Here is a 72089-nt window from a genome sequence, read left to right on the forward strand (position 1 = left end):
GTCTTGTTATAAGTAATCATGTGAATTTGGTATTCGTTCGATATTTCAATGATATGTATGTTGTCTCTCCTCTAGTGGTGTTATGTGAACGTCGACTACATGGCACTTCACCATTGTTTGGGCCTAGGGGAAGGCATTGGGAAGTAATAAGTAGATGATGGGTTGCTAGAGTGACAGAAGCTTAAACCCTAGTTTATGCGTTGCTTCATAAGGAGCTGATTTGGATCCACATGTTTCATGCTATGGTTAGATTTATCTTAATTCTTCTTTCGTAGTTGCGGATGCTTGCGAGAGGGGTTAATCATAAGTGGGAGGTTTGTCCAAGGAAGGGGAGCACCCAAGCACCGGTCCACCCACATATCAAATTATCAAAGTAACGAACGTGAATCATATGAGCATGATCAAAACTAACTTGACAGTAATTCCCATGTGTCCTCGGGAGCGCTTTGCTTTATATAAGAGTTCGTCCAGGCTTGTCCTTTGCTACAAAAAGGATTGGGCCACCTTGCTGCACCTTAGTTACTTTTATTATTTGTTACCCGTTACGATTTCTCTTATCACAAAACTATCTGTTACCGATAATTTCAGTGCTTGCAGAGAATACCTTGCTGAAAACCGCTTGTCATTTCCTTCTGCTCCTCGTTGGGTTCGACACTCTTACTTATCGAAAGGACTACGATAGATCCCCTATACTTGTGGGTCATCACATTGCTTAAGCCATATCTGCTCTTGGCGCAGAGCTTCACACAGCTAAGATGAAACAGAAAGCTCCTCTTGCGAAGGGCCTCACCCCACAGATGAGCTTCTCAAACGTTCTAGGCGTTTTTGGAGTGTATGAACATTCTTTGTTAGATTACCAAATTCTTGTTCTCCCCAAGCTCCTAGATCCTTTTGGACGATGGCCAAAGCGTCGACCACTCCTTGCAGGCCCTCCCGCCCAGCACCAACCCGCCAAAGATCGAGGATTAGCTGGTCATATTGGGCGTGGCATTGCCATACATTTTCATATTTGAAGGTCCGCTATTTCCGCTGCCATCTGTTCTGGTCTGAAGATCTTGGCTCAGCGACCACGAAACAGTGGTCCGACTCCACACAACTGATATGCTTCACATTAGTAAATTGGTAAACGTTTAGGAACCGAGCATTAGCCAGGGCACGATCGATACGGGCTTACACGTTCGATGTCCCGGTCTGTCTATTATCCCATGTATAAGGAACCCCTCTCCATGCCAAGTCTTGGAGAGAGCAATCTGCGACCACATCCTAGAATGCCCGCACCTGGTATTCCGGTCTAGGGTTAGAACTGAAGTGCTCGTTTGCATGCAAGGTCTCGTTAAAATCACCCATACATAACCATGCCTGATGCGGGACAGCAAATAACGTGCGAAGGAAACACCAACTATGGTGTCTATTTTCCACCCGTGGCTCTCCGTAGAAACCAGTAAATCGCCAAGCTTTATTACCATATTTCACAGAAACATCAATATGTGACGAGCTATAATTTTCAAGCTTGACATTAACATCTCTTAACCAGAAAAGGCCAACACCACCACTAAGACCGTTGCTATCAACGGCAAAGCAACCGGAAAAACCTAAAGAAAACTTCAAGTCTTCCACTCTTTTGCCCTTTATCTTGGTTTCCATTAAGAACAGAAGGGCGGGTCCTTCTTGCTTCACAATATTGCGAAGCTCTCGAACTATCCGAGGGTTCCGAAGCCCTTGACAGTTCCAGCTCATCACACTCATTTGGTTGGGCAGTGCTGACTAGCAAGCGCCGCCGAATCTTCTGACGTGGGTGGGGTGGGCTTCTTTTTCTTGGGATGTCTATCAGCTGTTATCGCCCCATCTCCCTCCTCCATCTCCGAGGTTGATGTACCTGCACCAAGGTCCATTGCTGCAGTCTCAAGTCCTTGCTCACCGTGCTGAGTAATAGCCAATATCGGCGAAGGCACCACCGGTCTGTACACCTGATTTGCCTGAGGTCCTCCTTTCCTCTTATTTTGAATAGGTTTCTTAGGGGAGTTAACCTCGGTGGCAGCAGGTTTCTGTTGAGGCATCGACGTTCGAGATTCCTTTGTGTTGTTTTGCTGTTCATACTTCTCTTTCGTTGAGCTATCTCCAGAATTCGTTTTCTTCTTGTCTTCCGGTGCCCTAAGGGAAGATTTAAATGGCAAATCACCCTTCTCATCTCTTTTCCCTGGAGTTGGGCACAGGAGATCTGAATGTCCAAGTCGGTCACACGAAAAGCAAAAGTGGGCACCTGTTCGTACTGAATGTCATACCAATCTGTTTTGTTCCTTCTAGCCGACTCAATCGCTATCCATTTGCGGAGAAGCTTCAATACATTGATCGATACTCTGGCTCTTAGAAAGCCACCCACCGGGTATATCTGCACAACAGTTGCTTGATCATCAATCTGCTTGGCAATAGCTAAACCCCATTTTATCATTCCTCATGTTATAGGGAAAATTCACTACCCTGGCCCAAAGCTGTAGCCGGTCGAAGCGGAGTTCAGCCGGCTGCATATGGGGCCGAAAGTTCTCAAGGATCACCGCATGCTTATTGATGTGCCAGGGCGATCCGTCCCAGACCCGATCTCGATCCCGTTTTGACTCGAATTCCGCCACAAACATGTTTTCCCCCAGGGGCCGAATAGCTAAGCCTCTAGGGTTTCCCCATGCTGTGCGTAGGGCATTGAAGATCGTCTGTATATGAAATAGATTCTGGTGCAGCACTTTGCCGGCCAGAAGCCACTTCGGTGGTGCGCCATCACCCTCTCCGAGATGTCGAGCTTGCCCAGCGCCTCCTCCATCGCCGCCCTGGCCGAGCGGTCATGGGAGGAGCCGCCTTCCTGCTGGTTGCCGGGAGGGTTGGATGTCGCCATCGAGCCCCCCGCCTCCATCGCGCCCCGTCGATCAGATCCACGGGCGCCGTTAAGTCCACCGCCTCCCTAGTCGCCCGAGGGTTTTAGGGTCGGTTGTGATTTTGTTAAAATAGAAATGAATACAAATACGAATTATACGATATTTATATGTACGCTACAGCGAGACAGAGGTAGAGGAAAGGTAGTGCGTCCTGCTCGGGCTCTCACGGCCACGCAAGTCCACAGATTCGTTTGTTCGTTCGTTCCCCCCCGCGGCGCGGCGGTTGCTCGGCTCCTGCAATTCGCTTGATCGATCCCAACCCTCCTCCTCACTCCTCCTTCTCCCCTTCCCTCGTGACGCGTCGCCAAATCCAAACCCGCACCCGAACCAACCCCGAGTCGATCAAACCCCTACTCGTGGGTTCGTGACGAGTCGCATGGGCATGGTAGCAACAACGCGCAGCTCCCACTGACCCAGCCCAGCCAGCCAAGCCACTGCCCCCCGGGACGAGGCGGCTCCCCGATCGCCGCCGCCGCCGCTGCTCCAATGTGGCGGCGCGGGGCCCACTCCGACGCCGCCCACCACCTCCCCGCCGCCGGCGCCGGCGGGTCTACCTCGGCCGCCGCCGCTGCGGGCGCCGTGCGGAGGCGGCGCCGACCTGGGCTGTCGTGCCGCCCCAGCCACCTGTTCTTCGCCCTCCTCGTCGCGCTCTTCACGGCCTCCCTGCTTGTCGTCTGGCAGCTGCTCCCCATCGGCGACGGCAACGCGGCGGCGGACGGGGAGGGGGCGCCGCCGCCGCCCGACGGGGGAGGGGCGATGCGGTTCTCGGCCTCGCGCATGGTGCTGCGCGCGTTCGACACCGAGAGCCGGCTCGAGGCCGCGAGATCCGCGCGCCGCTGGTGGCCCGGCCTCGAGCCCGTCAGGCTAGCGCTCGTGAGTCTTCCTGTTCCCTCGCTCTCGCTCTCGCGCTACTTAAATATATATCATACTCTATATAATTCACGCTCAGTACCTCGTAGCTCAGCTGCATCAGTTCCAAAATTTCGGTTCCGGTGAGGAATGCTCGTTTTTAATCTATATATCTAGTGGAGCTCTGCTTGGGGTTCACCCAAGTGAAACGTGGACGGTTTTGATCGCTGGTGTTACTACAGTTATCTATCATTTTATCTGTACTGATCAGAGATTATTGGGCGGAGGAACAAACATGCTTACCTAGATAGATGCACCTCGTGTCTGCTTGGGTAGTTGGTTTTTTTATTGGTCAAGTCTCGTACGTACGGTATGATTGTTTTTGTTGCAGCTGCATGCCATGGACTTGAGTTTGGCTTTTGCATTGTTTCAGGTTGTGGGAACTATGAACATAGACGCAGAATCCCTGATGCTCACTACCTTAGCAAAAAGTCTTGGGGGACTCGGATACGAGGTCGAGGTGAGTTGCTTTGCAACGACATGACACACCGTAGACAGATTGCTTCTTTGGTGAAAGTCCAGTTGTCACTTGGTAAAATAAGAAGAAAAGTGTTGACTGAGTTGCTATGGGGCAGGTTTTAGCATTCACGGATGGGAAAGCTCACAATATTTGGAAAACTATTTGCCATGTAAATGTTGTGAGCTTTGAGAAGCTGAAGTATGTCGATTGGTCAAAGTGAGTACTGAACACTTAACATGTAACATTTCCCTTTATTCACATGCTATTCTTACTAATCTCTTGGTGCTTATACTCTCTGCACCTGATTTTGTAGATACAATGCTGTGCTCGTAAGCTCTCTTGAAGGGAAAAGGGTTGTTTCGATGTGAGTCAGTGATTTGTTTCTTTTGGGACACAGTACAATTTTAGATACAGTTATTTGTGTGACCACGTATACTGTTTCTCCATGTCTAATTTAGCTAAAACAGTATGCATCATGTATAACTGTATCAACTAATTCCTTTATTTGCAACCTTTGTTTATGACCACCTGGTATAGTCAACTTACTGTTGCAAAATTTTGGCAATTTTGACTACAAAGTACAAACTAATATTAGTAAATTGCTCCTTTTAAGACTTAATTGCATCATTTTATGACTGTTTTAGTTGGTTGTTTTTGCTGATTTTGGACTGGAGTTGACATTATGTTGCCAGAAATCGGAATATCAACTCCTGGAACGGTTCAATCTACTTTAGCTTAGTCATGGTCTCATATAGCACTTTAAATGAAATGCTCTAGGAAAATGATGGAACCTTTTGAACATTATTGTTATCTAGCTGTAGAGTTCTGATTAGTTATGGAATTCCACGTAATTGGTTGGGTGGAAGGTTGTATATGCTCTGATGTGAGCACCATGTAATAATTGCGATACAGGTCTCTGACAAAGATAAATCTTCCCAAAATAAAATAGTTCTGGTTGTACTAGAAGCATTTCGGTTCTGCTGATAACTAAGGGTGTGTTTGGTTGAAGTACCAAGTGGAACAGAATGTAATTATTCTATACTTCCATTCGACAGGAATGGAGTGGTTCCATCCCTGTCTTTGGTACGAATAATGAGGTGGAACAGAACTGTTACGTCTCGGTGTTTGGTTGGTGGAATGGAATGAGAAATGTTCAAATGTGTTTGCCTTTCTGGCAATATATGCAACGCAATTATATTTTCAGAAGCATTTTATTTCAATTTCAGACTAACAGTTTTTTTTCATCACCAATAATTGTATCATGCTTCATAATCATGCCAAATAAATGACATCAATAGTCTATACACAATCATATATTTACTAATAAATTTAAAAGAATTTTCAATAAATGGTCCACGGGCATGCACAAATATACAATTGCAAAAGGCAACAACAAGCATGTACAAATATCCATGTATGTGATTATCAATAGTTTCTGGCAAACACACAAGTGAGAGTGGACGATGGAGCAGAGCCCGATTCTCTCCTGTGGTGTAGCTGCCGCATGCCAATTCCTCTCCAAGTCGCCGGCCAGTACCCGGATGTGTGTTAGACCGCCGTCTGCTCGCGCTGCGCGAGCTGCTCATGTTGTGCCGCTCAACAAATTGATTCGTGCAGCGTCCGGCAGCCACCTAGCAGGTGAGGCCACCACCGGCAACCACCAACCACTGCCGCAGCCCATGCTTGATGCTGCTCCTTCCGCTGCCACTGCTCCGCCCAAGCTGGCCGCTGCTCTCCTCCTTAGCCGCTGCTGCCGCACAGATGTGCCTGCGGCAGGACGACCGCTCCTCCTTCCTTCGCCCAGATGTGCCGGCGGCAGAACGGCCGCTCCTCCTATCGCTGGGAGAGACGAGACGGCCGGCTGTGAGGGAGAAAGACGAGCGGGAGAGATGAGATGACAGAGCGGCGGCTAAGAGTGGAGAGACAAGAGGGAGAGGTGAGCCTCGGGGCGGAGGCGGAGCGATGGAATTCCACCGATTCGGAAGTATTGGTGCGTTCCGCATCTCCCGGGTATATTCCTCAACCAAACACAGGAATATTGACCGGCTGCAGAACGAACCCGTTCCATTCCAGTCCAATCAAAACTAAACACACCCTAAATGACAACTGCTCCAATTCTGCCGTTTCACTAAATTTTGTGTTATTAAACGAGTTATTCTTTTGTTTTACAATTTTGGATTTTCTTTCCCCTTTATCACAACATTATTTGTTTTCCAACTCAGCACGTTTATGTTGTGTTCAGTCTTATGCAGGAACCTTTTCGACTTCCACCAGTGGTTTGGCTTATTCATGATGATGCTCTTGGGCAGCACCTTAGGAATTATCCAGAGCCGCATCTGTCCGTTCCAAATCATATTGAAGATTGGCGAGCTCATTTTAATGCATGCACTGACGTTGTGTTTCCAGATAGCCACCTCCCTGTATGTGTTGCCCCAACTTTGTATTCTGAAATAATTAAACTAAAGATGAGCATAGCCTTTATCTGACTTTTATCTTTCTGATTTTAGTTATTATACTCTCCACTTGATACTGGGAATTTCTTGGTGATTCCTGGTTCTCCGGTTGATATCTGGGCTGCTAAACGATACGGCTTGTCACATTCTCAAGGAACTATAAGGAATCAACATGGAATCAAAGAAGAAGATATTGTTGTTTTGGTTGTTGGGAGCTACCTGTTCTTTGATGAATTACCATGGGATTATGTAACAGTCTTGCGTACATCAGCTCCACATGTCATGGACATGGCAAGAACTAAAAAATTGGGAGTGCAGTTCATCTTTTTCTGTGGAAATGGCAGTGACACCTATAACTCTGCTTTCCAGGTAATATTATAAAGTATTTTCGTCGTGAATCTTGGCAGAAATGCCTTGTACTGTCGAAAATAGCAATTTTTATTTAGAGGAGTTTGGACTGCAAGGTCTTCCTATGTTTGACTGAAGGCACTAGACGACTGATGCATGGCATGTTATATGTGATATATATTTATTTGCATAAACATTTAGGTGCTGTGAAATGGATTCATTACACACATGGGAGAGGGAGACTACTGGTTGTCCCATATCAGGTCATCTTTGGCTCCACTGACTATCCTTTTTTTTTTTTCTTTGTACAGGAACTTGCATCTCATATGGGATTTCCTGATGATTCTGTAAAGCATTTCCCCATGACACATGATATCGGAAACCTGCTAATGTTTGTTGATATTGTTCTCTATGGATCTTTAAGACAGGAACCTGGTTTCCCTCCTTTGTTATTGCGGTCTATGTCCTCTGAAATTCCAATCATTGCGCCAAATCTAACTGTTATAACAAAATATGTATGCTACTTAATCCATTCCATAATATGTTACTCCCTCTGTACACAAATGTAAGACATTTTTGCAGTTTAAATTAAACTGCAAAAACGTCCTACATTTGCTTAACAAAGGGAGTATTTGCTTTGCCACTGTTGTGTTGGGAGATCCTTTTCACAAACATGTTTGTTATTTTCAGGTCACTGATGGTATTCATGCCTTCCTTTTTAATTCTGGCGACCCAAGCACAGCAGCTTCAGCTTTCATGCGGATTTTAGGAGAAAAGGGACTTTTGGACACTGCCTATTCTGTTGCTTTGGAGGGGAAGCTACTTTCAAAAAACATGTTAGCATATGATTGTATTGTTGCTCATGTTAAGCTTCTTGAAAGTGTGTTGCACTATCCTTCAGATGCAAGATTACCACTTTCCTTCTCTCAAGTTAAAGAGAGAACATGGTTATGGGATCCTTTCGAGTCGAAAGCTGCACTGGGCAATAGTTCTTCAGAAGATGAAAGACATATCCACACAAGAATTGCTGGTATTCTCTTAGGGGAATCAGCTCAAAGTAATTGGACAATCGATTCTGATAGCAATGATACTTCTTCATATGACTACCCTACCCAGTCTGATTGGGATGATCTAAGTGAAGTTGAAATCTTTGAAGACATTGAGATGAGAGAAATGGAGGAGGTGAGTTTTTTGTTGTTGTTTTAACATAATCCCTCTTCTCGAACAATACTAAAATGTAATATTCTGGACAAAAAATCATATACTTTTGTGCTATGTAGATTGATGAAAGGGTGGAAAAACCTCTGTTAACATGGGATGAGGTGTACAGAAATGCCCGAAAATCGGAAAGGATGAAGCCTGAAGGAAATGAACGTGATGAAGGCGAACTGGAAAGAACTGGGCAGCCCGTCTGTATATATGAGATTTACCGTGGAGAGGGCGCATGGCCATTTTTACACCATGGTTCTTTATATCGTGGCATTACTCTTGTAAGTCCGGGCACAGTTTGACCTAACTGTGCTTGTGTGTTCAACTTCTGTTTTTAGTTTGGCAGTGTGGATCGTTTCTACTTTGTTATTTTTTAAGAATCAAAATTTGGAGTTCATTGGAATTGCTAGCCTTTCTAGCAATTAAATTTTAAAGTTCATGTATGTTTATCGGCACAATGCTTTATTGTATTATTCCTACCTGTTGGTCTTGCTAGTTAAAGTTGCATTCACCACTTCTGATTTTTTTGGATAAATTTTGTGTCAGTCAAAAGGAGCCAGGAGACCCAGATCAGATGATGTTGATGCTGTTATGCGGCTTTCGGTTCTAGACGATACGTACTATCGTGATCTTCTTTGTGAATTTGGTGCTATGTTTGCCATTGCGAACAGAATTGATACTGTACATAAGTTACCGTGGATAGGTTTCCAGTCATGGCGAGCTGCTGGAAGGAAGGTACAAATTATGAATTTCTCATTGATTTTCCTCAGTCCTGTGTCACTTTTGGCCATATTAGTTTTGTGAACTTGTTGAGAAACTTGTATTCTTCCAGGAAGAAAAAGAGTTCAGATTCTGCAATCATTTTATTTTAACCATGGAACTATGGAAGTCAATTTGTTCTTCTCTTGTGTTATGTCCAGTATATGCTGCTATAGAAACTTTTCTACACCCTGAACACACAGGTCAAATTTAAATACCCTGGTATTTTAGGTTTTCTGGGTGGACAATATCTATTTATACGGCCTGCTCCAGTAAAGCTATTAAGTAACTTTTCATTTCAGTCATTCATCCACGCAGCAATGATCCTACATAATGATATTTTTAAGCAGCAATAGTTCCACTGGTCATAATGGTGCATTCTCTGAATTTGATATCTGATATTATTGCTGCTTAATACTAGTATGTACTAAAAAAGTACATTTTGCCTATATTGCTTTTTTGAAGACTGGCATAAATATCAACTCTTGGATGTTTTTTTTATGAAACAGGATATGATTATGTTTTTAATCTTTCTCTCTCATCAGGTTTCCTTGTCTGAAAGTGCTGAAGAAACCTTAGAGAAAACTATGGCTGGGGAAAATCATGAGGATGTTATATACTACTGGGTGCCAATGGATACTGATCAAACATCCAACTTTTGGTCAACGTGTGATTGCCTAAATGCTGGTCATTGCAGGTGCCTTTTGAAGTCTTCGCATGTTTCTATTTAGTTATTTTTTTTGGTTATGTTCCTTTGAGTTCAGGCAATAGGGTGAGGAACCACTCCCCAAATCATTTTGTCTTCAGTGTACTATTACATTTTTCCTTTGCTTCAACTTGATCTGAAGGGACTTGTGCTATTTGTTCCTACCTTTTGCATCATTGTTTGACGATGTAGCTGCCATGGTGTATTAGGCAAGAGATTTATACAATGCTCTATTCCAATCTGCTTGCTTAGGCTTTACCTTCATTGTTATTTGGCAGAACTCTCTTTGAGGACGCATTTAGGAATATGTACGGATTACCAGAGGGCGTTGCAGCCCTGCCGCCAATGCCCAATGATGGCGATTATTGGTCTACTCTTCATAGTTGGGTAATGCCCACCCCGTCATTTTTAAAGTTCATCATGTTCACAAGGTAATGATCCATATTTTTAGGAGGTATTCACTTATCTTTATGTGTAAATTATTTTCATTGAGTCATGTTTTGCAGGATGTTTGTTGATTCGCTTCATAGCTTGAATGGAAACAATACCGAGCCAGCTTCATGCTTGCTTGGAGCATCACAACCTGAGGTGACCATTCCCCCCCCCCCCCCCCCCCCCCCCCCCCCCCCCCCTAACTTATCTTTATAATTCAATACAGATGCCATCTCAACTCAGCCATCATCTTTACCCCAGAAAAGGCACTGCTATTGTCGAATACTGGAAATCCTTGTAAATATCTGGGCTTATCACAGTGGAAGGAAGATGGTGTACCTTAACCCTGTCACTGGAGAGAGCAAAGAGCAGCATCTGCGCGAGGAAAGAAACGAGATGTGGGTGAAGTTCTTCGATTTCACCCTCCTGAAAAGCATGGACGAGGATCTAGCAGAGGAAGCGGATGACGGCATGCACCCCGGGACGGACCAATGGCTGTGGCCGTTAACTGGGCAAGTGTTCTGGCCGGGCATTGCCGACCGCGAAAGGGAAGAGAAATACATTAAGAAACTGGACAAGAAGCTCAAGAGCAAGGTGAAGTTGCTAGAGAGGCAGAAGTCGGGTTACAAACAAAAGCCGCTGGGACAATAACAGTAGTAAAACCGGAAGAACCAAAAGAGATATCCGAAAATCGATCACGCCAGCTGCAAGATCCGGCCCATCAGTGTTGATACACCATGTTTTCTCTCGCGGCAATCCGACAAGAGGCGAGCATGTCACATTATTGCTGCAGAAGAGACGAAGCGTGAAGGCGCCGTGGTTGTGAATACGCATTCTTTCCTCTAACCCCCGGATCTCCCCTCTCCAAAGGAGCTTGGCAACGCTGGAGGACACGGAACAGTTTTTCTTCCTGCTCATACAAAAATAGGTTACATAGTTCCACTGGTTTCCATTATTTATTTTTGTCTTCCCCGTTCTGCTATGGAACTGGTAGTAGCTGCATGCACGGGGAGCAGAATTTTGGTAGGACTTGTAACCGACCACACGCCGTTGTACATGTAAATTCCCAGTAGAGAGCCACGCACGGAGGCAAGAGCAATAATTAAAGCGCTTTGATAACCAGCGAACGTCAGATATGTAAGCATGGCAAAACAAAAGTTTTTTTATAGCAAATTATGTTGTCGCGTGGATGTCAATCCTTTAGCAAGCATGGCAAATCCTGGCAATGTTCAGTTTTTTGCCAGGATTTGCCGTGCTTGCTAAATGAAATTGTCATCCTTGCAACAACACAAATTGCCATATAAAACGTTTGTTTTGCAATGCTTAAATATCTGATGTTGGTAATTTTAACATTTTCATAGTTAAATCATGACCTTGTTTGTGGCTTGCAATTTTAACATTTTCATAGTTAAATCATGACCTTGTTTGTGGCTTGCAATTTTAACATTTTCATAGTTAAATCATGACCTTGTTTGTGGCTTGCAATTTTAACATTTTCATAGTTAAATCATGACCTTGTTTGTGGCTTGCAATTTTAACATTTTCATAGTTAAATCATGACCTTGTTTGTGGCTTGCCCGGTCTTCTTGACGTAGGGTTGTCAAAATTGGATAACTCATACAGCATGATGGTCTCACAGCGCTATGGCAATCCTTAGGCGCCAATAGCAATATATTATACTCCCTTCGTTTTTAAATATAAGTCTTTTTAGAGATTTCAACAAATGACTACATACGGAGCAAAATGAGTGAATCTATACTTTAAAATATGTCTGCATACATCCGTATGTTGTAGTCCATTTGAAATGTCTAAAATGACTTATATTTAGGAACGGAAGGAGTATATGAAATATCATAAGAGTAGGTTCTTTGGCGAAAAGGACATTGTGTGGATACAGTGTTCATGCTAGGGCCAAACCCTCGCACGGTATACAACCTGAAATGACGTCGGAATGGCTATCGGGACTGAAAAGAGAATAAGCAGCGCGTTACTTCAAATGCTATGATAACTGGTTTGGTTTTTTTTTTTTTTTTTTTTTTGACTTAGGCTACGAAAGATGTACTGCTGGTTATGTCTGCAATTCACTTCAAAGGTTGCTCATTGTTGGTCCCTACACATGCTAGATGCTTCTGAATTACTTAGAAACTTTGTTAGAGGTTGTGTGACGGAATACTGGAGATGCACATTGTTTTATTTATTACTCCCTCCATCCCATAATATAAGAATGTTTTTAACACTAGTGTAGTGTCAAAAACGTTCTTATATTATGGGACGGAGAGAGTAGTATATTACTGGCAGAAGTCTCTAGTTTCTTTTTCACGCCCCGATTTCATCAATTATGTTTGTGGTACAGTTACTGGTCGATGGTCATTCTCATTCTCATTCTCATCTTTCGCTTGTGAAGATTATTATTTAGCAGCTCAAAAAATGTAACTTCTTCCCCTCTCTTATGTTCTTTTAATAAATACAACACAACACAGACGCTCACATATATACACTCACCTTTTATGGACGCACACATGTACCCCCTGTCCCTATGAGCACATATGAGAGGCTAAACTGGCAGGTTCGCAAGGAACACTGTTTGATGTAAGACATTTTTTGTACGATGCCCATCCAACATTAATCAACCATCGATAGATCAAATATGTACTTAAACAACCAACGTATGATCACAGTGTCTACATAGGGCGATTTCGGGTCTTGAGATTACCGAAGTCATCACCCGTCTCTCATATGTTAAAATACAACCAAAACTATCTGAATTCACATGACGATGTTTTTTAGGACACACAGGGATTAAAATGGCTGAGTAAGTTTGAATGAAAAATGATGTGTATGGTTGCTACCGCATTGAGTCATTCTTGTTTAGTGATGAGAAGGTAACCGTGAAAAATGAGGTTCCAAAAATCTTCCAAACTTTTTCTTTATCTCCCGAGAGATGGAATTCCTCTCGAAGTAAAGCAAATGCATAACAAGATATCACTAACAATTGTAAAAAAAAACCTTGAGCCCCCCCCCCCCCCCCCCCATATCAACTTCATTGACTACCCATCAACATTGGCCATATCAGTACGGTGACCTTGGGTGAAAAGCAAAGTGGATCAAAAACATGAAAAGTTAACATTATGTGATGATAAACACAAACATGGGAACTAGATGAAGCAAACTAAACTGACAGGGTTTTAGAATCAACACAAAGTGATGATTATCTATTATTATTTTTTATTCAACATTTTTGGTGTTGCTAAATGTGCATACCGCACATGGCTCCGCCACGCCACGAGCTTGATCCAGCTCGTGCGACGTCGGGTGTGCTTCCATTCAGGCACGATGATTATCTAATTTTTATGTGGTGTATGTTTTATAAACACAACGGCGGAGCTATGTTAGGGCCAGAGGGGGCCGTGGACCCCAGCCCAAATGATAGTTTTTCATTACTACTCCCTCCGTCCCAAAATTCTTGTCTTAGATTTGTCTAAATACGGATGTATCAAGTCACATTTTATCTAAATTTGTTTAAATTTTAGTATTAGATACATTTGTATTTAGACAAATTTAAGACAAGAATTTTAGGATGGAGGAAGTATGTAGTAATAGTAGCTCATGCATACTGTACTTGGCTTAGAAGTTGGCACATGTTCACGCACAAGGCACAATACAACAACAAACAAGCAAATCTTCCCGCATCAGCTTGGCTGCTTCTCAGCTGCTGTGGTGTTTTCCTCAAACAAACAAACAAAAGATCATGTTGTGTGCTTTGTCTCAACAATCGGACGGCGCCGCGATGCACAGGCTCGAGACGCCATCCGACAGTTACTGAGGAGAAGGTGAGGAGGTTAGGAGGAGCTCCGCGTTTGGGCCGCTAGTGACGCGACTCTGGCGCCTGGGGTCAAGGGCATGTTGGCGCAATAAGCCATGTCCCTGCGGTGGTGACCGGCGTCGGGCACGCCAGGTCTGGTCCATGGCCGCGTCGAGCCTGGGTATGATCTGACCATTGTACAGGCATAGTCCGACTTGTGTATAGACTGTGTGCGTGTGTGCGTGTGTGACGGGGGGTGTGCGTGTGTGCGAGCGCACTTGATGCGTGGGTTAGTTAGCGATAGTAGCGGGGGTGACCGCGATGTTCTGTTGGAGCCCGGCCGCGTTGATCGCGTCTGTGCGCGACGGGGGCGTGAGCCAGAGCGTGCGGAGCGCGCGGGCATGGAGGAGTGGGGAGCGTGACGTCGTGTGGGTGCGCCTACTAATAAAACTCCATCCCGTGTACTGTTGTAGGAGTGGATTCGAGTTCATGCTCAAGGAAAAAGCCATTCGTGCGCCGGAACCACCGTGTCTTATGTCTCCCTCCTTCTTTCTTCTTTGTTTCGTTTGAGCGTGAGAGGCAGTGAGTGATAACCCACAAATATAGGGGATCCCAACAGTTTTCGAGGGTAGAGTATTCAACCCAAATTTATAGATTCGACACAAGGGGAGCCAAAGAATATTTGTAAGTATTAGCAGCTGAGTTATCAATTTAACCACACCTGGAGATTAATTATCTGCAGCAAAGTAGTATGATAGTTTTGATAGTAGTAGCAACTGCAATAGTAACGGTAACAGTGATAACAATGGTTTTGTAGCAGTGACAATAGTAGCAACAGCAGTAGTAACTTAGCAAGAACAATATGTAGGAAAATCGTAGGCATTGGATCGATGATTTGTTGGATGATATTCATCATATAACAATCATAACCTAGGGCGATACGACACTAGCTCTAGTTCATAAATATAATGTAAGCATGAATTCCGTAAATAGTCATACGTGCTTATGGAAAGAACTTGCATGACATCTTTTGTCCTACCCTCCCGTGGCAGAGGGGTTCTATTGGAAACTAAGGGATATTAAGGCATCCTTTTAATAGAGAACCGGAACAAAGCATTAACACACGGTGAATACATGAACTCCTCACACTACTGCAGGATGCTGCTAACGCGACACTACGATCAGACACCCTTCGACGAAATTGTGTGCGATGCAATAATCACAAACAGTGGTGTAAAAGAACTGTCAAAAAAGGTGCAAAACGTTTGCGATGGCGGAGCCATCAAACACGGTTCAGATTTTTAGTTGTGTGTGCGATGCAGGGCATACGGTTGATCCAGACGAACTGTTTGCAATTAGACAGAACAACAAAAACGGGCAGCCATATCAATGTGTGTGTGATATACGGCATACAGTTCGCTCCGATGAACGGTTTGCTATTAGGGAAATCAACATAAACGGTTAGCCAGATCAAGGTGTGTGTGATATACAGCATACGGTTCAGTCGAATGAACTGTTTTCGATTAGGAAAGAGAACATAAACGGTTCAACTTAACAAGATGTGTGTGATACGCGGCAAAAAGGCCCGGAGGTTAATTCGAGAACAAGTACACAGAGGTTAATTTGACATACATAACTTATAAGTTTCACAGAAATCATATCACTTTTTTTAGAAAACATTTAATTCCGTTGAATGTATATAGTGCTTCGTCCTATTAGTTGAATTAACCTCGAGGTCCATGTTTTGGAAATATGTCGTAAAGTAACGGGATAGACCTTCATTCAAGCCAATCAGCATGTGTTCAAGAAACAAAAATTATCAAAAGGTAACGAGATAGACCTTCTTCAAGCCAATGAACATGTGTACAAAAAACAAAAAATGTCAAAAATTACAAAACAAGGAATTCAACTAACATGATGGAGCACTGTATACATTCAACGCAATTAAATGTTTACAGTGACCCATCACATCAGTTAATTTAATATCGAGGCCACTTCCCATCCGGTCACCCATCTGATGACTACTCAAGCCTCAGCACAGTTAACTTGGGAGTTCTGTTAGATGATCTATCGGTAGGGAAGCTGGTCTTTGCTGCTGTAGGATCCCTCTTTGCATACTTTATTGGGCACCCGGATGACCGACTGTTGCCGCCCAATGGTCAATGACACGTCCCCTGCATGGCAGTTTTTGCAGCGGGTAACTGCATCGTCACACCGCACCCGGCGCAACCGCATGCACACGAACGTGTGTGATCGTGCGCCGGCACCAAACACTGGCAGCACAACTTATAAATTGACGGATGGAGTACTAGTTACAGTGATGCATATAATTAAGCAAAGGGATCGCACATGTCTGTATTGACTGGAACGAGAATGCAATAGCACAATAAGAATTAAGGCCACGATGATGCGATCGCAGTGGTGGTTACAGGAGGCAAGAAGAAAGATGCATCCATCAACGTATGACCTCCTCCTCTTCAACTCAGTGCGTCGGGCCACCGACCGGCGGCTAAGGAGCGGCGGCTTTTGTGTCGAGGTCAAGGTGCTTCTCAGCAAAGGCATCCAAGGCTTCTAGCCGGTTGAAGAAGGCCAACGTCGTAGCGTCCTCACTGGCCTTGTAGATACCTATGTACACGATTTGCTCATACACGTGGATGTGCAGGTCGGCGAATTCTTGCAGGGCGAGGCGCCTCGCGGCGAGTGCGACCTCCAGGTGGACATTCTTCGTGGCGTCGGCGGGCAGTCGCAGGGCCACCAGTGCTTGAAAGAGGTTCTAACCATGGAGGCCGATTAGGGTGGCAGGCAATGAGGAGCCCGGGCGCGCGGGTTGGAGGAGTACGGCGATGTTGTCCACGAGCTTCTTGACGACGGTGAACTTGGTGGTGGCAATGATCATCTGGTCCAACTAAGAGTTGTAGCTGGCGTCGACGGCGGCCATCCACCAGCCAGTCGCCAACACTGTCTGGAGACGATCTTCGGTGCCATGCCGCAGGCCGGCGTCGTGGACCATCTGGCACAGTCACTGGTCGCTCGCGCGCATCACCGCCATGACTCTGGAGTGAGCACTTTTGCGCTTATTAGTGTAGGTGCTTAGGCAAATGCTTAGGTGCGTACGATGTGGTAGATGCATTGGAATGGAGGGGCGCATTTATATGAGTGCAACTGCGTTGCATTCACATCGTGCTGCCTCTTTTCCCGGTCCTACTCCCATTACTTCCCTCATGCATTCACACAATGCTAATTGAAGGAGGATGCATCATTGGCCGTTCAACATTTCGGGAACCGCTACCCTCTCCCTCATCTGTATTAAAGCCGTATCGAGAACTGCGTCGCCCGCTGTTAAATCGAATAGTACTGCACCGCCTGCTGCACGCCCGGTTGAACACGCCTCCTCGCCTCCATCTATGCTTAATCACTGAATTTTAGTTGCAAAAATTAGACACTGCTAGTGATTTTTAGCTTCATATTTTGATAAATCGCAGTGTTACAAGATTGACAAATGGCAATGTTACTAGATCAACAAATGCCAATCTTTCCAGTTTGACAAATGGCAACATACCCAATGTAACAGATGCAAATCTTACCAAATTGTTTGTAAGTGGTTGCACACGGGTCATCCAAAAGAACCGTTTGCGTTCAAGAAATGCACAAATCCTGCTCTCACTTTCCATACGGGTGTTCTATCTAAAACGTTTGCGATCAAGAGCCATTAAAACCTATATCCATTAAAACCAAGACACATGGCGTCACGTGAATGGTTAGCAGAACGCACATGGTTTGAATTATACAAACGTTTGAGATATTAAAGTGGCAGCTATTTTTCCAAAATGCCTTTGTTGGCTGTTATTCGAGTACGCCTTCTCTCAAAATGGACACGAAAAATACCACATCATGTCGGGTGCCATTCCATGATAGCATGCCAAGTTTCATGAATTTCAGACGAGTTTTGGATTTACTAGAATTTAAAAACAAAGTATCTCAACGTTTTGCCGGCAATCAATGGTGCCCTGGAGTTTGAAATTCATTCCCATTTCTTGCATTGGACCTAAGCATGCACCCAAGGACAAAGATTTGATTTTTCAACCAATTTATATGCACTGGAGCATGTGCATGTAGTTCAAATTTGAATTATGCACATAAATGCATTGAAAACTCAGTTAATGCATAAAAATATCCAAACGAACCCCAAAAAATCACAAAAATTGACACAACACTCCTGTTGTTCTCTGTTGACACGAGAAAAAATTCAAAAGTAATAAGAGGCAATGGATATCGTTTCGTCCCCAAAGGTGGGACGTTCCCTACCGAAGCCATCATGCTTGTTGTGAGAAGCTCTGGTTTGTGAGAAGCATATACCCAAACCTGCCCCAAATGGGACAAAAAATTTACCACGACATGTTGATCCGCTCCATGATAGCATGCCACGTTTCATGAATTTCAGACGAGTTTTGGATTTACTAGAATTTAAAAACCAGGTATCTCAATGTTTGCGGCCGAGTGACGATGGCAGGGTGTTTGACACTCATTCACATTTCTTGCATGGGACCTAATTGTGCAACCAAGGACACAAATTTGAATTTTCAACCAATTTATATGCAGCATGCGCATGTAGTTCAAATTTGAATTATGCACATGAATGCATTGAAAACTCAGTTAATGCATAAAAATGTCCAAACGAACCCCGAAAAATCCCAAAAATTGACACAACACTCCCGTTGTTCTATGTTGACACTAGGAAAAAATTGAAATCAAGAAGAGGCAATGGATATCGTTTCGTCCCCAAAGGTAGGACGTTCCCTACCGAAACCATCAGGCTTGTTGTGAGAAGCTCTGGTTTGTGAGAAGCATATCCCCAAACCTACCCCAAATGGGTCAAAAATTTACCACGGCATGTTGATGCCGCTCCATGATAGCATGCCAAGTTTCATGAATTTCTGACGAGTTTTGGATTTACTAGAATTTAAAAACCAGGTATCTCAATGTTTGCGGCCGAGTGATGGTGGCAGGGTGTTTGACATTCATTCCCATTTCTTGCATGGGACCTAAGCATGCAACCAAGGACACAGATTTGAATTTTCAACTAATTTATATGCATTAGAGCATGTGCATGTAGTTCAAATTTGAATTATGCACATGAATGCATAGAAAACTCGGTTAATGTATAAAAATTTCCAAGTGAACCCCAAAAAATCCCAAAAATTAACACAACACTCTTGTTGTTCTATGTTGACACTAGGAAAAAAATTGAAATCGAGAAGCGGCAACGGATATCGTTCGTCCAAAAAAGTGAAACGTTCCCTACCGAAACCATCACACTTGTTGTGAGAAGCTCTGGTTTATGAGAAGCTTATACCCAAACCCGCCCAAAATGGGACAAAATTTTTACCACGGCATGTTGATGCCGCTCCATGATAGCATGCCAAGTTTCATGAATTTCGGATGACTTTTGGATTTACTAGAATTACAAAAGCAAGTACGTCAACGTTTGCCGGAGAGCCACGGTGCCGTGGTGTTCGAAATTCATCCCCATTTCTTGCATGGGACATAAGCATAAACCCATGGACACATATATGATTTTACAACCCATGTTGGTGCACCGGAGCATGTGCATGTAGTTTAATTTTGAATTGTGCACCTGAAATGGCTAGAAAACCAATTTAATGTATAAAATGTCCAAACGAACCCTGAATAATTCCAATTCTTTTACGACACACATATAGTTTCATGTTCACTGCAGATAAAAGGTCTAGCAATTCAAACACCGTCCATTGCCACTGTGACCCCATTATGTAATTCAAATCAAGATGAAAAATCAAGTAGATCCCACACAGTTTATTATAACCAACCGTGTGAGATGCAACACAAAATATCTTGGAGCACCGTCGGAGTATAGTACGCATACGGCTTACGTGAGAAGGTGCGACGGCTACAATCCACAGCCCGCTCTGAATAAGGGACCGTGTCTGATGACACTTTGCGCGCGAGTTTTTTCGCTGAAGCGATTCCAAATTTTCGGCTTCCGTAGAAATATCTACCTCCCCGCCCCCTCCCCCTTACCAAAAGTCACATTTCCCCTGTTTCCGCCTTCCTTTCCAAGTTGAAGCCTTCACTCCTTGCTTGCAGTGTCGCCTCCTCGCCGGCGACCCTCCTTCACGCTACTCGGCATCGTCTATCCAGGCAGGTAATCCACACCCGACCCCCATCCTCCTCCTCCTTCCACATCCCACATGCCCCGACCGCCGGCGCGACACCTTCCACCCAAATCACCGACCCCTCCACCAAATAAGCGCCGCCCTAAGCCATGGTGCACGCAGTATAGCCATGATCTCAAGGAGCATTTGGCAGCGGAGAAGCAAATCACGGCCGCACACGCGGATGAGGTCACGATGGCTGCCATTCGTGCCGACCCCCAGATCTTGGAGGAGCACCTCGCCGTCGAGGCCACCGTCGACACCTCGTGCGCCAACGCCGCGAAGCAGTTGGCTACTTTAAACGACAGTTCGTGGCGTTTTCTCGAGGCCATCGTCTGTGCCTTCGACGAAGACTACGAGGTGTTTCCTCAGTGTGCACGTGCTTACCTCATCTCGAGAGCCAACAGGTTGGTGCCCGGAGCGGCTCAGGCAACTCACCACTACGACAAGGGCACCCACGATGCGGAGGCCTCGCCCTCTTCCATGTCCAAGGAGCCAATCGTCATTGATATCGCCGACAATGAGGAGTAGCTTGTCTTATTAGCTCACTATAAGGACCCATGTTCAGTTTGCTAGCTACTGCCTTTCCTTAACAAATACTAGTGAATTGTGCTATTTACTTTTACCATGCAATCTTCTGCTCTAGAGTATATGTTCTATATGTCGTGCAATGTGGTGTTCAATTAACTGTTTGGTTCAATTATGCAAATGTGATGTTCAATTATTTAGGGTGCAATTTTTCAAGTTGTCAAGCATGCTTGGTTTGGTTAACTGTCCGATCTTCTATTAGGAGTATATTATATTGTGCAATGTGGTGCTTAGTTAACGTTTGGTTCATTTGTTGTGGTGTTTAGTTAACTGTTTGTTTCAATTCTGCAATGCGATGTTCAATTGTTGTGGGTGCATTCTATTATTGTATACCATGTGAGAAATAAATTGAATTTGACTGTACTAAATACATGAGAAACAAATACAATTTCTATATTTCCAAGTTGTTAAGCATGCTTGGTTTGGTTAACTGCCTGATCTTCCATTAGAAGTATGTTATATTCTGCAATTTGGTGCTCAATTAACGTTTGGTTCATTTGTTGTGGTGTTTAGTTAACTGCTTGGTTCAATTCTGCAATGCGATGTTTAATTGTTGTGGCTGCATTCTGTTATTGTATACCATGTGAGAAATAAATCGAATTTGGTTGTACTAAATACATGAGAAACAAATACAATTGCTATATTTCCAAGTTGTTAAGCATGCTTGGTTTGGTTAACTGTCTGATCTTCTATTAGGAGTATGCTACATTGTGCAATGTGGTGCTCAGTCAACGTTTGGTTCATTTGTTGTGGTGTTTAGTTAACTGCTTGGTTCAATTCTGCAATGCGATGTTCAATTGTTGTGGCTGCATTCTGTTATTGTATACCATGTGAGGAATAAATCGAATTTGGCTGCACTTAATACATGAGAAACATATGCAAGTGCTATATTTCCTAGTTCTTAATCATGCTTGGTTCGGATAAACGGGTTTTCCATGTGGCTTGAATTAATCTGATGAATCTGCAATGTGCTTATTTATCATCAACATATTTTACTGATAGCATGCGAACCCTTACTTAACCTGATGACTAACTACCTTATATGTGTTGCAGGGAAACAATGGGAAGCACTGAGGTTTACAAGATGGTACTAACTATTATACCTTGCCTTTTTTTTCCTTTTCCCCATTTCCAATATAGAGAAGATATTTATGCACATCCTTGTTTTCAGGCCTTTCCAAAGCAGTTCACTGATGATTACCTCTCAAACCACCTCTATGGTCAGGAGGCGAGGAAAGTTTTCATACAACATCCACGGTTCAATTATTGAAGTGTTCCTGAAGAGGTCAAAGGATGGACTGTCAATCATCCACAGGCACTGGCCTAAAGTTGCAAAGACCTTAAACATGAATGAAGGCTCAATATTCGCCTTCCGCTTCAGCAGTTTTCCAGATGAGATGCATCTGTCTATGTACCATCTATGATGCTAATTTCGAAAGGTTCTAGATGCTGCATGTGAAACTTGGTGCTGGTGCAGTTGTGTAATGAGGTAGCTAAGTGCTGAAGCTATATCATGTTGTGCTCGGATGTATTTCAATTATGAAATCCTGCTTCCTTAATATGGAAATGAAATATATTATGTGCTTAATATGAATGTCAATTAGATTAGTAAATGGATTATTAATAATAGGGCAATTAGCCTGCTAATTGGGTTTTCCTATTGCAAACGGTTATTGAGAAAACACCGTGGGCGATGACCTCATGCAACGCACACAGTTTCTAGGAATAAACCGTGTTGGATCAATGAACAATCACACATGACATTCTCTTGAAAACTCTTTGCGTTACGCCACCTTGCGCAAACGTTTTCCTTGGAGTGACTGTGTGGGATGTATATACGAACGGAAACGTTTAGCGGGGACTGACTGTGTGGGATGTACTTACGACCGGAAACGATTTCGCCTGTATAATTGTATTTTTTAGCACTACTGTACGTATAACCGTATTTGGTCGCTCGCCGGTCGCACACGACCTCATTTTGCCGAGCGTGTGTGCCAGGAGGGCATATCCCCGACGGTATCTGGGTCATGTGGGAAGGACCCCCCTATCGCAGTCACTCACTAGGTGACGGTTCCGAACGCCGTCACGGAAAGGGGTTAAAAACCATTTGTATAGCACCTCGCTGTACCAGTGTCAAACTACGGTCATCACCGGGAAGTGTCCCGACTATTGTCACTCCGGGGTTGCCGGATCATAACACGTAGTAGGTGACTATAACTTGCAAAATCGTATCTAGAACATATATATAATGGTGATAACATAAACGGTCCAGATCCGAAATCATGGCACCCGGGCCCAAAGTGACAAGCATTAAGCATGGCAAAGTCATAGCAACATCAATCTCAGAACATAATGGATACTAGGGATCAAGCCCTAACAAAACTAACTCGATTACATGATGAATCTCATCCAACTCCTCATCGACCAGCGAGCCTACGAAGGAATTACTCATTCCCAGTGGGGAGCATCATGGAATTGGCGATGGAGAAGGGTTGGTGATGACGAAGATTGAAGATCCCCCTCTCCGAAGCCTCAAACGGACTCCAGATCTGGCCTCCCGATGAAGAACAGGAGACGGCGGAGGCTCCGTCTTGTGAAACGCAACAATTCTTTCTCCCTGATTTTTTTTCTGGAAATATGTGATTTTTTAGCGTCGGTTTCAGTGTCTGCGGGGCCACCAGGTGGGGACGACCCACCTGTGCGCGCCTGGAGGGGGTGGCGCACCCTGGTGGGTTGTGCCCACCCAGGTGCCCCCTCGGTGGTTCTTGGCTCCAAAAATTATCTTTTATTGTATAAAAAATCCTCGCAAAGTTTTGTTCCAATCCGAGAACTTATATTTCTGCACAAAAACAACACCATGGTAGTTCTGCTAAAAATAGTGTCAGTCCGGGTTAGTTTCATTCAAATCATGCAAATTAGAGTCCAAAACAAGAGGAAAAGCGTTAGGAAAAGTAGATACGACGGAGACATATCAACTCCCCAAGCTTAAACCTTTGCTTGTCCTCAAGCAATTCAGTTGATAAACTAAAAGTGAAAAAGAAAACTTTTACGAACTCTTTTGCTCTTGTTTACATAAATAAGCTTAAACAACACCGAGGTTTTCAGCCAAGATTATAACTAACCATGTCGACAATAACTCTTAAAAATTATATTAACTCATATCAATGACATAATCAGCTAGCGAGCAATAATAAGATATCTCAAATAGCAACACGTTGTCAAAACAACCATGATATAATATGACAATAGTGGTATCTCGCTAGCCCTTTCTGAGACCGCAAAACATAAATGTAGAGCACCTCCAAAGTTCAAGCAGTGAGCCAGTGACTAAATATTGTAATTCATGGTAGAAAAGATCCAGTCGTGATGCACCCAACATTAGCTACACACAATGCATAAGCAAGACAGCAGTGCTCTCAGGTTCTAGCGCTTATTTTAGAAGGTGATGACACAACATAAAAGTAAATAGATAGTCCCTTCACAGAGGGTAGCAGTGATTTGCAGAGGTGCGAGAGCTCAAGTTTTTAAAACAGAGGTAAATGAAATTTTGAGAGATGCACCCTTCTTGTTTATTTCGCGACCATCAGTTATCAATATCTTCCATGCTAAACACATTAGTGGCGGTTCCCAAGCGATAAAGTAAAGGTTATGACTCTGTAGGAGTTTTTTTGTTTGATTATTTGTAAGCTCTTGTCTGTTTGCGGTTTGGGACTGGGAATCCCTATTACCGCCCCTCTCGTGCAATGACAAGTGAATAAACACTCATCTTGAGATTAATCCGCTTAGCATGGAAAATACCGACTACCTCCTGTCGTTCTATGAACAATCCAGGCACACAAAAATGATATTTACTTGAAGTTTTTAGAGGTGGCACATGCAAATTTACTTAGGACGGTAGGGTAATACCTCATATAGATAGGTATAGTGGACTCATCTGGAATAACTTGGGTTTAAGGTTTTTGATGCACAAGCAGAATTCCCGCTTAGTACAGGCGAAGGCTAGCAAATAGGTTGAGAAGCGGCCAGCTAGAGAGCAACAACGGTCATGAACATGCATTATGCATAAGTAACATTGGATACTAGCATGAGTAGGATATGAACACCATGAACATAAAAATCATAGAGGCTATGTTGGTTTTGATTCAACTACATGCATGAACATGTGCCAAGTCAAGCCACTCGAACATTTAGAGGAGGATACCATATCATCATACTACATCACAATCATTTTAACGCAATGTTGACATCCAAGATAAATCATTATCCACTCCTAGCTACTTATGCATGGCATGAGAAACTATAATCTCTAATTGTCATTGCAAACATGTTTGGTCATAATAGGATGAATCATGGATACTAGCTTAAACATATTTACAAAAACAGAACAAGTCGAGTTCATACCCGTTTCTCTCTGCCATCGCGAGTTCATCAAATATCGTCATTATTGCCTTTCACTTGCACGACCAAACGATATGAAAATAATAGTAGTGCAAGGGTGACGTGGACTAAGCTAGAATCTGCAAACATTTTATTCAACATGAGAAGACAAAGCAATATGGGCTCTTTGTTAGATCAACAATAATGCATATGAGAGCCACTCAATATTTTCATCGTGGTCTTCTCCTCGGTATGAATCAATAAAAAGAAAAAGAAATTCAGAGAAACACAATGAAATATTTTTGGAGTTTTTGGTTTTTCTTGAACAAGCAAATAAAAGGGAAAAACAAAAAAGAGAAAACTATTTACACGGGAAAGCTCCCAACAAGCAAAAGAAGAACAAGGAAATCTTTTTGGGTTTTCTTTTTAGATACTGCAACTAACTACACTAGAAAGAAAAATCAAAAAGAGGCAGGAAATATTTTTGTATTTTCTCAAAGTTTTTCAAACACACAAGAAGAAAGCGAGAAAATAAATTTAGCACGGATAATACAATGAAAAAGTGTGGACACCGACAATGGGAATGAAATGTGTAAACATGAATGTAATGTCAGTGGAAATACGTACTCCCCCAAGCTTAGTCTTTTGGCCTAACTTGGTAATCACCAGTCGAAGAAGCCATGGGGTCCTATGTTGAAGTGCTGGGGAGCAGGCACCTAAGGGTCCCACTCCTGAGGCTCCTCCTGTGCCGCGGCCAGGTTATTCCGGCAGGCGACAATGTCCTGAGGCATAATCCTGTATCCGCCCCTGGCAACAGAATCAAATAGAGAAGGTCCAGGCAATGGAATAATATCACAAGTGTTCACACTGAAAACCGGGTTATAAGGAACAGGAATGTTTGAAAATTCATTTATGAGCTCGGGCTCCGATGATCCTGAAATCTACACCAATAATTCACATAAGGATCCGCGCCACCACCTGTATTCTATTGTAGTATTTCTTTTTTCCCACTTAGACGTTGGAGGGCAACCATTGCGACGACGCGTCATGGTGGAGTGGCGGAACAGGTTGTCTCCCCACGGCTCATCCTCTTATCTGAGCCGCCCTGAGCTGGTGAGCGGACGACCTCCAAACGGCACGAAGACGAGCTGGCTTTAATGTACCCAACTGCCTTCTACTCTTCCTCGTCCAGCCGCATCCAACCCAAAAGATCCCAATTTCCTCTCATCTTCCACACCTAGCGACACGCCGGCAGCCATTTGTGCACGACGAAGGTGGAGACCAACGTCGCAGGGGCGGGGAAATGGGTCGGGCATCGCTTCTACAAGTGATCCCCGAACCCTTCTTCACCGTAGTCTTACCCATCTCCTTCGCCCACTTCTTGCTTCAGTACAACGGACCTGAAGATTTCTAGCTGGACCACCTCTCCCTGCTAATGGATTCATCATTTCTTGTCAGAAAAGAAAAATGCCTAATCCTAGTAGAACACAAAAAAGAAAAGTGCAAACTGAAGTTCAGACTGTACCACGGCTACTCCGTCACCTCTATGAGCCGGCAGATGTGTTGCACTCCAAGCGCTCGAAGCTGTCCCAATGCATGAAGAACGGGATTGCTGCAACAATCGGAGGATTTAGGATTTCTATATTATAAGGTTGAGCAGCAAAAAAATAGGTACAACAGCAGAAATTGGTAACCTGAACTTGTTGATTGCCGTCTGAGCGACTACCTCCCGACCTCCTTGTTGTTCCACTCCAAGCGGATACAACAGAGGATGGCGCCATTGGTACCCAAACTGCGTACGCAGCTCTTGCATTTACTCCAAATTTGGAGTTGGACGCGCGCCCACGGCAACATCATCTATGCATGCTGGACAGGTGTCACCAGGACACCACTAATCATACAAAGCATCAGCACAAGCAATCATCCTCTATGAGTGATCACAGGAGAAACAAGATTTAGTTAAAAGCCTGAAGCATCCACCCAGGCGTAGCAAATATATCCAGTTCACGGGCTAAACAACCATCTTATTACAAAATGACCGTCAAACTTGCTCTTCACACCAACATATAGTGCCTCATGAATTGAGGAACGAGCGTGGAGCAAGTGCTAACAAAAACACACTAGAAAACCCTCGCAAATACAAATATTACAGTACATTCTAGAAAACTATAAGAATACAAATATTACAGTACACCCATGCGCCTTGTGCACGTTGTATGGTTGTGGCCTTCCATACAACAATTCTTACACCTTCCGTGGCTTCTTTGGTGCATCTCCTGTCTCAGGGCAAGTTGTTCGTTTATGCCCCTCGCGTCTACATGTGCTGCAGAATTTTGTGCGCTTACTCAGACCCTCGTATGGTATGGGGCCTTATCCCTGCTATTTGTCGGCCTACCGACCACCCTTTGCTTCTCAGGAGCTGTTAGGCCATGGAGAGCATTGACACTCCCAGAGTTTCCATTACTGATGCCTTTGTCAACATATTCGCCTCCAACATATGCAATCTCTCCATTGCCAGGCAAATTAACGGGAGCCAATTCACCCATGCGGTCCTCAAACCCCAGGCCATCCCTTCTCTCTGCAAAAGGTGCGCCGCTGACCAAAAGAGCATCAAGACCGCCAAATATGTGATTGAAAGCTTCTGCACTGCAGTCACCCAGCCTCACCACCTCCATCAATTTCAAGTAAAGGGTAGAGTGCCTACATGTGAATGACAGGTTAACTGAATTATCTCTCTGGTACTGAACCAGATGCTCTGGAAGTATGTTTAAAGGATCGAGAAGAGGTGTCTAGAGGGGGGTGAATAGACTTTTAACAAGAAAAAGTTGCAGTTTTTATTTTCTTCAAGTTGAGGTAGAGTTTTAGCACAAGTTTAAACATTCACAATACATATCAAGCAAGCATGACAAGAGTATATGAGCAGCGGAAAGTAAAGCATGCACTTTGCAAGAATGTAAAGGGATGGGATTGGAGTGTGCAAACGCAATTGGAGACACAGAGATTTTTGGCGTGGTTCTGATAGGTGGTGTATTGTACATCCACGTTGATGGAGACTTCAACCCACGAAGGGTAACGGTTGCGCGAGTCCACGGAGGGCTCCACCCACGAAGGGTCCACGAAGAAGCAACCTTGTCTGTCCCACCATGGCCATCGCCCACGAAGGACTTGCCTCACTAGGGTAGATCTTCACGAAGTAGGCGATCTCCTTGCCTGTACAAACTCCTTGGTTCAACTCCACAATCTTGACGGAGGCTCCCAAGTGACACCTAACCAATCTAGGAGACACCACTCTCCAAAAGGTAATAGATGGTGTGTTGATGATGAACTCCTTGCTCTTGTGCTTCAAATGATAGTCTCCCCAACACTCAACTCTCTCTCACAGATTTGGATTTGGTGGAAAGATGATTTGCCTGGAAAGCAAGTTGGAGAAGGCTGATCAAGATTCATATGGTTGGAATGCAATATCTTGACCTCAACACATGAGTAGGTGGTTCTCTCTCAAAAAATGTATGCTGGAAGTGTAGGCATGTTCTGATGGCTCTCCTCACGAATGAAGAGTGGGTGGAGGGGTATATATAGCCTCCACACAAAATCTAACCGTTACACACAATTCACCAAACTCGGTGGGACCGAATTAGAAAACTCGGTCAGACCGATTCAGTTCATAATGTGACCGTTAGGAATTTCGGTGGGACCGATATTATCAACTCGGTGGGACCGATGTGCTAGGGTTAGGGTAAAACCTCATCTCGGTTTGACCGATTACACAAACTCGGTGGGACCAATTTTGGTAAACAGCTAACCAGAGAGTTGGTCAAGCAAACTCGATGAGACCGATTACAAATCTTGGTGGGACCGAAATAAATGCAACAGGCATCAGAGAGTTTGCAAGCCCATCTCGATGAGACCGGGATTCCATCGGTGAGACCGAATTGATTAGGGTTTGTGGCAGTGGCTATGTCAAATGAACTCGGTGGCGCCGGATAGAAAGTTTTGGTCGGGCCGAGTTTGACTTTTGGTTTGGGACATATGTGGATATGAGAAAGTGGTTGAGGGTTTTGGAGCATATCACTAAGCACTTTGAGCAAGTAAGCCATTAAACAACACCTCACCCCCTTTTAATAGTATTGGCTTTCCTATGGACTCAATGTGATCTTGGATCACTAAAAGTAAAATGTAGAGTCTTGAGCTTTTGAGCTTGAGCTAATCCTTTGTCCTTAGCATCTTGAAGGGGTTCCACATCCTCTTGTCCACGCCACTCCATCTGTCGAACTTGTCTGAAATACACTAGATGAAAACATTAGTCCAACAAGAGATATGTTGACATTAATTACCAAAAGCACCCAGGGAGCACTTGTGCTTTCATATGTCCCTTCCGTCTTTGGTCCACCGCTTCAATATATGCTTAGCAGGTATATCCTCCACATGCAGTATCTCCATGACCTGAACCACCGGAACAACTTTATAAATTCCGTATGCAATGGAAAATATGTTAATTTCAACTTATAATGAATTTGGGACTAGCAATTAACCTAAGAATATGACTGCACAACATCCTTGTGTGCTTGAGTTGACCATATTCACAAGTGTACTCTGTTTGGTCTTCGCTTATGTTCCCCTCATACTCAACCCTGCTCCATTTCTCTCTTTTTGCCGCATTATTGTAATGGTGACATACGTCTTCTGTTGGGGAACGTAGTAATTTCAAAAGAAATCCTACGCACATGCAAGATCATGGTGATGCATATCAACGAGAGGGGAGAGTGTCGTCCGCGTACCCTCGTAGACCGTAAGCGGAAGCGTTATGAAAACGCGGTTGATGTAGTCGTACGTCTTCAGGATCGACCGATCCTAGTACCGAAAGTACAGCACCTCCGCGATCTGCACACATTCAGCTCGGTGATGTCTGACAAACTCACGATCCAGCAAAGTGTCGAGGGAGAGCTTCGTCAGCACAACGTCGTGATGACGGTGATGATGAAGCTACTGGCGCAGGGCTTCGCCTAAGCACTACGACGATATGACCGAGGTGGATTATAGTGGAGGGGGGCACCACACACGGCTGGAAACAATCAACTTGTGTGTCCTAGGGTGCCCCTGCCCCCGTATATAAAGGAGCAAGGGGGAGGCTGGCCGGCCCTTGGGGCGCGCCAGGAGAGGAGGAGTCCTCCTCCTAGTAGGAGTAGGACTCCCCTTTCCTACTCCTACTAGGAGGGGGGAAAGGAAGAAGGAGAGGGAGAAGGAAAGGGGGGCGCCGCCCCCCTTCCCTAGTCCAATTCGGACCAGAGGGGGAGGGGGCGCGCGGCCTTCCCTGGCCGTCCCTCTCTCTCTCTACTAAGGCCCATGTGGCCCATTAGTTCTCGGGGGGGGGGGGGGGTCCGGTAAACCTCCGGCACTCCGGTTTTCTCCGAAATCACCCGGAACACTTCGGGTGTCCGAATATAGCCGTCCAATATATCAATCTTTATGTCTCGACCATTTCGAGACTCCTCGTCATGTCCGTGATCACATCCGGGACTCCAAACTATCTTCGGTACATCAAAACACATAAACTCATAATACCGATCGTCCCCGAACGTTAAGCGTGCGGACCCTACGGGTTCGAGAACTATGTAGACATGACCGAGACACATCTCCGGTCAATAACCAATAGCGGAACCTGAATGTTCATATTGGCTCCCACATATTCTACGAAGATATTTATCGGTCAAACCACATAACAACATACGTTGTTCCCTTTGTCATTGGTATGTTACTTGCCCGAGATTCGATCATCGGTATCTCAATACCTAGTTCAATCTCGTTACCGGCAAGTCTCTTTACTTGTTCCGTAATGCATCATCCCGCAACTAACTCATTAGTCACATTGCTTGCAAGGCTTATAGTGATGTGTGTTACCGAGAGGGCCCAGAGATACCTCTCCGACAATCGGAGTGACAAATCCTAATATTGATCTATGCCAACTCAACAAGTACCATCGGAGACACCTGTAGAGCACCTTTATAATCACCCAGTTACGTTGTGACGTTTGGTAGCACACAAAGTGTTCCTCCGGTATTCGGGAGTTGCATAATCTCATAGTCATAGGAACATGTATAAGTCATGAAGAAAGCAATAGCAATATACTGAACGATCAAGTGTTAAGCTAACGGAATGGGTCAAGTCAATCACATCATTCTCCTAATGATGTGATCCCGTTAATCAAATGACAACTCATGTCCATGGCTAGGAAACTTAACCATCTTTGATTCAACGAGCTAGCCAAGTAGAGGCATACTGGTGACACTCTATTTGTCTATGTATTCACACATGTACTAAGTTTCTGGTTAATACAATTCTAGCATGAATAATAAACATTTATCATGATATAAAGAAATATAAATAACAACTTTTTTATTGCCTCTAGGGCATATTTCCTTCAGTCTCCCACTTGCACTAGAGTCAATAATCTAGATTACACAGTAATGATTCTAACACCCATGGAGTCTTGGTGCTGATCATGTTTTCCTCGTAAGAGAGGCTTAGTCAACGGGTCTGCAACATTCAGATCCGTATGTATCTTGCAAATCTCTATGTCTCCCTCCTTGACTTGATCGCGGATGGAATTGAAGCATCTCTTGATGTGCTTGGTTCTCTTATGAAATTTGGATTCCTTTGCCAAGGCAATTGCACCAGTATTGTCACAAAAGATTTTCATTGGACCCGATGCACTAGGTATGGCACCTAGATCGGATATGAATTCCTTCATCTAGACTCCTTCATTTGCTCCTTCTGAAGCAGCTATGTACTCTGCTTCACACGTAGATCCCGCCACGACGCTTTGCTTAGAACTGCACCAACTGACAGCTCCACCGTTCAATATAAACATGTATCCGGTTTGTGACTTAGAGTCATCTGGACCAGTGTCAAAGCTTGCATCGACGTAACCATTTACGACGAGCTCTTTGTCACCTCCATAAACGAGAAACATATCCTTAGTCCTTTTCAGGTATTTCAGGATGTTCTTGAACGTTGTCTAGTGATCCACTCCTGGATTACTTTCGTACCTCCCTGCTAAACTGATAGCAAGGCACACATCAGGTGTGGTACACAACATTGCATACATGATAGAGCCTATGGCTGAAGCATAGGGAACACCTTTCATTTTCTCTCTATCTTCTGTAGTGGTTGGGCATTGAGTCTGACTCAACTTCACATCTTGTAACACAGGCAAGAACCCTTTCTTTGCTTGATCCATTTTGAACTTTTTCAAAACTTTATCAAGGTATGTTCTTTGTGAAAGTCCAATTAAGCGTCTTGATCTATCTCTATAGATCTTGATGCCCAATATATAAGCAGCTTCACCAAGGTCTTTCATTGAAAAACTCTTGTTCAAGTATCATTTTATGCTATTCGGAAATTCTATATCATTTCCAATCAACAATATGCCATCCACATATGATATTAGAAATGCTACAGAGCTCCCACTCACTTTCTTGTAAATACAGGCTTCTCCAAAAGTCTGTATAAAACCACATGCTTTGATCACACTATCAAAATGTTTATTCCAACTCCGAGATGCTTGCACCAGTCCATAAATGGATCGTTGGAGCTTGCACACTTTATTATCATCCTTTGGATCGATAAAACCTTCAGGTTGCATCATATACAACTCTTCTTCCAGAAATCCATTCAGGAATGCAGTCTTTACATCCATTTGCAAATTTCATAATCATAAAATGCAGCAATTGCTAACATGATTCGGACGGACTTAAGCATCGCTACGGGCGAGAGGTTTTCATCATAGTCAACTCCTTGAACTTGTCGAAAACCTTTCGCAACAAGTCGAGCTTTGTAGACAGTGACATTACCATCAGCGTCAGTCTTCTTCTTGAAGATCCATTTATTCTCGATGGATTGCCGATCATCGGGCAAGTCAACCAAAGTCCACACTTTGTTCTCATACATGGATCCCATCTCAGATTTCATGGCCTCAAGTCATTTCGCGGAATCTGGGCTCATCATCGCTTCCTCATAGTTCGTAGGTTCGTCATGGTCAAGTAACATGACCTCCAGAACAGGATTACCGTACCACTCTGGTGCGGATCTTACTCTGGTTGACCTACGAGGTTCGGCAGTAACTTGATCTGAAGTTACATGATCATCATCATTAGCTTCCTCACTAATTGGTGTAGGAGTCACAGGAACAGATTTCTATGATGAACTACTTTCCAATAAGTGAGCAGGTATAGTTACCTCATCAAGTTCTACTTTCCTCGCACTCACTTCTTTCGAGAGAAACTCCTTCTCTAGAAAGGATCCATTCTTAGCAACGAATGTCTTGCCTTCGGATCTGTGATAGAAGGTGTACCCAACAGTCTCCTTTGGGTATCCTATGAAGACACATTTCTTCGATTTGGGTTCGAGCTTATCAGGTTGAAGCTTTTTCACATAAGCATCGCAGCCCTAAAATTTAAGAAACGACAACTTTGGTTTCTTGGCAAACCACAGTTCATAAGGTGTCGTCTCAACGGATTTAGATGGTGCCCTATTTAACGTGAATGCAGCCGTCTCTAAAGCATAACTCCAAAACGATAGCGGTAAATCAGTAAGAGACATCATAGATCGCACCATATCTAGTAAAGTATGATTACGACGTTCGGACACACCATTGCACGGTGGTGTTCCGGGTGGCGTGAGTTGCGAAACTATTCCGCATTGTTTCAAATGAAGACCAAACTCGTAACTCAAATATTCTCCTCCATGATCAGATCGTAGAAACTTTATTTTCTTGTTACGATGATTTTCCACTTCACTCTGAAATTCTTTGAACTTTTCATGTTTCAGACTTATGCTTCATCAAGTAGATATACCCATATCTGCTCAAATCATCTGTGAAGGTGAGAAAATAACGATACCCGCCGCGTGCCTCAACATTCATCGGACCACATACATCAGTATGTATGATTTCCAACAAATCTGTTGCTCGCTCCATTGTTCCGGAGAACAGAGTTTTAGTCATCTTGCCCATGAGGCATGGTTCGCAAGTACCAAGTGATTCATAATCAAGTGATTCCAAAAGTCCATCAGAATGGAGTTTCTTCATGCGCTTTACACCAATATGACCCAAACGGCAGTGCCACAAATAAGTTGCACTATCATTATCAACTCTGCATCTTTTGGCTTCAATATTATGAATATGTGTATCACTACTATCGAGATTCAATAAAAATAGACCACTCTTCAAGGGTGCATGACCATAAAAGATATTACTCATATAAATAGAACAACCATTATTCTCAGATTTAAATGAATAACCGTCTCGCATCAAACAAGATCCAGATATAATGTTCATGCTTAACGCTGGCACCAAATAAGAATTATTCAGGTCTAAAACTAATCCCGAAGGTAGATGTAGAGGTAGCGTGCCGACCGCGATCACATCAACTTTGGAACCATTTCCCACACGCATCGTCACCTTGTCCTTAGCCAATCTTCGCTTAATCCATAGTCCCTGTTTCGAGTTGCAAATATTAGCAACAGAACCAGTATCAAATACCTAGGAGCTACTGCGAGCATTAGTAAGGTACACATCAATAACATGTATATCACATATACCTTTGTTCACCTTGCCATCCTTCTTATCCGCCAAATACTTGGGGCAGTTCCGCTTCCAGTGACCAGTCCCTTTGCAGTAGAAGCACTCAGTCTCAGGCTTAGGTCCAGACTTGGGCTTCTTCACTTGAGCAGCAACTTGCTTGCCGTTCTTCTTGAAGTTCTCCTTCTTCCCTTTACCCTTTTTCTTGAAACTCGTGGTCTTGTTGACCATCAACACTTGATGCTCCTTCTTGATTTCCACCTCCGCAGCCTTTAGCATTGCGAAGAGCTCGGGAATTGTCTTATCCATCCCTTGCATGTTATAGTTCATCACGAAGCTCTTGTAGCTTGGTGGCAGTGATTGAAGAATTCTGTCAATGACACTATCATCAGGAAGATTAACTCCCAGTTGAATCAACTGATTATTATACCCAGACATTTTGAGTATATGTTCACTGACAGAACTGTTCTCCTCCATCTTGCAGCTGTAGAACTTATTGGAGACTTCATATCTCTCAATCTGGGCATTTGCTTGAAATATTAACTTCAACTCCTGGAACATCTCATATGCTCCATGACGTTCAAAACGTCGTTGAAGTCCCGGTTCTAAGCCGTAAAGCATGGCACACTGAACTATCGAGTAGTCATCAGCTTTGCTCTGCCAGACGTTCATAACATCTCGCGTTGCTCCTGCAGCGGGTTTGGCACCTAGCGGTGCTTCCAGGACGTAATTCTTCTGTGCAGAAATGAGGATAATCCACAAGTTACGGACCCAGTCCGTGTAGTTGCTACCATCATCTTTCAACTTAGCTTTCTCTAGGAACACATTAAAATTCAATAGAACAATAGCATGGACCATCTATCTACAATAACATAGACATGCAAAATACTATCAGGTACTAAGTTCATGATAAATTAAAGTTCAATTAATCAAATTACTTAAGAACTCCCACTTAGATAGACATCCCTCTAATCATCTAAGTGATCACGTGATCCAAATCAACTAAACCATGTCCGATCATCACGTGAGATGGAGTAGTTTTCAATGGTGAACATCACTATGTTGATCATATCTACTATATGATTCACGCTCGACCTTTCGGTCTCAGTGTTCCAAGGCCATATCTGCATATGCTACGCTCGTCAAGTTTAACCCGAGTATTCTGCGTGTGCAAAACTGGCTTGCACCCGTTGTATGTGAACATAGAGCTTATCACACCCGATCATCACGTGGTGTCTCGGCATGACGAACTTTCACAACGGTGCATACTCAGGGAGAACACTTGTACCTTGAAATTTAGTGAGAGATCATCTTGTAATGCTACCATCGAACTAAGCAAAATAAGATGCATAAAGGATAAACATCACATGCAATCAATATAAGTGATATGATATGGCCATCATCATCTTGTGCCTTTGATCTCCATCCCCAAAGCACTATCATGATCACCATCGTCACTGGCGCGACACCTTGATCTCCATCGTAGCATCGTTGTCATCTCGCTAACTATTGGTTCTATGACTATCGCTACCGCTTAGTGATAAAGTAAAGCAATTACATGGCGATTGCATTTCATACAATAAAGCGACAACCATATGGCTCCTGCCAGTTGCCGATAACTCCGTTACAAAACATGATCATCTCATACAATAAAATTTAGCATCATGTCTTGACCATATCACATCACAACATGCCCTGCAAAAACAAGTTAGACGTCCTCTACTTTGTTGTTGCAAGTTTTACATGGCTGCTACGGGCTGAGCAAGAACAGTTCTTACCTACGCATCAAAAACCACAACAATTTTTCATCAAGTATGTGTTGTTTTAACCTTCAACAAGGACCGGGCATAGCCACACTCGATTCAACTAAAGTTGGAGAAACTGACACCCGCCAACCACATGTGTGCAAAGCACGTCGGTAGAACCAGTCTCGCGTAAGCGTACACGTAATGTCGGTCCGGGCCGCTTCATCCAACAATACCGCCGAATCAAAGTATGACATGCTGGTAAGCAGTATGACTATTATCGCCCACAACTCACTTGTGTTCTACTCGTGCATATAACATCTACGCATAAACCTAGCTCGGATGCCACTGTTGGGGAACGTAGTAATTTCAAAAAAATTCCTACGCACACGCAAGATCATGGTGATGCATAGCAACAAGAGGGGAGAGTGTTGTCCATGTACCCTCGTAGATCGTAAGCGGAAGCGTTATGACAACGCGGTTGATGTAGTCGTACGTGTTCACGATCGACCGATCCTACTACCGAAAGTACGACACCTCCGCGATCTGCACACGTTCAGCTCGGTGACATCCGACGAACTCACGATCTAGGAGAGTGTCGAGGGAGAGCTTCGTCAGCACGACGGCGTGATGATGGTGATGATGAAGCTATCGGCGCAGGGCTTCGCCTAAGCACTACGATGATATGACCGCAGTGGATTATGGTGGAGGGGGGCACTGCACACGGCTGGAAACAATCAACTTGTGTGTCCTAGGGTGCCCCCTGCCCCCGTATATAAAGGAGCAAGGGGGGAGGCCGGCCTGCCCTTGGGGCGCGCCAGGAGAGGAGGAGGCCTCCTCCTAGTAGGAGTAGGACTCCCTTTCCTACTCCTACTAGGAGGGGGAAAGGAAGGAGGAGAGGGAGAAGGAAAGGGGGGCGCCGCCCCCCTTCCCTAGTCCAATTCGGACCAGAGGGGGAGGGGGCACGCGGCCTGCCCTGCCGGCCCTCTCTCTCTCCACTAAGGCCCATGTGGCCCATTAGTTCTCCCGGGGGGGTTCCGGTAACCCTCCGGCACTCTGGTTTTCTTCGAAATCACCCGGAACACTTCGGGTGTCCGAATATAGCCGTCCAATATATCAATCTTTATGTCTCAACCATTTCGAGACTCCTCGTCATGTCCGTGATCACATCCGGGACTCCGAACTATCTTCGGTACATCAAAACACATAAAGTCATAATACTGATCGTCACCGAACGTTAAGCGTGCGGACCCTACGGGTTCGAGAACTATGTAGACATGACCGAGACACGTCTCTGGTCAATGACCAATAGCGGATGTTCATATTGGCTCCCACATATTCTACGAAGATCTTTATCGGTCAAACCACATAACGACATACGTTGTTCCCTTTGTCATTGGTATGTTACTTGCCCGAGATTCGATCGTCGGTATCTCAATACCTAGTTCAATCTCGTTACCGGCAAGTCCCTTTACTCGTTCCGTAATGCATCATCCCGCAACTAACTCATTAGTCACATTGCTTGCAAGGCTTATAGTGATGTGCATTACCGAGAGGACCCAGAGATACCTCTCCGACAATCGGAGTGACAAATCCTAATTTCGACCTATGCCAAGTCAACAAGTACCATCGGAGACACCTTTAGAGCACCTTTATAATCACCCAGTTACGTTGTGATGTTTGGTAGCACACAAAGTGTTCCTCTGGTATTCGGGAGTTGCATAATCTCATAGTCATAGGAACATGTATAAGTCATGAAGAAAGCAATAACAATATACTAAACGATCAAGTGCTAAGCTAACGGAATGGGTCAAGTCAATCACATCATTCTCTAATGATGTGATCCCGTTAATCAAATGACAACTCATGTCTATGGCTAGGAAACTTAACCATCTTCGATTCAACGAGCTAGTCAAGTAGAGGCATACTAGTGACACGCTGTTTGTCTATGTATTCACACATGTACTAAGTTTCCGGTTAATACAATTCTAGCATGAATAATAAACATTTATCATGATATAAGGAAATATAAATAACAACTTTTTTATTGCCTCTAGGGCATATTTCCTTCATCTTCATCTTCTCCTTCTCTGTTACATTGTATGATGTCATTTCAATTACCAAGCGTCCAACCTCTTCACCCAAAGAATCAAAAGCCAGTCCTAGATCAAGCCTTATTACACTCTTGGTTGGTTCCTCTATGTACTTTCAAATAGACAGTTCCATAGCGCTCATTCGGGAAGGGCATGGTGCCCGGTCTAGCAGTGCACTCCCTAGCCTCAACCTGAAATTCACCAAGGTAGTTCCTTTTATCTAGGTTTTAAATTTTATCAGTTATGTACACAATAGTTTCAGTTCAACCAACATTCAGTTTCTGAACAAGGGGAATGCATACATGGTGGTACTCGACGCCCATTTTTTTAGATTCTCCAGAGCAGACATTTTTTCACTTCATTGGTTCCACGAAGATTTCGTGTGAATCCAGCTAAATAATGCAAATGACCCATGGATTGAATTCACACATGAACAGAATTCACAAAACAATGCAAAAAATCATTTTTCATACCTTTTTAGTCCATCCAGGTGCCTGTGGGTTGATACGGTCAATCCACTGAGCAGACCTTGTCGGTGAAGAGTCACGCCACTGCCGCATCCTAGCTCGTGTCCTGCTATTGACGTCGCCGACGATATGTTGAGCACACCTAGACCCCACATTCGAATCCGGTGGAGCCGCACCTCCAACTGCGGGACTCGCTAACAACGCAAGAGGGACCGGATCTGGCTGCTCATGACTATCGGCAAACTCCTCACGCAATGAAAATCTAAGAAAGATATGGCGGCGGCAGCCATGCCCAGTCAATCGCCATATAACCAAAATTGCTCACACGAAACGTAGATCTGGTCCAACTAACATGTCGACACCGTCGAGTAGGACCTCCATCCCAGATACCTCCATCTCCTGCCTGGACACCGCCAGCGAAGGTCGCGTGCCGCCGCAGGATTTCCCCCCGTCTCTCTGCTTCTCTATAGACGGGGGGCGGGAGAAGCAGACCATCTTCCAGAATCAACTACACCGCGCTGGGCTGGAACACGGATCGGGAAATTCATCAACGTTCTGGTCCACGGACCAGACCACACGCATGGATCCGTCACCCCTTCCGTTTCCCTCGGTCCCACGTATGACGTACTGTTCTGTCTGTATACCGCGTCGTCGCCCAATTTCTAAATGACTTGCACAGTGCTGACAGTCCGCTTTTCACGGATCCCAAGCTACGAATGGAAGGCGATGATATCGGGCTCAGCTGGGCTCGGGCGCCGAATTGCCCTGTCCCAGGAATGTTAGTGTAATCACCAACAATAAACTGGTGGTGTTCCATAGCCGCGTGATCTAGGTAAACCTTAGGCAAAGGATAATCATCCTGGCATATCTGAATGTTAAAGCGAGTTGCTAAGCGAGTAGCGTAAATACCACCATGTATCTTTCCCTTGGATCTGTTAATGTGGAGGCGATGTGACACAATAGCTCCCAAGTTATAAGTGTTGTCGCCGTAAAGCACGCGACGTAAAACAACAAAGTCTGGAGCACTGAGTGCACCTAACTTCTCTCTAGCAAGCAAACACTTCGCAATGAGTAAATCAAAATAATGCATGGCAGGAAAATGTAGGCTAGTGGCGGTGACACTCGAAACCCCTCTCTCATCCCCTACGGATAGAGTACGATAAAAGCCTTTGAACTCTGCAGGCCTAGGTTCTACTAAACTCCCATCAGAAGGGATCATGCAAATATCACAAAATTCAGTAAGTGGTATCTGACGGGTTTTAGCATACAAATTAAACTGCACCTCAGGGGGATTATTCTTAGGAAGGAAATGAAAACTTTGCACAAAGGAATTTGTGAGGAGATGATACTGTTCACATTCAGCTGCGATGATGTCGGTGAGGCCAGCATTAGCAGCATATTGTGTAAACTCTTGAAGGATTCCGACCCCTTCCATGAACGGGTTATGCGGCCATTCGCATGGTCGTACCTCCGCCATTCTCCGAGTATGGAGATCACTGTCAGATGACTCCCAAATAACTCCCTTGGAGTTCTTCTTGGAAGCAAACTTCCTAAAGATACTCATCTTTTTCCTATGAACAAAATTCTGAAATTTTTAGTCCACAAAATTTTCTCAACAAAACTTTACAAGATTGATAGCAACTACTCATAGGTATGCATAGAGGCCATAGCAAGCATTCAAACTACTTAGAACTCTAAGAATTCAACATGCAAGCTCATCTATAGCAGCACCAAGAGTAGCTAATTATTCAAAATATAAACAACTAAAGCAAAAACTAATTGGACAAACGGAGGAGTCACATACCAAGCAACAATCCCCCGAAACAGTTTCGGAAACGGAGCTTCGAGCAAAGAGGTCGAAATCCGCGGGTTTGAGAGCAAGAACACGAGAGAGAGAGAGAGCAATGATGTTTTTTTCTGGAGGTAGGTGGTGATGTGGGATGAAGAATTAAGTGAAGGGGCCCACATGGGGACCACAACCCACCAGGGCGCGTCTGGGGGTCCTGGCGCGTCCAGGTGGGTTGTGCCCACCTGGTGCACCTCCCTCTGATGTAATTTGCACCAAAAATTCTTAAATATTTAGAAAAAAATTGCATTATATTTTCAGAGCATTATGAGAACTTTTATTTATGGGTCATTTTTTATTGCATGGGAAATTCAGAAAACAGACAAAACATGGCATTTTATTTTATATAACTAATAAAAACAGAAAATAAAAGGTAGGGACAGAAGGTAGTGCTCACTAAATTCATCAACTTCATACCTCTAAAAAATGATCCATTAATAAGGTTGATCATGTCTTATTAACAACCACTTTCGTTTAGCATGAAACCGAAGAACTTTCCTAAACCACTAAGTTACCTCAACGGGGATATGAATGTCCCCAACAATAAGCATTTCATATTTCTTTTTAACAGTAGGTAGAGGTAGTTTAAAACTTCCAATAGTGATTGTCGGAGATTTTTCAATAACATTAATACCATTCACTTGGAATTGTTTCTTCGGAAAGTGCACCGTATGCTCATTACCATTGATATGAAAAGTGACCTTGCTTTTATTGCAATCAATAACAGCCCCTGCAGTATTCAAGAAGGGTCTACCAAGAATAATCGACATGTTGTCGTCCTCGGGCATCTGAAGTATAACAAAGTCAGTCAAAATAGTAACATTAGCAACAACAACAACGGGCACATCCTCACAAATACCGATAGGTATGGCAGTTGATTTGTCAGCCATTTGCAAGGATATTTCAGTAGGTGTGAGCTTATTCAAATCAAGTCTTTTATATAAAGAGAAAGACATAACACTAACACCAGCTCCTAAATCACATAAAGCAGTTTTCACATAATTTCTTTTGATGGAGCAAGGTATAGTTGGTATTCCCGGATCTCCAGGTTTTTTAGGCACTCCATCTTTAAAAGTATAATTAGCAAGCATGGTGGAGATTTCAGCTTCCGGTATTTTTCTCTTATTTGTGATGATGTCTTTCATGTACTTTGCATAAGGAGGCATTTTCAACATATCAGTCAAGCGAGTACGCAAAAAGACTGGCCTTAGCATTTCAGCAAAGCGTTCAAATTCTTCATCATCTTTATTTTTAGTTGAGTTAGGTAGAAAGGGCATAGGTTTTTGAACACATGGTTCTCTTTCCTTACCGTGTTTTCTAGCAACAAAGTCTCTTTTCTCATATCTTTTATTCTTGGGTTGTGGGTTATCAAGATCGAATGCTGGTTCTATCTCAACATCATTGTCTGGTTCGTTATTATTTGTTTGAGTATCTTCTTGAACCTCATCATTATCTTTTTCATTATCAGAAGGTGAGTGTTCACTACCAGATTGGGTTTCAGCATCAGAGATAGAAATTTCATTATCATTATCAGGAGGTTTTTCTACTTCAGGTTCACAAGAGGCATGCAAAGTCCTATCATTTTTCTTCTTCCTTTTCTTTTTAGAAGGACTATGTGTATCAGTGTTAACTCTTTGAGAATCTTGTTCAATTCTTTTTGGGTGTCCCTCAGGATAAAGTGGTTCCTGAGTCATTCTACCTCCTCTAGGTATTACTCTAACAACATGATCGTTGATATTATTATTCATTTCATCTAACAACTCTCTTTGAGATTTAGCAACTTGTTCTAACTGAGTTTGAACCATAGAAGCATGCTTTCCCACACCTATAACATCATTTGAGATTCTAAATAACAAGTCACTCAAGCGAGCAATCATACCAAAATTGTATTTCAATTGTTTCATAACATTTGCATTGAAGTGATCTTCCTTTCTAATATAATTTTCAAACTCATAAAGGCATTGTCTAGGGTGCATATTGCGAGGATTATCATTATCATTGAATTTCATTAGAGACTTTACCTCTACCACCTTAGGCAGTGGTGGTGTATCAAGCCCATGTATTTCTTCAATAGGGGGTAAATTTTTGACATCCTCGGCTTTAATACCTTTTTCTCTCATAGATTTCTTTGCCTCTTGCATATCTTCAGGACTGGGATATAAGATGCCCCTCTTCTTCGGAGTGGGTTTAGACGGTGGTTCAGGAAGGGTCCAATCATCATAATTTTTCAACATGTTATTCAATAATTCTTCAGCTTGCTCAAGTTCGTTCCCTAAAAACACAAACAACACAACTATCTAGGAAATCCCTAGAAGCATCGGTTAGTCCATTATAGAAGATATCAAGTATTTCATTTTTCTTAAGAGGATGATTAGGCAAAGCATTAAGCAATTGGAGAAGCCTCCCCAAGCTTGTGGGAGACTTTCTTCTTCAATTTTCACAAAGTTAAATATTTCCTGTAAGGTAGCTTGTTTCTTATGAGCAGGAAAATATTTTTTAGAGAAGTAATAAATCATATCCTAGGGACTACGCACACAACAGGAGCAAGAGTATTGTACCAAGATTTAGCATCACCCTTTAATGAGAACGGAAATAATTTGAGAATATAATAGTAGAGAATTTTCTCATCATGAGCAAAAATGGTGGCTGTGTCATTCAACTTAGTAAGATGTGCCACAACAGTTTCAGTTTCATAACCATGGAAAGGATCAGATTCAACCGAAGTAATCAACTCTGGGTCGACAGAGAATTCATAATCCTTATCGTCAACAAAGATAGGTGAAGTAGCAAACTGAGGATCATGTTTCATTTTAGCATTCAAGGATCTTTCTTTATACTTACATAATAATTTTTCTAGATCATTTCTATCCTTACAAGCAAGAATATCTCTATTTGCCTCCTCACCCATAACATAACCTTCCGGTACCTTTGGCAATTCATATCTAGGAGGGCTAGTTTTAATAGGTGTTTCAAGATTTTCAGTTTCAAGCTCTTCATCAGTTTCAGTATTCTCAAAAGCTTTAGTTCTAGCAATTTGTTCATCAAGAAATTCACCTAGTGGCACATTATCATCAAGCAAGGTACTATCATCATCATAAATATCATTCATAGCAGAAGTAGCATCATCAATAACTTGCGACATATCAGAATTGATAGCATGTGTTGATGTTGCAAGTTTACTTATAACAGAAGGTGAATCTAAAGCAGAGCTAGATGGCAGTTCCTTACCTCCCCTCGTCTTAGAGGGAAAAATCTTAGTCTTAGCGACCTTTAGATTCTTCATAGTGATAACTTGATAATAATCCCAAGTGACTCAACAAATATAGCTATGCTCCCCGGCAACGGCACCAGAAAAAGGTCTTGATAACCCACAAGTATAGGGGATCGCAACAGTTTTCGAGGGTAGAATATTCAACCCAAATTTATAGATTCGACACAAGGGGAGCCAAAGAATATTTGTAAGTATTAGCAGTTGGTTGTTAATTCAACCACACCTAGAGATTAATTATCTGCAGCAAAGTAATCAGTAGCAAAGTAGTACGATAGTTTTTATAGTAGTAGCAACTGCAATGGTAACGGTAACAGTGATAGCAATGGTTTTGTAGCAGTGACAATAGTAATAGCAGCAGTAGTAACTTAGCAAGAACAACATGTAGGAAAATGAATTCGTTGGCAAGGTGATCAGGGTCCTCTCCCTGGAAGGCTTTCTCGGGGAGAAAGCTGGTTGGGGAACACGCGCCGAGAACTGAAGATTGTGTGGGTTGTAAGAGATGTGAATATGTAGGCATTGGATCGGTGATTTGTTGGATGATATTCATCATGTGACAGTCATAACCTAGGGCGATACATGCTACCTCTTGAGCTTGCGTTGATTTTTCCCTTGAAGAGGAAAGGATGATGCAGCAAAGTAGAGTAAGTATTTCCCTCAGTTTTGAGAACCAAGGTATCAATCCAGTAGGAGACAATGAACAAGTCACCGAATACCTGCACAAACAATCAACAACTTGCACCCAACGCGATAAAGGGGTTGTCAATCCCTTCACGGTTAATTGCAAAAGTGAGATATGATAGAGATAGATAAATGGTAAAGTAAATATTTTTGGTATTTTTGGTTTATAGATTGCTACCTCTTGAGCATGCATTGGTTTTCCCTTGAAGAGGAAAGGGTGATGCGACAATGTAGCGTAAGTATTTCCCTCAGTTTTTGAGAACCAAGGTATCAATCCAGTAGGAGCTACATGCAAATTGCCTAGTACCTGCACAAACAATCAAGAACCTTGCAACCAACGCGATAAAGGGGTTGTCAATCCCTTCACGGCCACTTGCAAAAGTGAGATCTGATAAAGATAATAAGATAAATATTTTTGGTATTTTTGTTGTATAGATTGGAAAGTAAAGATTGCAAAATAAACGGCGATAGAAATAACTAGTTGATAGGAAAATAATATAATGTAAAATAGACCCGGGGGCCATAGGTTTCACTAGTGCCTTCTCTCAAGATAGCATAAATTACGGTGGGTGAACAAATTACTGCCGAGCAATTGATAGAAAAGCGCATAGTTATGAGAATATCTAGGCATGATCATGAACATAGGCATCACGTCCGTGTCAAGTAGACCGAAACGATTCTGCATCTACTACTATTACTCCACACATCAACCGCTATCCAGCATGCATCTAGAGTATTAAGTTCATAAGAACAGAGTAACGCATTAGGCAAGATGACATGATGTAGAGGGATAAACTCAAGCAATATGATATAAACCCCATCCTTTTATCCTCGATGGCAACAATATAATACGTGTCGTTTCCCTTTCTGTCACTGGGATCGAGCACCGCAAGATTGAACCCAAAGCTAAGCACTTCTCCCATTGCAAGAAAGATCAATCTAGTAGGCCAAACCAAACTGATAATTTGAAGAGACTTGCAAAGATATTAAATAATGCATATAAGAATTTAGAGAAGAATCAAATATTGTTCATAGATAATCTTGATCATAAACCCACAATTCATCGGATCTCGACAAACACACCGCAAAAGAATTACATCGAATAGATCTCCAAGAAGATCAAGGAGAACTTTGTATTGAGATCCAAAGAGAGAGAAGAAGCCACCTAGCTAATAACTATGGACCCGAAGGTCTGTGTTAAACTACTCACACATCATCGGAGAGGCTATGGTGTTGATGTAGAAGCCCTCCATGATCGAATCCCCCTTCGGCAGATCGCCGAAAAAGGCCCCATGATGGGATCTCACGGGTACAAAAGGTTGTGGCGGTGGAAAAGTGGTTTCGTGGCTCCCCTGGATGTTTTCAGGGTATAAGAGTGTATATATATAGGCGAAAGAAGTAGGTCGGTGGAGCTGCGAGGGGCTCACGAGGGTGGGGGCGCGCCTACCCCCCTGGGCACGCCCTCCTACCTCATGGCTTCCTCACTGCTTCCTTGACGTCCACTCCAAGTCTCCTAGATTGCGTTTGTTCCAAGAAAGATCCTCGCGAAGGTTTCGTTCTGTTTGGACTCCGTTTGATATTCCTTTCCTGCGAAACACTGAAATGGGCAAAAAACAGCAATTTGCACTGGGCCTTCGGTTAATAGGTTAGTCCCAAAAATAATATAAAAGAGCATAATAAAGCCCATTAAACATCCAAAACAGATAATATATTAGCATGGAACAATAAAAAATTATAGATACGTTGGAGACGTATCAAGCATCCCCAAGCTTAATTCCTGCTCATCCTCGAGTAGGTAAATGATAAAAACAGAATTTTTGATGTGGAATGCTACCTAGCATAATTTTCAACGTAATTTTCTTTATTGTGGCATGAATGTTCAGATCCGAAAGATTCAAGACAAAAGTTTAATATTGACATAAAAATAATAATACTTCAAGCATACTAACTAAACAATTATGTCTTATCAAAATAACATGGCCAAAGAAAGCTTATCCCTAAAAAATCATATAGTTTGGCTATGCTTCATTTTCATCACACAAAATGCTCTCATCATGCACAACCCCGATGACAAGCCAAGCAATTGTTTCATACTTTAGTATTCTCAAACTTTTTCAACTTTCACGCAATACAAGAGCGTGAGCCATGGACGTAGCACTATGGGTGGAATAGAATATAATGATAGGGGTTGTGTGGAGAAGACAAAAAAAGAAAGTCTCACATTGACGCGGCTAATCAACGGGCTATGGAGATACCCATCAATTGATGTCAATGCGAGGAGTAGGGATTGCCATGCAACGGATGCACTAGAGCTATAAATGTATGAAAGCTCAACAAAAGAAACTAAGTGGGTGTGCATCCAACTTGCTTGCTCACGAAGACCTAGGGCATTTGAGGAAGTCCATTGTTGGAATATACAAGCCAAGTTCTATAATGAAAAATTCCCACAAGTATATGAAAGTGACATCATAAGATACTCTCTATCATGAAGATCGTGGTGCTACTTTGAAGCACAAGTGTGGAAAAAGGATAGTAGCATTGTCCCTTTTATCTCCTTTTTTATTTGGCCTTTCTTTTTTTGTTTTATATTTGGCCTTTCTCTTTTTTTTTCTCTTTTTTTCGGGACAATGCTCTATTAACGATTATCATCACACTTCTATTTATTTACAACTCAAAGATTACAACTCGATACTAGAACAAAGTATGACTCTATATGAATGCCTCCGGCGGTGTACCAGGATGGGCAATGAAACAAGAGTGACATGTATGAAAATATGCATGGTGGCCTTGCCACAAATATGATGTCAACTACATGATCATGTAAGGCAATATGACAATGATGAAGCGTGTCATGATAAACAGAACGGTGGAAAGTTGCATGGCAATATATCTCGGAATGGCTATGGAAATGCCATAATAGGTAGGTATGGTGGCTGTTTTGAGGAAGATATAAGGAGGTTTATGTGTGAAAGAGCGTATCGTATCACGGGGGTTGGATGCACAGGCGAAGTTTGCACCAACTCTCAAGGTGAGAAAGGGCAATGCACGGTACCGAAGAGGCTAGCAATGATGGAAGGGTGAGAGTGCGTATAATCCATGGACTCAACATTAGTCATAAAGAACTCAACTTATTGCAAAAATCTACAAGTCATCAAAAACCAAGCACTACGCGCATGCTCCTAGGGGGATAGATTGGTAGGAAAAGACCATCGCTCGTCCCCGACCGCCACTCATACGGAGGACAATCAAAGAAACACCTCATGCTTCAAATTTGTCACACAATGTTTACCATACGTGCATGCTACGGGACTTGCAAACTCCAACACAAGTATTTCTCAAATTCACAATTACTCAACTAGCATGACTCTAATATTACCATCTTCATATCTCAAAACAATCATCAAGTATCAAACTTCTCATAGTATTCAATGCACTCTATATGGAAGTTTTTTTATACCCATCTTGGATACCTATCATATTAGGACTAATTTTATAACCAAAGCAAATTACCATGCTGTTCTAAAGGACTCTCAAAATAATATAAGTGAAGCATGAGAGATCAATAATTTCTATAAAATAAAACCACCAACGTGCTCTAAAAAGATATAAGTGAAGCACTATAGCAAAATTATCTAGCTCAAAAGATATAAGTGAAGCACATAGAGTATTCTAATAAATTCGGATTCATGTGTGTCTCTCCAAAAGGTGTGTACAGCAAGGATGATTGTGGTAAACTAAAAAGCAAAGACTCAAATCATACAAGACGCTCCAAGCAAAACACATATCATGTTGTGAATAAAAATATAGCCTCAAGTAAAGTTACCGATAGACGAAGACGAAAGAGGGGATGCCTTCCGGGGCATCCCCAAGCTTAGGCTTTTGGTTGTCCTTGAATTTTACCTTGGGGTGCCTTGGGAATCCCCAAGCTTAGTCTCTTGCCACTCCTTGTTCCAAAATCCATCAAATCTTTACCAAAAACTTGAAAACTTCACAACACAAAACTCAACAGAAAATCTCATGAGCTCCGTTAGTATAAGAAAACAAACCACAAATTTAAGGTACTGTAATGAACTCATTATTTATTTATATTGGTGTTAAACCTACTGCATTCCAACATCTTTATGGTTCATACCCCCCCCCCCCCCCCCGATACTAGCCATAGATTCATCAAAATAAGCAAACAACACACGAAAAACAGAATCTGTCAAAAACAGAACAGTCTGTAGAAATCTGATTTGTTCGAATACTTCTCGAACTCAAACAATTCTGAAAAACTAGGAAAACCTGGATAATTTGTATATTGATCTACTGCAAAAAGAATTTGTATTTTATCACGTTCTGGTGAATTTTAACAATTATTTTAGTGAGCGCAAAGTTTCTGTCTTTTTCAGCAAGATCAAACAACTATCACCCAAGAAGATCCTATTGGTTCTACTTGGCACAAACACTAATTAAAACATAAAAACACATCTAAATAGAGTCTAGATGAATTATTTATTACTAAACAGGAACAAAAAGAAGGAACAAAAATAAAATTGGGTTGCCTCCCAACAAGCGCTATCGTTTAACGCCCCTAGCTAGGCATAAAAACAGGAATAGATCTAGGTATTGTCATCTTTGGTATGCAATCCATAAGTGGCTCTCATAATAGATTCATATGGTAATTTAATTTTATTCCTAGGAAAGTGTTCCATGCCTTTCCTTAATGGAAATTGAAATCTAATATTTCCTTCTTTCATATCAATAATTGCACCAATTGTTCTAAGGAAAGGTCTACCAAGAATAATAGGACATGTGGGATTGAAATCTATATCAAGAACAATGAAATCTACGGGCACATAATTCCTATTTGCAACAATAAGAACGTCGTTAATGGTGGAATCCACAAGATGCAAATTTAAAGAACAATCATCAAATTCACGAAAACCTAGCACATCACACAAAGTTTTTGGAATTGTGGAAACACTAGCGCCCAAATCACATAAAGCATAGCATTCATGATCTTTAATCTTAATTTTAATAGTAGGTTCCCACTCATCATAAAGTTTTCTAGGGATATAAACTTCTAATTCAAGCTTTTCTTCATAAAATTGCATTAAGGCATCAACGATATGTTTAGTAAAAGCTTTATTTTGATCATAAGCATGAGGAGAATTTAACACGGATTGCAACAAGGAAATACAATCTATCAAAGAGAAATTATCATAATTAAATTCCTTGAAATCCAAAATAGTGGGTTCATTGCTATGTAAAGTTTTGACCTCTTCAATCCCACTTTTACCAATTTTTGCATCAAGATCTGAAAACTCCGAATCATTGGGACGCCTTTTAACTAAAGTTGACTCATCTCCAGCCCCACCTTTATCAAGATTCATATTGGAAAACAAAGATTTAATAGGGGACACATCAATCACTTTTAGATCTTCATCATTATTATCATGAAAACTAGAAGAACACGCTTTCACAAAGCAATCTTTTTTTGCACGCATCCTAGCGGTTCTTTCTTTGCATTCATCAATGGAAATTCTCATGGCTTTGAGAGACTCATTGATATCATGTTTAGGTGGAATAGATATAAGTTTCAAAGAATCAACATCAAGAGAAATTATATCCATGTTCCTAGCCAACTCATCAATCTTAGGCAATTTTTCTTCAAGCAAAGCATTGAAATTCTTTTGCGAAATCATAAATTCTTTAACACTAGTCTCAAAATCAGAGGGCGCTTTATTAAAATTTCCATAAGAGTTGTTGTAGGAATTACCATAATTATTAGAGGAATTATTAGGGAACGGCCTAGAATTGAAATTTCCTCTATACGCGTTGTTACCAAAATTGTTTCTACCAACAAAATTGACATCCATAGATTCATTATTATTCTCAATCAGAGTAGACAAAGGCATATCATTAGGATCAAAAGAAGCACTCTTATTAGCAAACAATTTCATAAGTTCATCCATCTTTCCACTCAAAACATTAATCTCTTCTATCGCATGAACCTTTTTACTAGTAGATCTTTCAGTGTGCCATTGAGAATAATTCACCATAATATTATCTAGGAGTTTAGTAGCATCTCCTAAAGTGATTTCCATAAAAGTGCCTCCCGCGGCCGAATCTAAAAGATTTCTAGAAGCAAAATTCAATCCACCATAAAAAAATTGTATAATCATCCACAAATTCAACATGTGTAGGGCAATTACGTATCATTAATTTCATCCTCTCCCAAGCTTGTGCAACATGCTCATGATCAAGTTGCTTAAAATTCATAATATTGTTTCTAAGAGAGATGATCTTAGCGGGAGGAAAATACTTAGAGATATAAAAGCATCTTTGCACTTATTCCATGAACTAATACTATTTTTAGTCAAAGAAAAGAACCAGGTTTTAGCACGATCTCTAAGCGAAAACGAAAATAGCTTCAGTTTAACAATATCATTATCCACATCTTTCTTCTTTTGCATATCGCACAAATCAACAAAGTTGTTTAGATGGGTAGCGGCATCTTCACTAGGAAGGCCAGAAAATTGATCTTTCATGACAAGATTCAACAAAGCAGCATTAATTTCACAAGATTCAGCATCGATAATAGGAGCAATCGGAGTGCTAATAAAATCATTGTTGTTGGTATTGGAAAAGTCACAAAATTTAGTATTATCTTGAGCCATCGTGACAAACAATCAATCCAACACACAAGCACAGGAGAAGCAAGCGAAAAGAGGCGAACGGAAAAAGAGGGCGAATAAAACGACAAGGGTGAAGTGGGGGAGAGGAAAACGAGAGGCAAATGGCAAATAATGTAATGCGAGGGAGAAGAGTTTGTGATGGCTACTTGGTATGTCTTGACTTGAGCGTAGATCTCCCCGGCAACGGCGCCAGAAATGGCTAGTTGACGGGAGATCAAATCTTGACTTGACTTGGCGCAAATCTCCCCGGCAACGGCGCCAGAAATCCTTCTTGCTACCTCTTGAGCATGCGTTGGTTTTCCCTTGAAGAGGAAAGGGTGATGCGACAATGTAGCGTAAGTATTTCCCTCAGTTTTTGAGAACCAAGGTATCAATCCAGTAGGAGACTACACGCCACCTAGTACCTGCACAAACAATCAAGAACCTTGCAACCAATGCGATAAAGGGGTTGTCAATCCCTTCACGACCACTTGCAAAAGTGAGATCTGATAAAGATAATAAGATAAATATTTTTGGTATTTTTGTTGTATAGATTGGAAAGTAAAGATTGCAAAATAAACGCGAAATAGCTAGTTGATAGGAAGATAATATGATGTAAAATAACCCGGGGCCATAGGTTTCACTAGTGGCTTCTCTCAAGATAGCATAAATTACGGTGGGTGAACAAATTACTGCCGAGCAATTGATAGAAAAGCGCATAGTTATGAGAATATCTAGGCATGATCATGAACATAGGCATCACGTCCGTGTCAAGTAGACCGAAACGATTTTGTATCTACTACTATTACTCCACACATCGACCGCTATCCAGCATGCATCTAGAGTATTAAGTTCATCAGAACAGAGTAACACATTAGGCAAGATGACATGATGTAGAGGGATAAACTCAAGCAATATGGTATAAACCCCATCTTTTTATCCTTGATGGCAACAATACAATACGTGTCGTTTCCCTTTCTGTCACTGGGATCGAGCACCGCAAGATTGAACCCAAAGTTAAGCACTTCTCCCATTGCAAGAAAGATCAATCTAGTAGGCCAAACCAAACTGATAATTCGAAGAGACTTGCAAAGATATTAAATCATGCATATAAGAATTCAGAGAAGAATCAAATATTGTTCATAGATAATCTTGATCATAAACCCACAATTCATCGGATCTCGACAAACACACCGCAAAAGAATTACATCAAATAGATCTCCAAGAAGATCGAGGAGAACTTTGTATTGAGATCCAAAGAGAGAGAGAGAAGAAGCCATCTAGCTAATAACTGTGGACCCGAAGGTCTATGGTAAACTACTGACACATCATCGGAGAGGCTATGATGTTGATGTAGAAGCCCATCGTGATCGAATCCCCCTCCGGCAGATCGCGGGAAAAGGCCCCAAGATGGGATCTCACGGGTACAGAAGGTTGCGGCAGTGGAAAGTGGTTTCATGGCTCCCCTGGATGTTTTCAGGGTATAAGAGTATATATATAGGCGAAAGAAGTAGGTCGGTGGAGCTGCGAGGGGCCCACGAGGGTGGGGGGCGCGCCTACCCCCCTGGGCGCACCCTCCTGCCTCGTGGCTTCCTCGCTGCTTCCTTGGCGTCCACTCCAAGTCTCCTGGATTGTGTTTGTTCCAAGAAAGATCCTCGCGAAGGTTTCGTTCTGTTTGGACTCCGTTTGATATTCCTTTTCTGCGGAACACTGAAATAGGCAAAAAAACAGCAATTTGCACTGGGCCTTCGGTTAATAGGTTCGTCCCAAAAATAATATAAAAGAGCATAATAAAGCCCATTAAACATCCAAAACAGATAATATAATAGCATGGAGCAATCGAAAATTATAGATACGTTGGAGACGTATCATAGATCGGAAAGTAAAAGATTGCAAAGGAAGTAAATAGGAAACTAATATTGTAGATCGGAAATTTATATGATGGAAAATAGACCTGGGGGCCATAGGTTTCACTAGAGGCTTCTCTCAAGATAGAAAATATTATGGTGGGTGAACAAATTACTACCGAGCAATTGATAGAAAAGCGCAAAGTTATGACAATATCTAAGGCAATGATCATGAATATAGGCATCACGTCCGTGTAAAGTAGACCGACTCCTGCCTGCATCTACTACTATTACTCCACACATCGACCGACTCCTGCCTGCATCTAGAGTATTAAGTTCATAAGAACAGAGTAATGCTTTAAGTAAGATGACATGATGTAGCAGGATAAACTCAAGCAATATGATGAAAACCCCATCTTTTTATCCTCGATGGCAACAATTCAATACGTGTCGGTTCCCCTTCTGTCACTGGGGTCAAGCACCGCAAGATTGAACCCAAATCTAAGCACTTCTCCCATTGCAAGAAAGACCAATCTAGTTGGCCAAACCAAATCGATAGTTCGAAGAGACTTGCAAAGATATCAAATCATGCATATAAGAATTCAGAGAAGATTCAAATAATATTCATAGATAAGCTGATCATAAATCCACAATTCATCGGATCTCGGTAAACACACCGCAAAAAAGTATTACATCGAATAGATCTCCAAGAACATCGAGGAGAACATGGTATTGAGAATCAAAGAGAGAGAAGAAGCCATCTAGCTACTAGCTATGGACCCATAGGTCTGTGGTAAACTACTCACGCTTCATCGGAAGGGCAATGGTGTTGATGTAGAAGCCCTCCGTGATCGAATCCCCCTCCGGCAGGGCGCCGGAAAAGGCCCCTAGATGGGATCTCACGGGTACAGAAGGTTGCGGCGGTGGAAAAGTGTTTTCGTGGCTCTCACTAGTACGCGTCGGTGTTATACAAACGGTTTTTAACCCCTTTCCGTGACGGCATTTGGAACCGTCGCCAAGTGAGTGTGTGCGATAGGGGGGTCCTTCCCACACGACCCAGAAACCGTCGGGGATATGCCCTCCTGGCACACACGCTCGGCAAAATGAGGTCGTGTGCGACCGGCGAGCGCTCAAATACGGTAATACGTACCGTAGAGCTAAAAATGCAATCATACAGGAGAAATTATTTCCGGTCGCAAGTACATCCCACACAGTTAGTCCCCGCTAAATGTTTTCGTTCGTATGTACATCCCACACTGTCGCTCCAAGGAAAACGTTTCCGTTCACAGGTACATCACACACAATTTTCCCCGTTAAATCGTTTGTGATAGCGTTGCCATTGCACACGATATTAACAATTTTATCATTTGCGTTATTGAATGCATCACACACGGTGCGTCGAAGAAACTTTGTGGCAAAGGTTGTCCATCACACACAGTTTGTATGTGGTAAACGTTTGTGCAAGGTGGCCTAACGCTAACAGTTTTCAAGAGAAGGTCGTGTGTGCAGTGGAGATTGATCGCACACGTAGTGGATCCTAGAAACGTTTCTAATCTCCACGTCTATCGCAGATGTTTCGCTTTCACAAACCGTGTGCAGTGTAATCCCTAATTAATCCCTAATTTAAAAATCACATGTTTTGAATTTGAAAGTAGGCAATCGCTTATTTCATATCCAACCATGTTTATTACAAATATAGGTTCAACCACGAATGCATAATTTGATGCACATGTACATATACTGAAGAACTACAGAAGCACCAAGTAAAGAATGATGAACCACAGTTGTACTAAAGACTATAAAGAGAGAGGCAAAAGACACTGTGGTTGCTGGAGAAGGTGAAGCGGAATGCCCATATTGTGCCCTCCTCCATGCATAATGCGCGCACGACTCTAGGCCAACCCCTTGTGATGGCTGCCCGTCCATCCTTCATTGTCTTCATTACGACTTTTCGATGCTCATTGTAGTTCAGATGAAATACTTGAACCTTCATTGTGTGTCCACCAATCATGTACTTTGCGAGGTAATCTTGAGTGAACTGCTTCGGGAACCACTGCGAACGAAAAAGATTCAGACATTGTTGTCTAACAACTCATTATGGGCAGTAAAAAGAGAAGGCTGCAGAGTTTGTAGTTACCATCCTACAGCTCTCTGTTGTGTTGGATAGAGCATAAACAAATAATTTGCTTGCCACCATTCGTATCTTTTTGCTAATAATCCTTATCAGTTTCCTCACTTGATGCTTGTTCATGAATATCTCATTGCCCCATACGCAAAAAGGGTCGATGCGTGGATCCCTGCCAAGGGCATATGTACCTACAAGCAACAAGTCAATATTAGAAGCTAACAAGTGTCCAGGCCTGGATCTATATGCACTACATTATGGAACGACGGGGGAGTACAAGCCGAGGGATGAAGCTAACCTCGGCGGAAAATGGTGGCCACTCCCGTTGTTGTCCTGCATAAGTAGTGGAAAGGCATGATAAGTACAGCAACCTTAACATCAAACAAATATGGCAAAGGTAAACAACATCATCTCCAAATCATAGCTTGAATGTGTTGGTTTCAGCATGCTGTTAAAGCAGATATAAAATGGAAGGCAATGTTACCGACAACACATCAAATATTGCAATTCAAACTAGTATTGTTGAAAATGAATAGAACGTAGGTAATCCTTAAACATCACACTGGATAAATGTGTAAAACTGAAATAAAGGGCATGTGTTAACTACACCAGGAATAACTGGAACCAAATATAGCCGTTCAAACTGGTATTGATGTAGTCTAGCGGCACAGTTCCGACTTGCACATAATGAACAACACATTGTGAACGACTGAAATAAACAAGGCATAAATGACCAGTACAACCAAATATAGCCATTGAAAACTGGACAGAGTCTCACTGCAACCAACCTAACAAGCAAATACAGATAAACAGGGCATATGCTTGAAAACTGGACAAATGATCACTGCAACCAACCTAACAGGCAGATACAGATAACCAAGGCATCTGCTTGATAACTGGACAAATGCTAAAAAAGCAACCTAACAACCAAATACAGATAAACAAGGCATCTGCTTGATAACTGGACAAATGCTCACTGCAACCAAACTAAGAACCAAATACATATAAACAAGGTATTTGCTCGATAACTGGAAAAATGCTCACTCCAACCAACCTAACAACCAAATACAGATAAACAAGGCATCTACTCACTATAAACAACCAAATATAGCCATTCGTGAAACTGAAGTGGACAATTCATACTTAAACATCACATAGCCCTATTGAACAATACATTTTTGCATAACTGAAATAATTAAACACGGCACAGTTAAAGCACCGCACGACAAATGCTACTACAACAAAGGGTACGGGTTAGCAAGCTAGAAAAGGTAAGATTTTTTGATAGAATGTTGCCTCACATTTCATGGGCGGGATTCCAGTTGGAAGAGCACAGACCCATGGTGCGCTCTCTGATGTCACAGATGGGCTGTTTCACCTTGGAAGAACCTTCATGGGTGCCCTCCTCGTGGTCGTGGTCGATGAGATCTGACTTGGCAATTGAGGATCCCAAGCCGCCGATGTAGAACGTGTCCTTCAGAAATGACAAAATGGGCTCGATGGCGTATAAAGATCAAAAATCCTTGACCGCTTGGTGGAGGAGATCAGCGGCAGGGCCGTCGAAGAGATCGACGGCGGTTGAACCAGAGGGGTTGGGGATGGACCACTTAACCTGTGACATGGCCCGCGTGAAGCCGTCGCTGTGGACGAGCTTGATGTCGTAGTCAGCTTTCCCAAGATACAGTAATATGCTAGCCCGCTTACATGAAGCCTTCGGCATGGCAACGTAGTCAATGTCTTCGCCGGCTTCCACGGCGACGTGTTTCTCTGGAATCGACAGGTCGGGGCGAACGGCGACCACCTCGCCAATGTCCGCCGAAGAGGCCATGATAAACCTCTTCTTGGTCGAACGCTCGCCGGGCTCCTCGGGATACGTGGTCGAGCTTAGGTTGCAGCATTCTGGAGCAGGGGATGTGGATCTGGCGGGGAGAGACACCGCAGGCCTCATCTAAAAACTCAGGGGAGTGGGGCGGCGGTATGGGAATCACTGGGTAACCTGAACTTTATTATCTAAGCTAGGAGGAACGGGCAGACCGGCAGGGGTTGGCGGCGGCCCCGGCGGTGGCCGCGGGCTAGGGTTCGAGTGGGGGACGGGGTGTTTGAGGATACGCTGCGGCTACTGAAAATTTTAGGAATGGTGGGTGGAGATGGTGGTGGACGAGGGAGGGCGACGGTGCAAATGCATCGACTACTGCAATTTTACTATAAGGTCGGTGCTGGAGGAGTGTGGGCAACGGTTGAAGTACGGCGGCTACTAAAATTTGTATAAAGGAATTGATGCGGGGCGGGAGTGCCCAAGATCGCGCACGGTCCAATAACAATATGCGTGTATGATGATAAGGAAAAGTGGCGGGACCGCCGATTTTTACAACGCTCAAGGCGGGTAGTTTGTTTTTATATTTCTAGCTAGCTAGTCTATCGCACACGGTTCATCCTAATTTCCAAATAAACTTACCCGCCTTTAGCTTGCATAGTTGGTGATTTTACAGCGCACTTGCATCGCACACGGTTAAGCCAGTACCTCCACCCTTTGCTCGTGCTTGCGCGGTCGTGGTGATTTTATAGCGCACTTGCATCGCACACGATTGAGCCAGTACCTCCACCTTTGCTCGCGCTTGCACAGGCGTGGTGATTGACAACGCACTTGTATCACACATGGTTAAGATATTATACCCGTGTCCCTTGAGCGTCATCAGAGTCTTTGCAGCAAAACAACGTTAGAGAGGGTCAGAAGACAGCCACACCAGCATGTGGCCCAAATATATATGAGTGAAAAGGGTGGTTTGTGATGTCCAAAATTCCAATGCACAACTTTGACTGCGCGGGCCCACAGTTGGGCGCGTCGTCGAAGATCGATGGGAGGGGCCAGAAGTCAAGAACTACCTGGAAGTGGCCAAACATATGTAGGAGTATTTGGGATGTTTAAAACTTTAAATACACAATGCATAACTTTGGTGGCACCTGCCTCGCAAACCCGAAAGCACCCTTGGATATATATATATATATATATATAATGACATAATGTCATACCTAGCTAGGATGCTTGGCCCACCACCTCCCACTTCGTGTCAGCGGGGCGGATGCACGTAATGATCGATACTTTGGTCATACATGCATGACGCCATGACCTACCATAAGACAGACCAATGAATCTATCGTTTGGTCAAACGACAGTTTTTGTCGTCGATAAACCGCTTGGGCCAATAGATTGAACCATCATAAAAATCGCGCGAGAGGGACCACAAAACCAGCACCTCTTGCATGCGGCCCAAAATGATGTACGTTGGGAAGGGGTGATGTGTGTTTTCATATAGAATAATGTACGATTTAGATATGGTGCCTACCTCTCGATACAGACAACAACCATGAAGGCAAGGTAGTGAAGGACGAGATACGCAGGGTATGATGTAGGTTGAACCCAGCAATCCGAGCATGTGGGAGGGAATCCTGACAACGCATTAGCTCGAGCTTCGGTTGAGCGACATGTGATGGTGACCGGCCCTAACACGAACTAGGAGGAATCCATTCATGGCCAACACATACCCCTCATTATCGATCAAAGGGTTGATATATATACACTCAGGGAGCCCACAGATATGTGTGTCATCACAAAAAAACCGCACAAGGGAGACGTGGTCGGTCAGAAGACCCCGTATACACTGCATGCGGCCCCAAAATATGTATGGGTATGGTGGCGTGCGATGTATTTAAATCCCGAATGCACAATTTTGATGGGCCACTGATGCAGCTTGAAGCCACGTTGGTATTTCCCCAAAGAGGAAGGGATGATGCAGCACAGCGGCGATAGGTATTTCCCTCAGATATGAAACCAAGGTTATCGAACCAGTAGGAGAACCAAGCAACACAACTTAAACAGCCCCTGCACACAGATAACAAATCCTCGCAACCCGACGTGTTAAAGGGGTTGTCAATACCTTCCGTGGTACGGCGTCTCAAGTAGGCAAACGGACGTGAGATAAATTTGTAGTAAATTGATAGATCGAACGCCAAATAAAACAAATAAGAATAAATTGCAGCAAGGTATTTTTGGTTTAGTAGATCTGAAAAATAAATGCAAAGGAAAAAGTAGATCGCAAAGGCAAATATATGAGAAAGAGACTCGGGGGCCGTAGGTTTCACTAGTGGCTTCTCTCGAGAAAAATAGCAAACGGTGGGTGAACAAATTACTGTTGGGAAATTTATAGAACTTCAAATACTCATGACGATATCAAGGCAACGATCGTTATATAGGCATCATGTCCAAGATTAGTAGATCGACTCCTGCCTGCATCTACTACTATTACTCCACACATCGACCGCTATCCAGCATGCATCTAGTGTATTAAGTTCATGGAAAAATGGAGTAATGCAATAAGAACGATGACATGATGTAGACAAGATCTATCTATGTAGAGATAGACCCCATCGTTTTATCCTTAGTAGCAACGGTGCATACGTGTCGGTTCCCTTTCTGTCACTAGGATCAAGCACCGTAAGATCGAACCCACTAGAAAGCACCTCTTCCCATTGCAAGATAAATAGATCAAGTGGGCCAAACCAAACCCAAATATCGGAGAAGAAATATGAGGCTATAAGATATCATGCATAAAAGAGATCAAAGAAACTCAAATACTTTCATGGATATAAAAAGATAGATCTGATCATAAACTCAAAGTTCATCGATCCCAACAAACACACCACAAAAGAGTTACATCATATGGATCTCCAAGAGACCATTGTATTGAGAATTCAGAGAGAGAAAGATGAAGCCATCTAGCTACTAACTACGGACCCCGAAGGTCTACAAAGAACTACTCACGCATCATCGAAGAGGCACCAATGGAGGTGGTGAACCCCATCCGAGATGGTGTCTAGATTGGATTTGGTGGTTCTAGACTCTGCGGCGGCTGGATGAATATTTCATCGACATGCGTAGGGTTCTGGAAATATTGGGGTATTTATAGAGCAAAGAGGCGGTCCGGGGGGCACCCGAGGTGGGCACAACCCACCAGGGCGCGCCTGGGCCTCCTGGCATGCCCTGGTGGGTTGTGCCCTCCTTGAGGCACCCCCCAGGTGCAGCCAGGGCCCATTACGCTCCTTCTGGTCCAAAAAAAATCTCCGTAAAGTTTCGTTGCGTTTGGACTCCGTCTGATATTGATTTCCTGCGATGTAAAAAACATGCAGAAAACAACAACTGGCACTATGTCAATAGATTAGTACCAAAAAATGATATAAAATGATTATAAAACATCCAAGATTGATAATATAACAGCACGGTGTAGGGGAACGTAGTAATTTCAAAAAAAATCCTACGCACACGCAAGATCATGGTGATGCATAGCAACGAGAGGGGAGAGTGTTGTCCACGTACCCTCGCAGACCATAAGCGGAAGCGTTATGAGAATGCGGTTGATGTAGTCGTACGTCTTCACGATCCAACCGATCCAAGTACCGAACGCACGGCACCTCTGAGTTCAGCACACGTTCAGCTCGATGACGTCCCACGAACTTTGATCCAGCAGAGCTTCACGGGAGAGTTCCGTCAGCACGATAGCGTGATGACGGTGATGATGTTGCTACCGACACAGGGCTTCACCTAAGCACCACTACGATATGATCGAGGTGGATTATGGTGGAGGGGGCACCGCACACGGCTTGGAACAATCAACTTGTGTGTCTTTGGGTGCCCCCCCCCGCCCCCGTATATAAAGGAGCAAGGGGGAGGCCGGCCGACCTAGGTGCGCCCCAAGGAGAGGAGGAATCCTCCTCCTACTAGGAGTAGGATTCATCCTTTCCTAGTCCTACTAGGAAGGGGGAAGGGGGAAGGAAAGAGAGGGAGAGGGAGAGGGAAAGAGGGGTCGCGCCCCCTTCCCCTAGTCCAATTTGGACTCCTCATGGGACGGGGCGTGCCACCTCCTCGGCTGCTGCCCTCTCTCTCCCCTCAGGCCCACTAAGTCCCAATACTTCCCCGGGGGGTTCCGGTAACCCCTCCGGCACTCCGGTTTTCTCCGAAACCATCCGGGACACTTCCCGTGTCCGAATATAGCCGTCTAATATATCAATCTTTACGTCTCGACCATTTCGAGACTCCTCGTCATGTCCGTGATCACATACGGGACTCCGAACTACCTTCGGTACATCAAAACACAAAAACTCATATTACCGATTGTCACCGAACGTTGAGCGTGCGGACCCTATGGGTTCGAGAACTATGTAGACATGACCGAGACTCGTTTCCGGTCAATAACCAATAGCGGAACATGGATGCTCATATTGGCTCCTACATATTCTATGAAGATCTTTATTGGTCAAACCGCACAACAACATACGTTGTTCCCTTTGTCATCGGTATGTTACTTGCCCGAGATTCGATCGTCGGTATCTCAATACCTAGTTCAATCTCGTTACCGGCAAGTCTCTTTACTCGTTCTGTAATACATCATCCCACAACTAACTCATTAGTTGCATTGCTTGCAAGGCTTATAGTGATGTGCATTACCGAGAGGGCCCAGAGATACCTCTCCGACAATCGGAGTGACAAATCCTAATCTCGATCTATGCCAACCCAACAAGTACCTTCGGAGACACCTGTAGAGCACCTTTATAATCACCCAGTTACGTTGTGATGTTTGGTAGCACACAAAGTGTTCCTCTGGTATTCGGGAGTTGCATAATCTCATAGTCATAGGAACATGTATAAGTCATGAAGAAAGCAATAGCAATATACTAAACGATCAAATGCTAAGCTAACGGAATGGGTCAAGTCAATCACATCATTCTCTAATGATGTGATCCCGTTAATCAAATGACAACTCATGTCTATGGCTAGGAAACTTAACCATCTTTGATTCAATGAGCTAGTCAAGTAGAGGCATACTAGTGACACTTAGTTTGTCTATATATTCACACATGTACTAAGTTTCTGGTTAATATAATTCTAGCATGAATAATAAACATTTATCATGATATAAGGAAATATAAATAACAACTTTATTATTGCCTCTAGGGAATATTTCCTTCACATGGAACAAGCAAAAATTATAGATACGTTGGAGACGTATCAACATCCCCAAGCTTAACTCCTACTCGTCCTCGGGTAGGGAAGTGATAAAAACAGAATTTTTGATGTGGAATGTTGCCTAACATGTCATATCATATTCTTTTCTTTATAGCATGGACATTTGGACTTTTATATTCTTGAAAGCAATAGTCTAGTTTTGACATGATAATTTAAATACTCAAGCATATCAACAAGCAACCATGTCTTTCAAAATATCAACGCTAAAATAATTTATCCCTATCCCATCATGCTCAACCATTGATCCATTCATGAAACACACTCGCATATTAGTTACACGCAATACTTAAGTACGATCATATTGCCTCCTAGTTGGTGCTTTTATAAGAGAAGATGGAGACTCAAAAGTAAAAATTGCATAAAGTAAAAGAATGGCCCTTCGCGGAAGGAAGTAGGGATTTGTAGAGGTGCCAGAGCTCAAAGCGAAAAACTTAGAGATAAAAACATTTTGGGAGGTGTATCCATCCCACCAACGAAAACGACTTAGAGTTCCCAACACTTTCCATGCTAGATATATCATAGGCGGTTCCCAAATAAAAAATAAAGTTTATTCCCTTTTCAACTAGACTTTCACTTTCCAAGGCTAGCCGTATCCACGGTTGCCCTCCATACCAACACTTTCCAAGGAATTTATTATTTGACAACATAAAGTAAATTCATTTTTCATTTCGGGACTCGGCATCGTTAATACCTTTGCCTTACTCTCATGCAATGACAAGTGAATAAACACTCATCTTGAGAATAACACATCTAGCATGGAAAATATTAGCCACCCCTCATCGCTCCGCAAGCGAAACAAACACACAAAAGATAAGTTTATTTTGAAAATTAGAGATGGAACATACAAATTTGCTTAGAATGGCAAAAGAATATCGCATATAGGTAGATATAGTAGACTCATGTGGCAAAACTGGTTTAAAGGTTTTTGGATGCACAAGTAGAGATCATACTTAGTGCAAAATGAAGGCTAGTAAAAGATTGAGAAGCGACCAACCAAGAAACGAATAATCTCATAAGCAAGCATTAAGCATAAATAACACCAAATAAGGCACCACAAGCAGGATATAATTTCATTTGCATGATTATTGACTTTCGTGCTTGCATAGGGAATCACAAACCTTAACACCAATATTCTTAGTAAAGCATAATTACTCATTAACATAACTCACATATCACATCATCATATCTCAAAACTATTACTAACAATCAAGTTTATTTTGTCCAATGATCTTCATGAAAGTTTTTATTGTATCCTTCTTGGATATCTATCACTTTGGGACTAATTTTCATGTGTTGCTTTTGACAAGCTCAAACAAATATAAGTGAAGATCATGAGCATAAATTTTTCTTTATTTCTCTCAAAATAATTTAAGTGAAGCAAGAGAGAATTTCTTGAAAAATTTACTAACTCTCAAATAAATCTAAGTGAAGCAAGAGAGCATTTCTTCAAAAATACTAAAGCACACCATGCTCAAAAATATATAAGTGAAGCACTAGAGCAAGTCCATTGCTCATAAAAATTTAAGTGAAGCATAGAGAGCAATTCTAACAAGTCATGACATAATTTTGGCTCTCCCAAATAGGTGTGTCCAGCAAGGGATCAAGACTTAAAACACAAAATAAAACAAGCAAAGACTCATACCATACAAGACGCTCCAAGAAAAACACATATTATGTGACGAATAAAAATATAGCTTCGAGTAAAATACCGATGGTCGTTAGAAGAAAGAGGGGATGCCACTCGGGGGCATCCCCAAGCTTAGTTGGTTGCTCATTTTTGGATAACAGCTTGGGATGCCGGGGCATCCCCAAGCTTAGGCTCTTCTATCCTTTATTCCTTCATCCATCGTAAGATAACCCAAAACTTGAAAACTTCAATCACACAAAACTCAACAAAACCATGGTGAGATCCGCTAGTAAAAGAAAGCAAATCACTACTATAAGTACTGTACCAAACCAATTCATATTTTGTCTTTGCATTATATCTACTCTATACAAACTTTTATATGGCAAAAACTCATCAAAGAAAGCCATAGAGCCATCAAAATAAGCACACTACGCAAAGGAAACAGAATCTGTCAAAACAGAACAGTCTGTAGCAATCTGACTATTTTGAAAACTTCTGGAACTCCAAAAATTCTGAAAAATTAGGACAACCTGAGCAATTTGTATATTAATCTTCTGCAAAAAGAATTGGTATTTTATCATGCTCTGGTAAAAAAATGAGAATTGTTTTCGTGAGCGCAAAAGTTTCTGTTTTTCAGCAAGATCAAACAACTATCACCCAAGAAGATCCTAAAGGCTTTACTTGGCACAGACACTAATTAAAACACAAAAAACACAATCATAACAGAAGCTTAATTGTGCAAACACTAAAGAACACAAAGCAAAAAGCAAAAAATAAATTTTATTCATTGGGTTGCCTCCCAATGAGCGATATAGTTTTACGCCCTTAGCTAGGCATAAAGCAAGGATCTAAGTTTTGTCATCCTTCTTCTTAATTTCCTTAAAGGTATTTTCATCATGGGGTTTTGTAAACACAACATAAAACATATTATCCATAGAACCTTAGCGTTCCTAAGCTGGTGTTCATCATAACCTTTTTGATTCCCCGCAACAATCCAAGAGTAATGTTGATTGACATTATTGAAAACCTGTTGGATTATATCTAAAAATGGGACTTCCTTTTTGAGATTCTCATCAAAGATTTTATTATCCCCAAGCAAATGTCTTAAAGCAAAGTCACTATTGTAAAGAATTTCATCTATCACAGGTTTTTCACGATTCATACCATAAAAATCAAAGATTTCCCTAGCTTCCCGTATTATGTAGTCAAACTCATTCATAAGAACGAGAGTGGCCAACTTTTTAGCCCTAGGATTCTTTATAACGGGAAGCTCAAAAAACAATCTTTGCAAAGTAGGATGGGTACGAATAAATTTACTTTTGAGTTTCAAAACTAGTGCTGAAATAGCATCCGCATAAGATCTAGTAGTTATAAGTATAGGAGCATCATCAAGACTCAAATTTCCCACACAATTGAAAAATTCTTGGATACGTTCTTTTCCCATAACGTTCCCTTGTCCCAAGATAAAAGTTTTAGCATCCAAATTGCCTGTACGTCCAACCTTAGGAGTTAGGCCATCATCTATCAGTGCCATACCAAAATCACTCATGATTGCAAGCAAAGGATAGATCTGACAAGAAAACGATGAACGAAAACGAGAGGCGAATAAAACGGCAAAATTTTGTGAAGTGGGGGAGAGGAAAACGAGAGGCAAATGGCAAATAATGTAAATTGCAAGGAGATGAGATTTGTGATTAGGAACCTGGTATATGTTGAAGATCCTCGCTAGCAACGGCGCCAGAAATTCCTTTTGATGCGGCTTGAAGCTACGTCGGTATTTCCCCAAAGAGGAAGGGATGATGCAGCACAGCGGTGGTAGGTATTTCTCTCAGATATGAAACCAAGGTTATTGAACTAGTAGGAGAACCAAGCAACACAACATAAACAGCTCCTGCACAGAGATAACAAATCCTCGCAACCTAACGTGTTAAATGGGTTGTCAATCCCTTGCGGGGTACGGCGCCTCAAGTAGGCAAACGGACATGAGATAAATTTGTAGTAAATTGATAGATCGAACGCCAAATAAAATAAATAAGAATAAATTGCAGCAAGGTATTTTTTTATTTTTGGTTTAGTAGATCTGAAAATAAATGCAAAGGAAAAAGTAGATTGCAAAGGCAAATATATGAGAAAGAGACCCGGGGGCCGTAGGTTTCACTAGTGGCTTCTCTCGAGAAAAATAGCAAACGGTGGGTGAACAAATTACTGCTGGGCAATTGATAGAACTTCAAATACTCATGACGATATCCAGGCAATGATCGTTATATAGGCATCACGTCCAAGATTAGTAGACCGACTCCTGCCTGCATCTACTACTATTACTCCATACATCGACCGCTATCCAGCATGCATCTATTGTATTAAGTTCATGGAAAAACGGAGTAATGCAATAAGAACGATGACATGATGTAGACAAGATCTATCTATGTAGAGATAGACCCCATCATTTTATCCTTAGTAGCAACGATACATACATGTCGGTTGCCTTTCTGTCACTGGGATCACGCACCGTAAGATCGAACCCACTACAAAGCACCTCTTCCCATTGCAAGATAAATAGATCAAGTTTGCCAAACAAAACCCAAATATCGGAGAACAAATACGAGGCTATAAGAGATCATGCATAAAAGAGATCAAATAAACTCAAATACTTTCATGGATATAAAAAGATAGATCTGATCATAACTCAAAGTTCATCGATCCCAACAAACACACCGCAAAAGAGTTACATCATATGGATCTCCAAGAGACCATTGTATTGAGAATTCAGTGAGAGAGATGAAGCCATATAGCTACTAACTACAGACCCGAAGGTCTACAAAGAACTACTCACGCATCATCGGAGAGGCACCAATGGAGGTGGTGAACCCCATCTGAGATGGTGTCTAGATTGGATCTGGTGGTTCTGGACTCTGCGGCGGGTGGATGAATATTTCGTCGACGTGCCTAGGGTTCTGGAAATATAGGGGTATTTATAGAGCAAAGAGGCGGCCCGGGGGGCACCCGAGGTGGGCACAACCCACCAGGGCGCGCCCGGGCCTCCTGGCGTGCCCTGGTGGGTTGTGCCCTCCTCGAGGCACCCCCAGGGCCCATTACGTTCCTTCTGGTCCAAAAAAATCTCTGTAAAGTTTCGTTGCGTTTGGACTCCGTCTGATATTGATTTCCTGCGATGTAAAAAACATGCAGAAAACACCAACTGGCACTTGGCACTTGGCACTACGTCAATAGGTTAGTACCAAAAATTGATACAAAATGACTATAAGATGATTATAAAACATCCAAGATTGACAATATAACAACATGGAACAAGCAAAAATTATAGATACGTTGGAGACGTATCAGCCACCAACTACATTACAAACCAAACACCGTACCCGACTCCAAGCCTGGCTCAATACGTACGATGTCGGTTTCCCAACTTCGAGGTGGCGGCGGGGGGGGGGGGGGGGTCGTCCCACGCTCAAACTTTATTTGGTCTAGCATGGGACACATCTATATCTATATCTATACCCCTATATAGTGTGCGAATAAATTTGAAAGTTGGTCATTGGATGAAGCCAATCCGATGGTACAGAGATGGCAAATCCGAGCACTACTGGCCGTTGGATATCATCCACATTCCACCAGATTCTGCCACATGTACAATCTAGAAGACTCCATGGTTGAACTTAAGCATAATGCACAAACCTCAAAACACAACTTCTCCTTTGTTCTCTAGAATCTTCCATATCTTAATTGCCCAAACTTTTTTTTCTAAATGAATTGTCACTTTTTGTTTTTACTTTATGCTTTACAATGCACAATTCCATGAATCTGAAAATAGATTTTTTTATAAAACTAATTGATTTTGGATGAGATGAACTATAAGAATTAAACGAACATCTATATCATGCATATATGACTCAAAGCTTACATGCTATAGTGTGGTATTTATTCATAATTTGGTTACCAAATCTCATGCGTGCAATGCACATGTACCTTACTAGTATCAATAGGAAACCATCATGGTCAAACCCTTCTCATTATTGGGTCAAAGGGATAGATTGTGTGGGCCCCCCTAATTGTTGGTAAAGGATAGTATATATACCTCGGGGAGCCCACAGATATGTGCCGCGTCTATAAGCCGCACAAGGGAGACATGCTCGAGAAGAACACCTTGCCCCCTATACCCTGCACGCAACCTGAAAAAGGTTTATATAATCGCCATGACAGGTCAAGTCAATCATTCTTTAATTTTTTAGAGCAAAAAATAACCCATGAAAACATAGTAGGTTTATATAATCGCCATGATAGGTCAAGTCAATCATTCTTTAATTTTTTAGAGCAAAAATAACCCATAAAAACATAGTCTACAAATTAGCAAAACAAGGATCCCAAGGTTTATATAATTGCCATGGTAGGTTACTATAGAGATATAATGTATCTCTATAACGACCGTGTCATGGCATTTAAATGAAGCTTGAGATATGCAACTTCCCACCGGATCACCCATCCTTGGACTACTCCAGCCCAAGAACGCTTAACTTCTGCGTTCTATTCGATTAGGCTAGCGGATGGGAAGCCGCCCGTTGCTGATAAGAATTGCCTCTTTGCCATTAAGGCGTTTCACGCTGGTCACCCTATGGGACCTACTCCCTCCTATCACACACATTTGTGCTTTTATATATTTACATGGTCGGGGTGTCACCGCTAGCCTTCAATGAGAACTGACACTAGTAGCATGAAAACGATGGGAGAAGAGGCGGGAAAACGATGAGAGGAGTGGCGAGAAACGATAGCCTGTTTAGAAAACCTAGTAGAGAAGGAAGCGTGAACTAGCACGCCGCATGCGCACAGTGCTTACCCATGTACTGCATGTGCTGTCGAAAGGGCTCACGGTTGCCGTTCGATCTGGGAGCATCCAATGGTGCACACGTATGATCCATGGGGTTTGGGTTCTGGCCAATCAGAACGCACGACTCAGATTGTGCGCGCAGCAGGGGGGCATCGGCCACGGTTTGGTAGGCACACGGCTTTCGTGAGTGAACCGTGTGCTATTTGAAAACATTTTGTGAGAAGAATCTCGGTTTCTAAATCCCCGTAAATCCAAAACTCACCCGAAAATCATGAAACCTGGCATGGTGTCACGACATGACACATATATGTCGAGGAATTTTTTTCGTCCATTTTGGTGCAAGTTTTATTACAAGCCTCTTACAAACCGGAGCTTCTCTCAAAGAAGCCTCGTGGTTCCGATAGGGAAACGTGTCCCCCTTGTGGGCGAAACGCAATCACTACCTCTTTTCGCCTTGTATTTTCTTCTACGGGCAACATGGAACGACAGGATATCCATGCTGAAATTTAAACTTATTCAGGGTTCGTTTGGCCTTTTTATACACTAATTGAGTTTCCTAGGCATTTAATGTCCATAATTCAAATCTGAACTTCAAATACATGCTCTAGTTCACCAAAATGGCTAGAACATTTATACATGTGTCCTTGGGTGCATGCTTAGGTCCCATGCCAGGAATGGGAACGAATTACAACCGTACCCGCGTCCTGGCTCGTCCTCAAACATTTGGAATCTCGGTTTTCAAATCCCCGTAAATCCTAAACTCACCAGAAAGTCATCAAAGGTGGCATGGTGTCACGTCATGGCACATATATGTCGTGGTAAAAACATTGTCCAATTTGGGCCAAGATTTATTACAAACCTCTTACAAACTGAAGCTTCTCTCAAAGAAGCCTCGTGGTTCCGATAGGGAAACGTGTTCCCCTTGTGGGCGAAACGTAATCACTGCCTCTTTTCGCCTTGTATTTGTTGGGGAACGTAGTATTTAAAAAAAATTCCTACGATCACGCAAGATCTATCTAGGAGAAGCATAGCAACAAGCGGGCAGAGTGTGTCCATGTACCCTCGTAGACTGAAAGCGGAAGCGTTTGGTAACGCGGTTGATGTAGTCGAACATCTTCGCGATCCAACCGATCCAAGTACCGAACGTAAGGCACCTCCGCGATCAGCACACGTTCAGCTCGGTGACGTCCCTCGAACTCTTGATCCAGTTGAGGCCGAGGGAGAGTTCTGTCCGCACGACGGCATGGCGACGATGATGATGAAGTTACCAGCGCAGGGCTTCGCCTAAGCACTACGACAATATGACCGAGGTGTGATACGTCTCCGTCGTATCTACTTTTCCAAACACTTTTGCCCTTGTTTTGGACTCTAACTTGCATGATTTGAATGGAACTAACCCGGACTGACGCTGTTTTCAGCAGACTTTCCATGGTGTTATTTATGTGCACAAACGAAAGTTCTCGGAATGACCTGAAACTCCATGGAACATCTTTCTGGAAAATTTTAAAAATACTGGAAGAAAAATCCACGTCAGGGGGCCCACACACTGTCCACGAGGGTGGGGGCGCGCCTGCCCCCCTGGGCGCGCCCCCTGCCTCATGGGCCCCCTGATGCTCCACCGACCTCAACTCCAACTCCATATATTCACTTTTTGGGAGAAAAAAAAACAGAGAAAAGGATTCATCATGTTTTACGATATGGAGCCGCCGCCAAGCCCTAAAACCTCTCGGGAGGGCTGATCTGGAGTCCGTTCGGGGCTCCGGAGAGGGGAATCCGTCGCCGTCATCATCATCAACCATCCTCCACCACCAATTTCATGATGCTCACCGCCGTGCGTGAGTAATTCCATCATAGGCTTGCTGGACGGTGATGGGTTGGATGAGATCTATCATGTAATCGAGTTAGTTTTGTTAGGGTTTGATCCCTAGTATCCACTATGTTCTGAGATTGATGTTGCTATGACTTTGCTATGCTTAATGCTTGTCACTAGGGCCCGAGTGCCATGATTTCAGATCTGAACCTATTATGTTTTCATGAATATATGTGAGTTCTTGATCCTATCTTGCAAGTCTATAGTCACTTATTATGTGTTATGATCCGGCAACCCCGAAGTGACAATAATCGGGATCACTCCCGATGATGACCGTAGTTTGAGGAGTTCATGTATTCACTATGTGTTAATGCTTTGGTCCGGTACTCTATTAAAAGGAGGCCTTAATATCCCTTAGTTTCCATTTAGGACCTCGCTGCCACGGGAGGGTAGGACAAAAGATTTCATGCAAGTTCTTTTCCATAAGCACGTATGACTATATTCGGAATACATGCCTACATTACATTGATGAATTGGAGCTAGTTCTGTGTCACCCTATGTTATGACTGTTACATGATGAACCGCATCCGGCATAATTCTCCATCACTGATCCAATGCCTACGAGCTTTTCACATACTGTTCTTCGCTTATTTACTTTCCCGTTGCTACTGTTACAATCACTACAAAACCCAAAAATATTACTTTTGCTACCGTTACCGTTACTTCCATATTACTTTGCTACTAAATAGTTTGCTACAGATATCAGGTGTGGTTGAATTGACAACTCAACTGCTAATACTTGAGAATACTCTTTGGCTCCCCTTGTGTCGAATCAATAAATTTGGGTTGAATACTCTACCCTCGAAAACTGTTGCGATCCCCTATACTTGTGGGTTATCAAGACTATTTTCTGGCGCCGTTGCCGGGGAGCATAGCTCTATTCTTTGAGTCACTTGGGATTTATATCTGCTGGTCACAATGAAGAACTTGAAAGACGCAAAAACAACAATCTATCCCTCAACTACGAGGGGAGGTAAGGAACTGCCATCTAGCTCTGCACTTGATTCACCTTCTGTTTTGAGTAAGCTTGCGACACCTAAACCTGCTTCTGCTATTCATTCTGATATGTCGCATGTTATTGATGATGCCACTTCTGCTATGCATGATACTTATGATGAAACTACTACTATGCTTGATACTACTGTGCCACTTGGTGAATTTCTTGATGAACAACTTGCTAGGGTTAGAGAGAATGAAATTATTGAAACTGATAA

General features: G+C 42.9%; 2 pseudogenes; one reads left to right on the plus strand and one right to left on the minus strand.

Annotated features, from left to right (window-relative positions):
* The first annotated feature begins 3056 nt into the window (after window positions 1-3056).
* Window positions 3057-11319, plus strand: LOC109774390 (uncharacterized; annotated as a pseudogene).
* A 16180-nt stretch (window positions 11320-27499) lies between these two features.
* On the minus strand, window positions 27500-39535 carry LOC141030067 (uncharacterized; annotated as a pseudogene).
* Between the last annotated feature and the right edge of the window lie 32554 nt (window positions 39536-72089).

Source organism: Aegilops tauschii, chromosome 1 (assembly GCF_002575655.3).
Source record: "Aegilops tauschii subsp. strangulata cultivar AL8/78 chromosome 1, Aet v6.0, whole genome shotgun sequence".
Lineage (NCBI taxonomy): Eukaryota > Viridiplantae > Streptophyta > Magnoliopsida > Poales > Poaceae > Aegilops > Aegilops tauschii.